At 42.2% G+C, this 72,089-nt stretch overlaps 2 protein-coding genes across 2 annotated transcripts; both read right to left on the bottom strand.

Moving 5' to 3' along the window:
* Positions 1 to 48,621: 48,621 nt before the first annotated feature.
* Positions 48,622 to 53,989, bottom strand: LOC145392072 (uncharacterized). Its single transcript, XM_080266529.1, has 3 exons — positions 53,915 to 53,989; positions 49,260 to 49,424; positions 48,622 to 48,876 (listed from the first exon to the last, which is right to left on the bottom strand). Exons 1-3 carry the CDS (start codon positions 53,987 to 53,989, stop codon positions 48,622 to 48,624), a joined length of 495 nt encoding a protein of 164 aa, XP_080122655.1.
* Positions 53,990 to 58,003: 4,014 nt separating this feature from the next.
* On the bottom strand, positions 58,004 to 71,200 carry LOC145392071 (uncharacterized). The gene is made up of 9 exons (XM_080266528.1): positions 71,168 to 71,200; positions 70,758 to 70,853; positions 70,271 to 70,504; positions 65,021 to 65,116; positions 64,541 to 64,768; positions 63,327 to 63,434; positions 61,882 to 62,052; positions 58,476 to 58,628; positions 58,004 to 58,258 (listed from the first exon to the last, which is right to left on the bottom strand). Exons 1-9 carry the CDS (start codon positions 71,198 to 71,200, stop codon positions 58,004 to 58,006), a joined length of 1,374 nt encoding a protein of 457 aa, XP_080122654.1.
* Positions 71,201 to 72,089: the final 889 nt, after the last annotated feature.

The raw sequence follows: 72,089 nt of genomic DNA, 5'->3' as shown, positions 1-72,089 counted from the left end.
TAGGTTAGGTTGGGTTAGGTTAGGTTAGGTTAGGTTAGGTTAAGTTAGGTTAGGTTAGGTTAGGTTAGGTTAGGTTAAGTTAGGTTAGGTTGGGTTAGGTTAGGTTAGGTTAGGTTAGGTTAAGTTAGGTTAGGTTAGGTTAGGTTAGGTTAGGTTGGGTTAGGTTAGGTTAGGTTAGGTTGGGTTAGGCTAAGTTAGGTTAGGTTAGGTTAAGTTAGGTTAGGTTAGGTTAGGTTAGGTTAGGTTAGGTTAAGTTAGGTTAGGTTAGGTTGGGTTAGGTTAAGTTAGGTTAAGTTAGGTTAGGTTGGGTTAGGTTAAGTTAGGTTAGGTTAGGCAAATGGCAAGATTTATCACCAGTGTCTTATGTTTGCTCATGGGGGGTACTTAAGCACATCACATAATAGTATGGACAATCGTGCTTGGCAGTGTGAAATTGCACGTGTCGTATATAATAGCATAGACATTTGTGCATAATTGAGTAAACATTCATGATAATATGAACAGTATGCATGATACTGCTGACATGGTAGTGTAGATAGCCGTGCATGACAGTAAAAACAGTCCTGCATGATAATTTACGATAATTTAGTCAGTCGTGCTTGACGGTATGAATGGCTGTGCACAACACTGCAGCCAAGCGGTTCTTGACTAGGGGCACATGCCTCCTTAAAAGTGTGTGAACAGTTTCCAATGGGGCTGAGAAGGCCCGGAGGAAAAACACTGACTGTTATAGTATTTCTGGTTGGCCCTGAACAATTCGTAACAGTATTCCCTTGCCGATTTATTCTTCACATTGCACCTTAACATCCCCTTGTGTGTTACTGAAATGTCGATATTCAAACAATATGAACAGCATAGCCTACGAAGAAATATTAAGGTGTAATACAAAGGTGTAATTCGGCAGTATTTTAAGCCTTCTGTGACTTAAAATACTGCCGAATGCGAAGACCTGAGCCTGTGTAAGTGTAATCATGATGAACCTTTTTGTTCTTACTCATCCTTCACATTTTCTTTCTTTCCTCTAACGTTCGAATAAAACGTTTTCTTTGTATACGTGTTTACTGTGATGAGCAGTTATATTTCCCGTTGTCTCTTGTTTGACCACCTCTCTTTCATTCCTTTTTCCTTTCTCTGTCTGCCTCGAAAGAAAGACTCCATGAAATCGGTACTGAAAGATAACCACACTCCATCTTTTTTTTTTTTTTTTTCCCCTAGTCTGAACATAAGAGCTAAGCAGTGGTCTGGTGTGGTTTCCGCTTCCTCGTCAGTACGCAAGTCTACCCTTCCGTTTTCTCTACTTACCTGACATTCTAAACGGCAGCTGCTTCACTTGCCAGTCTCAACCTCCGCAAGGGACAGCCTTCTTTCTTATGCACACATACACTGACGTCCTTCTTTTTACGAAACAAAAACAATGGTTATATATAAAAATAAATAAATAAATAAAGATAGATAGATAGTTAGATAGATAGATAGATAGATAGATAGATTGAAGAGAACGAGAATAGCTCTGATTTGCATAACGAAAAGGAACTTTGACTAACCAAGAACGAATTGTTGTTTCTGAGTAATGACAATGCTGGACACTTACGATGGTGTGGTGGTGTTTATTAAATTTTTGTAATATAAAAAGACAGGATCAAAACTTGGAAACTCGTAAAACTTTGACCTTTTTTAGGAAAACAACATAAGAGAGAGACAAAATCACAACATTCGCTAATTTCGAAATGCCTTAAAACATTGCGTCTCGAGACTGGAGGTTACAAACAGAGGTGAATGCAGACTGAGGAGAATATGGCCAGGGTTTATCGACAGCACACGTGAAGGGCTGAGATCACCGGTTAATTCTTGGATTAGATTACTGGACAGAATAAGGGTGAAAGTATGTTGTTTGTTGGGTACTGTCGTGCTGCCATAGTGTGAGGTGCTGGAACTTCTGTTGTCCTACGATCGATCCGTCTATGGTCACTGAATGGAAAAGGATGGGCGCACTTATGAATGATAGCCAAGTGAGTGTGTGTGTGTGTGTGTGTGTGTGTGTGTGTGTGCCGTTACAAGGACCAGGCGTGGAGATCCAAATCGAACTCAAGAAGTAAAAAAAAAAAAAAATCGCCCACCATACTTAGGGAATGACAACGCGTGGAGATAGTTCAAAAGAGCTGTGGCCACTGAGAAAACTACAGGATGTGGAGAGATGAATAGGAACTGAGCTGTTTTATGAATATGAGTTGAAAAATGGAGGAGATGAGTTTCTGATCAATAAATATAACGGGGTTTCCTTTGTCCTAGCCATATATGATAGGTCAGAAAGCAAGCGTGTCACAGTTTCATCCAGCTGGTGTTGAAGTGGATAGGGCTAGATGTGAAGTTCAAGTTAATGATAAAGAGGAGGAGAAAGACTAGAGAAAAGCCAGAACCATGATAGACACAACTATTTGATAGCTTGGAAAAATTGCGGTATAGAACAGCAGATACAGGGCGACCAGAGAGGAAGCTTGAAATGTAGGTGCAAATAGCAAGAGAGAAGTAGCGAGAGTGCAGTTTGAACATTAAAGATACGGTCCAAAGCCTTTTAAAGATATGGTCCAAAGCCTTTTAAAGATATGGTCCAAAGCCTTTTAAAGATTCAGTTCAAAGCCTTTTAAAGATACGGTCCAAAGCCTTTTAAATATGCAGTCCAAAGCCTTTTAAAGATACGGTCCAAAGCCTTTTAAATATGCAGTCCAAAGCCTTTTTAAGATACAGTCCAAATCCTTTTAATGATACGGTTCAAAGCCTTTTAAATATATGGTCCAAAGCCTTTTATAGAGATGGTCCAAAGCCTTTTAAAGACAGAGTTCAAAGCCTTTTAAAGATACGATCCAAAGCCTTTTAAGATACGGTCCAAAGTCTTTTAAAGATTCGGTGCAAAATTAATTGCCACCAGCTTTTTCAGAATTTTGCATTTAGTTTCTTTCTTTTTATATCGTGAGGGGATGGTATATTGTAGATGTTGCTTCTGTATTTTTGGATTTTACATTTGGTTATATGGTGACTGCAAATCTTACTTAGAACCCACAAACAAGAATGGCCTGTCAGTTGAAAGTCTCATGGAAGATCAAGGTGATGGTGGTGGCGTGAAGATGAAGGGCCAATTGATATATGATGCAAGATCCTAAAAGACTAAGGAACCACTTGTGTACTCAGCATGGATGATAGTTGACAGTCGTGCATTGATGTGTGGTATGTCATGCATGTTGGTGTACAGTACACAGTCTGCATGATAGTTTCGAGACCCGTGCTTGATAATGTGGACAATTGTGCATGATAGTGTACACATTTGTTCTTGAATGTGTGGACATTCATGTACGATAGCAAAGACAGTCATACATGATGGTGTGGACGAACCGACTTCTGGTGTATCTCTTGAATAGACAGTCCATTCCCTGTGACTCAGCAGCCTAAAGACATCGCACCACATTCCATTTCATGCGACCGTCTGAATAGCTATGCATACCGTCCCTACTGAGCACATGCTGAGGATTTCTTATTCAAGACTGGTGTGGTAGTATGAGCAGGGTGACTCATTTATTTATTTATTTTTTTATATGTCGATGGGTCCTGTGCCTGTCGGGTGATAATTAGCTATATATTTTTTATAACCTGCTACAGTTATGCACTGTACAATAGCTGAGTCGAAACCCAATATTTAAAACATAACCTGGAAAACACACACACACACACACACACACACACACACACACACACACACACAGAGAGAGAGAGAGTTGCAAGGTCGAAAAACCCAGTAAATTGCGATAAAGCCTGCTTAGATACGGCTTTAGGTACCCCCATACCAGATTCTCGTACGAAGAGATTAGTGTTTGCAAATTACAGGACGTGTTACTGGTGTCCTACAGTACACGCCAATACTAATCAATATGCCAAGAAAATTACAGAATAAAAGATTAGTTTATACGTAAAGACTAGTTTCTTTTAATATAACAAATTATTTATAGACAGGTCCTGAGTGTAGCATGAAACCTGAGATAAGTCGAAGTTAAAATCAGTAAAGATTGTAGGACTTATAATGCTCGGATGACTTTGGCTCGTAGTATTTAGCTTCTCCCTCGTATTCAACCTCAGCCAGGTAGCCGGAGTCACCGCGGACGACGTACTTGACCGTCTGGATGCGTCCGTCGGGCAGGTGGACGTAGTAGGAACCCTCGGTGTCGTAGCCGTCACGGTACTCGCTGTGACCGAAGTCGTTGCCGTACTCATCACTCACCTCCCAACTGAAGTCGTACTTGGGGTGGTCATGCTGGGGGTGGAAAAGTCGGTATATTATTATTTGTATATAAGCTTGATAATGTTTACTGTTCGAGCGAGCTAGGGAAGTGTGTGAGCGAGAACACGTACACACAAAGTTTGCTTCCCAGGCCAGCGGTGGTTTAGGGTGTAAACTGGAGCAGTTTCTAATCGTATAACTTTTTGGAAATCTTGAATTTACGTATATCAATCATACATTTTTAAAATCCTCTAGAAAAATCAATATGGCCATGTGAAAAACACATACTCAATAAATTCATCAATGTTTTTCTAAAAAATGTCGAACGTATTCTTAAAATTGTCATAGCGCTGAAATTATTGAAGCTAAGATTATTTAAAGTAGATGTTTGCTTGGTCTTCCTTAAAACATAGGATTTGCCAATTAATTTATTATTGGTTCAGAAATAACGATTTCATGATCGATTATGTGACATCTTTCGTCTGGTACTGCTGTCGCCACACACAGAACCCGCCAGTTGGAGCTTTGGCGCGGGTCAAGGGTAGCGACGTGCTTATTTGATTTTAGCCGAAAGAAAACAGTGAAACGAAATTCACCTTAACGACAGCAAAAGGTGAAACTAGAATGGAAAGTGGTGGGACTGAATAACATCCGTACTTAACTACATTTTCATCGAATGCTACTAAATCTAAACACTTTCCTCTGTCTCGAACACGTTTCACATTTTCGTGCAGGTACCTTTACCTAGTTTATTGATAATACACATTGAGGTAATCACATGTACTTTTGGTAATATAGGTAACTACCAAACTTGAGTTATGCAGGAACTTTTACAACAGTGAGTGTGGCATTACCTCTTCTTCTGCCTCGTGGGATGATCCGTGGAAAGGCTCGTGATGCTCGTGATGGGGAAAACTGTGAGACTGGTCAGGATGGTCGAGGTGTGGAGAACTGTGAGAAGGCTCGTGATGCTCGTGGTGTGACATGTGGGATGGCTCGTGATGCTGATCGTGTGAAGATATGTGGGAAGGTTCGTGGTGTGATAATCCGTGGGAAGGTTCGTTGTGCTCGTGGTGTGAAAATCCGAGGGAGGGCTCGTGATGCTCGTTGTGTGGAGAAATGAGAGAAGGCTCTTGATATGCGTGATGAGGAAGCTTCTCTGCGGCAACGGCGGCCACCAGCGCCACCAGAACAACCTGCAGGTGAAATATGCAATCCCTGTGTTATCCAAATGTACTGAGTAAACTGATTAGTTCTTTACGATACAGGCGCGGCCTTTCCATATTTTCTATTGAGATGAGTCTTTCACGGGTTATTTGTTATTTTCCCTGGATTACCACAGCTACTGGGCATTTTTACAGACTTACCTCTGAAATCTGTAAATGAGGATTTAAAATGCGTAAATATTCCGCCGACGTCTATAGCTGCCCGTATCTAACGTTCCTAACGCACGATTTTAAATTTGAAAGCTGGCTGTAAAACGCAGGTTAGGTTAGGCTGGATTAGGTTAGGTTAGGTTTGGTTAAACATTAAGTTTCCCATGGATTTGGCACGGTCATTAGTGTATTCCTTTGAGTACATTTGGGTACGTTTGATACACTGACGCGTCCAATTGGAGCGGTGGTTGGCAACAACGCGACCAAACGGAGAGATCATCGGTAAGCACTGCTGTGGGACACTGGCCACTTCCTTAAATACCTCAAAATAGTTATATATCATTTTTTTTCCAATCTCTTCCTACAGTCAGAATTAAACAGTTAACCATCAATGTTGCATTGATATCGTGAGCTTATTGTAGTCTAATATTGGTGGAATCGCCGCGCTGGTTTGGTAAAGAATTATAAGGCATTGTTTATGCTGGTATTCTAAAGTACAGGATCCAGCGAAATGATGGAATAACCTAAACCGAGGCCTGTGATTTCTAAGTAACCAATTCATTTTTGAGTCACCTGGAGATAGCACTGCACCAAGCGAGTGTTCGGTCATGAGTGGGGGTTCCCTTTGTGGTAGGTGTGGAGGTGGGGCTTCCTTTGAAGCAGGTGTGGAGGTGGGGTACCCTTGGTGGTAAGTGGAGGAGCCGGTCATTCACTCAGCTGATGTAGTACTGCATTCCAATGACTCTACACCGAGTGACAGTCCAGATGAATTCTTGTAGCTCAGTAAACCGTTTACTACGTTGGGTGGTAAACACGCAACGCAATAGACGCCTAGAGATGTTGTGAGTTAAAGTACTTTAGCCGGAACTGGTCTGTATGGTTTACATCTAAGGGTTGGTTGGGGTTTGTTGGCCACATATGCCAACGCCACTCGAGGGATGGCCGATTGGTCACCCTTTAAACGTCTAGAATAAGTAGCCTAGACCCAGGCTCCTACGCACATGATGGGACAATAAAGGATTTGATAATAAACAGAATAAGTGCTTGCTAAACTGTGCATACCGTGTACAACATGTTCAAGACGAGGGACGAGGAGGGTTACTACTGCTTGACCCAACCAGCACCCCATTTATATAGTGGTCAACCTGCCCAGACGTTAAGGTCAACGAGCAGAAAGGGAAAGCAAGGGGACGGGTTTCATGTTGGTGTGTTTTGGGTATGGGTTACGTAAAGTGGGTGACCGGGTTGGCAGTGACCTCACCAGCGAAGGTTACTATCACACCTCACAACCTGTAATTAGCTGTTTTTAGAACGCCTTACCTAGTTCTGGTTCAAGCCTTTAGCCTCTGTTTTTAGTACAGCAGGGTTTCTCCGCTGTACCCACTACACTCTAGACGAGTTTTCTGATCAAAATTATGTGGGTGAAAAAGTTGGTGGACGATAATGTAGAGCAGGGATCCCTTATCTTGGGTACATATATCCACAGAGGGTACTGTCCATGGAGTTTAGGCTGGATCTGCATAGGATTGTTTAAAATTTTCGAATGAATTATGTTTGAATTCCCTTTTCTTTCTTACTTTCTTCTGAACATAGAGAAGACCTTAAAAAAAAAGACACATCGTAGAACATTCAGTGTACAAAAGTAATGATCCAGGTAATTTATCTGCAGCGTGTAGTTATTGGAACACGTAACTTTTTTCCTCCAGTGACACGTAATTATGTTTACACTCAGCCCTTGTGAACTGCATCAGCAATAAAGTCTGCTTGTTATACTTTCTGTGATGACAGTCTGTCTCTGAACTCCACCAAAGTGGGGATGGTTGCCTCATTAACGATAACTGAAACGTCAACAGACTTGTTAATAATATATTTAGCCGTGATTGCTAAAATTCATCTTTTATACTAGGCTATTGTTGTTATTGTTCACCTAGCCTCCTGACATTGTTTAAACATGTTAAAGGTTTCAATCATTACAATGAAGTAAGGTTACAGATGACCTAGTGTTTCCAAAAACGAATCGAGTGCCTTGGGTGACTGAGCCAAATTAAGAGTTTTCCGTCCGTCAATTAGTACGTGCGTTCGTGGTCTGTAAGCTTCAGTTATGGACCAGTTCTGACGATTGGGATGTCAAATGACTTCTCCAGATGATAAGATGATGGTGTCGATTCGTCTTAGTTGTCAACATCTTTAGGTTAGTCCCTTAAAGAAATCAAGGCCACTGAACAAACTTCTTCATTTACAGGAGTATAGGCATAAGACTGGTAGCACTGGAAGGGACGGGCAAAATGCAGTAATTGATACTCTTATAGCACTATTTGATGCAACCCACTAATAAAGATGGGACTAGAGGCTTGTGTAAAATGTAAATAAATAATAAGCATTAATTATACAAATAAATAAATAAATAATGGCTGTGGCTAAGTTTGCAAAGAGGGGAAATATGAGGAGGTAGAAAAACGCCTGGAGAACCTCAGCTAGGAGTACAAAAAAAATGAATGACATCTTTGATAACCAAACCCACTCCTTTAACATTGGAAAGAGAAAGAGATTATTTTTAATGGGGAAAAGATGATCCCCGTGGGTCCCACCCTAACTAAGCTGTGGTACGGGTGAAGGTCTATCACTGTGAAAGCTTCGTGTTCTTAGGTAAAAATTGGCCTTACTCCTGAGAGTCCCTCCCTCTCAGTAGGGTGTGGTCCTTGCTGATTATATCCTGCCTAAAACGTGGCAGTGAGAATGTCTAACAGTATGCAAATTTGCGTTTACTTTGGTTAAAAACTGTGGCCATGCATAACTACTTTTGCCAGGATCCACGGGGCCCATCCTCCCTCGGGGTGTGGCCCCTCGGAGCTCCCACTTTCCCAAAACGTTGCCTGTATGAAAGTCTGTCACTCTGCAGAATTTCTTGTCCTAGGTAAACAACTATGGTCGTTCATAACGACTTTGGCCGGGAATCCGAGGGGCCGCACTCTACCTATAGCTTGGCCAGGGTAAACATCTGTCTAAATGAAAAATATGGCCGTCCCTACCGGCATAGGCCGGGACCCCGCGAGACTCCCTTGGAGGTCCCACCCTGCCTGATACCTTGCCCGAGTGGTGGTCTACCACTGTACAAATTTTCGTTATCTTTACACCACCCTCATAAAGCCTGGAACCCATATTTCAGAGAGGTAAAGGAACTCGTTGAGTGAATGACACGATTAGGGAAAAGTGTTATATTTGGCCAACCCTCTGAGTGAGGCAAAAGTATGTTAGATGGAGGTGACTATGCAAAAACTAGAGTTTAGGGAGAAAGTGAAGGTTTTGTAGAGGGATTGTTGCCCTCGATCGATGAGATGCTTTGCGTGCGTGTGTGTGTGTGTGTGTGTGTGTGTGTGTGTGTGTGTGTGTGTGTGTGTGTGTGTGTGTGTGTGTGTGTGTGTGTGTGTATGCGTGTGCGTGTGTGTGTGGGGGGGTGTGCGTGCGTGCATGTGTGTGTGTGTGTGTGTGTGTGTGTGTGTGTGTGTGTGTGTGTGTGTGTGTGTGTGTGTGTGTGTGTGTGTGTGTGTGTGTGTGTGTTTATTCCAGCACTGATCACGTGCAAAAGCTTAGCATATTTCGTCTCTTTATGGCCAGCCACAGCCGGGCAGAATGCTAAACCAGAACAACCAACATCTTCACTCCACATCCACTCACACTCTCGGTTGTAGCTCTTTTACATCAACTGCAAACAGGAATATTCACCATCGTGCTCAGCTTTATTCCATGGTTTGCTGTAATGCTCGCTTATTTTAGATTTCTGAAGATGTGCTCCCTTCTCTATTCCCCTTGTACTTTATTCCATGATGCCTAATACTCCTTTGAATGATAGGGTTTCTTTTTTATTTAAAGCTATTCTCATTCTGTCCTTCTACCCCATTAACTCCATTTCTCTTAGCTAGTCTTTCCACACTAATTCTCTCATCATTTCCCCTTTTATATAATTCAGTTCTCCAGTCTGTCTCTTCCATAATACCACGCTGCGTCTGGTTCCATACCTCTCTCAATCCTAACTTTATCAAATAATTTCACCCTCCAGGTATGGTTCTTACATTAACCATTTTGAACATTTTCGTCTTATCTTTTTTCCCTTTGTATACAGGGTCAGTGCTGCATATCCACATAACAGTCTACACGTTTATTTCCCCAGGTTGGCCCATCATTGCCTCATGTCTCATCGTAGCCTTGTGAATAATTTGATAGCATTGTCCCACTTTAGCTCCCTGAATACCGTCTGTTGCTATATCCACCTTTCAGTTTCTAAAAGTTCCAGGTTCATTAAAAAATCCTGAAGGTCTTATTTCCACTTCTTCATGCCATATCTACAGAGTAAGTCTTTCGTGCTTCACTTTGTTTAATTCAATTCCGTTCCCCCACAGGCAACCCACCAGTTTAAAGTGTTTATGTTAAGGAATAGGAAAGGTTCTCTCCCCCAAATTTTGTATGAACCTACTCTAGCCAATAATAAATAAAAATGATCTTGAATACGTCTTGTTAGTTTTTCGTGCAAACAGAAAAAAACAGTGTCAGGGTGGAGTAAGAGTTTGCAGACCGTATTTCACTTTGCTGTAGCGTGAGTTTTGGGGTCCTAACCCATTACATACACTAATGCTATAAGGGTGGAATGTAGCACAAAGGCAGGACAGAAGAGTGAAGTTTAAGAGAAAATGAGATACAGAGATGGGACTAGGACGAAGAAAAAAAGAAAAGAAGAGAAAAAAGAAGAAACGGAGGTGGAAGAGGAATAAGAGAAGGAAAATGGGGATTAGGAAGATAAGAAAAAGAGAGATGGAAATGAGGAGAAAAATGAGGTATAAGAGATGAAAAGAAAAAAAGTAGCAGAGAAAAGAGGAGGCAAATAGAAGAGAAGAAGGAGGTAAAAGAGAAGAGAAAGGTGGAATTAAAATAAAAACTTTCGACATTTCCACGGGAACGCTGGATGGTCTTCCCACCCCCCCAAAAGAAAAACTCAAAGGAAATGATTGTTCCCATCCCCACGCAAAAGCTGGTAAACTCTACGGATTGTTGTTGCCACATTTAAAAAAATATGTGTGTACCAATGGTTTGACCTTTGATCCCATAAGACCTTTAAAAAACCCTGTTGAAAAAAAAGGTTTCAGAGAGCATTTGTTAAATAGAAAAAAACTTACCAAATCGTAAATGAACTGACGAAAAAATGACGGCACGACACTAAGGTTAAAAGCGTCTGGAAGAAAGAACAGTGAAGAAAGAAAGTGAGCAAAGGTAGTAATCTTTAATACAATAAGGAAACTGTAACAAAGGACGGTAAAAGGAAGGAAAATAGAATAGAAGGGGGAGATACAAGAGAAAAAAAGAGGAAGACAGGTGAGATGCGATGGAAGAGGTAATGAGCGAAAAAAGAAAAGACATGGCAAAAGAGAAAATATTTAAAAGAGAATAAAATAGAACAGACTAAAAAAGAAGAGGTGAACAGAAGAGATAAAAGAAAAGAGGAGGCTAGACAAGAAGAAAAAAGAGGTGACCAGAAGGAAGGAGAAGAGGTGATTAGTACAGAAGAGGTGGCTTAAAGAGAAGACAGAAGGTAGATAAAACAAGAGTGGCGTGAAGATGTGGTTTTAAAAGAAGAAAAAGAAGAGACGAGGTGGCTAGAGAAGAAATGAGATGAGAAGAGGTGGCTAGAAGAGAGGTAAAGAGGTAGTTGGCAGAGAGGAGCGATGCTTAGAAGACAAGAGAAGAGTAGGTGGCTAGAAGAGAAGGGAAGGGAAGACAAGAGAAAAAAGAGGTCACTGAAACAGAAGAGGAAACGAAAGGAAGCTACACGAATAGACAAAAGGTAATGAGAAGAGGTGCTGGGAGATGAGAGAAGGTAGACACAACACACTCAGTTACTAAGACTATATTATTTGAACACTAGCCATCATATTTATCCAATTTTTCGAGGTATCAGTGACGCATGCATCAACTGTCCCACTGCCCACTGGAAATAAATGTAGTATAAGAGGATGTAGATTTTTTTGAGAGAACTGTACCTCATGTCTTTTTGAATGCTAAAGGACATTGCATGAGGCACCTCTGGTTTAAAATTGAATAGTGGTGCCTCCTTTGTCAGGACCATTTCTAACTATATTAGAAACGAAAATTTTAATCGGAAATGATGATTTTTAGGTGTATGGATGAAAAAATGCAGAAACAAAGGATGAAAAAACATAGAAACAAGAGCGAGCACATTTGGAATGGGAGGAGTATAAGAGTTCTATAACCATTACTACATTCCGCCAGATACAAACTTGAGTACAGTGTGGAATGTAGTATTGGGTATAAGCCTGTGAAACTCCTATCCCCAAGGCTCTCTCATTTCTGTGCTTTTTCCATACCTTGTTTCTGCATTTTATCCTCCTTTCATCTCTGCAGTCACTTAAATAATATATTTGCAGTTTCTAGGGTATGATTTTTTTTTTTTTATAGAAGGTGGCTACTATATACACATTAATTATATGACGACGCTAACTGTACGGTGATCTCTACCTCAATTACTGATACAGTATACAAAAAAGGTTACACAAAACGGGACAACTTGAATCCGTAGTTTTACATGTTCTGAGAGGAGGTCTGATTGCTAGAGAATGTTTTTAGGTTGGAATTCACGCACTGTATTTCGAATGTTACTCAAAGTAGGAAAAGAAAGATCACTGGTTGCTATGAAGAGTTGATGTGAGAGGTGCGTGTACACTTCTCTTGTTTTGGAGTTATGTCCTGTGAAGAAGAAGAAAAAGAAATCTATAGTTTTTCACCCCGATTTCGCGTCTCTTAGGAAGGTTAGCGGAGGATTGTGAGAAGCTTTGTACTTAAATAGCGTAGGTCTTTTTGTCCATGTGCTTAAAGCTGGGCATCGCGAGCAATTTGGTGTGCGCACCCCTATACCTTTTGTACGAGACTTCTTTTTGAACTTGTGCCATCCCTATATGGTAAATGCTAACTATTTACTGAACAAGTCTGGTAATATGATATAATTTACTTTCAATTTTCATCTGTTAGATAGCCACCAAAATTTTGATGGAATTCAGAGTTGGCTGTTGTCACAAAACATCCATATATGAATTACTGAGGAGTTGTACTGAATACAGTCCATTAAGACTGCCCGTCACTGGCATTACGTTTGACCTGGAGGCATGACTGTGGTGCAACCATTATACCTTGTAAGTTTGTTTCGGCATTAGTACTGTATTTCTTGTGCACACTAAAGGGTTTGTAGTGTACGTAATGATACCCACCCACGGAATGCTTTGATATATTGTATCCCTTGGTATGTCTAGCTCACATATTGAGTGAACAGCAAATTTCAAACAGTTTTGGTCTGAATATGACAAGACTTTACAGAACGATTAAGGGTCGGGGTAAGAGTATGTGATTTGATTTTGAAAACAGTCAAAGGACAAGGTCCCAAGACAAGATCAGTTCAAGCAGTTTTTATCCGATTCTGACCACATTTGGTGGAAATATTACAGCCCAACCATGGACGAAGTTACTCGGTTTTGACTGCAATCAATTTGAGGTGAAACTCACACGGCAAAATGAAAGTTCCAGTTCTGTAGCTCAGTTTTCATTTGATTTGAAGCAAACTTGTTGACAGGGTTGAGGGTTCGCCAAGAATGAAGTGTTTCGATAGAAAACAATACCGTAACCGTCAAGGTTACAGGGCACAGTCACTGAAAACTTCGTGGAAGGTTCAAGGATAAGGAAAGGATGTAGTAATTCAAGCAAGAAACGAGGTTAAAGGTCAGAATGATAGAGGAAGGGCAAAGATTTATCCCTTAAGCCGACTATATTGGACTCTGGAGTGAGCCTTTACATTTTAATGGTAAGAAAAGGTAAAAAAAAAAAAAAAAAAAGAGCCCAAAAGTACATAAATTCAAATAAGAATAAACCGAAAATCTTACGGCATCCTCCGTAAGCCCAGCCAAGTTCCTTGAACCCCCCTTGGGTACCGTACCTTAGTCTGGGAATCTCTGTCGTAGCTAAACATTCACTTAATTTTTTACCCATCGGATTTTATTTGATAACCCATCTAGCGAAGTGTTAGTGCAGCGAAGTAACTCCTGCTTTACAAAAAACAGCGACAAGATAAGGCAAATTACCTGAACCTGATATAATAGGCACAATACTAAGACGTAATCACTGGCTGCGTGTAATCGTAATCCTCAGTGGTGGGGTCAAAGACAGCCATAGTACCTGTCTTACGTAACTTTCTCTTCAGCTTCATCAAGATTAGCCCATCCCATTCTTCCGTTCGCTAACAAGTGACCTCGCCACCTCGACAGGAAGGCCACTATAAAGAAGAGGTGTTGGGTGTGTCAGGTAACAGTAACCGTTCTCGCCCCTCGCCGTCAACATGCTCTACAGGGTACACAGAATTCAACAAAAGATAGTAACTGAACAATATCTTACTATTATGGACCTGGGTAAAGTCTATTCCATAATATTCTCAAGATCCTGTATTCTACCAGTGCTGTATGAACTATTTTTTTTTTTTTTAACATAGTGGAATAACACCGACACTACATTTTCGTTGCAGATTGTTTTGGTGGCCTTGGTGGCTGTTTCCTCAGCAGCAAATCCCCCCCACATTAAGCACCACCAGCCTTCCTACAGACTTCCGCACCACGAAAAACACGAGACTTTCCCCAAATTCCCACACCACGAATTCCGCAAGTCTTCCTACAGACTTCCACACCACGAACCCCTCAAGTCTTCCCAAAGATTTTCACACCACGAACAACACGAGCCCTTCGACGAATCTTCCTCCCATGAAATAGAATTTGCGGTAATATCACATTCAGCTGTTATTAACGTTCCCGAATAACTCGTTGAAATACAGAATTAACTCGGTTAACAAAAGATAACGGTCGCTGTCTCAGTGAAGTTTATTAATTCATTTCTTTTTCCACCCCCAGCACGACCAAAACAAATATTCATTCAGTTGGGAGGTGAGTGACGAGTACGGCAACGACTACGGTCACAGCGAGCACCGTGACGGCTACGACACCAAGGGTTCCTACTACGTCAACATGCCCGGGGGACGCATCCATTCTCAGTACGCCATCCATGGTGACTCAGGGACAGAAGCTAAACACTATGATTCTAAGTCATCCGAGCATACGTCATCTGAGCATACCAAGTTCTATAATTACCTGCCACTGATATCATGAATCATTCTTCCCTAGGCACATTTTCATAAACATGTTATAATACATTTGACTAAATTATCTACATGGATATTCTAGCACTTCTCACTATATTCTCATTACCTACTACTGCTAACTCGATATTTGATCTAGTTTCCTTCATAACATGCAGTTCCTCTTGGGATGATATTTTCCTCAAGTTACATTGTGTGAAAACGGTGTATATCCTCTTAATTCATAATTTCTAACTGTATAAATACTTCTCCCTTTCTGATAAATATCTATATTGTATGTGTGTGTGTGTGTGTGTGTGTGTGTGTGTGTGTGTGTGTGTGTGTGTGTGTGTGTGTGTGTGTTTTATACAAATTGAGTCTTGGTGAGGCACAATACTGGACCGAGTCAAGTCCATGTTCACTTGTCGGTCATTTGTCAGTCATTTTGAGCTTGACGTAGAGGGGAGGAGGGAGAGGGTAAGGACAGATGGGTGTTCTGAGAGCAGTTCCCTCTTTTAGATCACACAAAGCCTGCTGGGCCACCTCCCCAGCAGACAATGACGCGTTAGGTCAGTGGACAAGTTCAAAGTGCAAAGAAGGAAAGAGAGCTAACAGCAAGGATGTAACGGTCCTTTTGAGGTAGTGTGTTACATGAAAGGCTATGGCTGATATCTAATGCTGTGAACTGAAGATAAGAGATGTAAAGCAAGAAGGCTTTCCCTTGCTCGCCAAACTCTGCAGCCGAAGCCAGCAGGAAAAAGTAAGAGAAGTCACTGCAGAATAGAAAAGTGTCATGAAAATTTCATTGGAAATACGTTGAAACAAGAAACTGTCTTCATCTGCAAGGGAGAAGTAACACTAGTTACGATCTAAAAGAGAGTGGAAACAATTAGTCAACCACACACACCACAAAACCAGCAAGAAGACACGGCGTGTGTGCTGAGGGCCCTGTCTTCCCCTGTACTATTCACAAGCCAGCCCACACCCCACTGACCGGACTAATGTATGGCCCGGCCTTCATTATAGGTGAAGGGAGTCTTTGAATGAACGAACGAACGAACGAATTAGTCAAATACTCAAATTACAGTGATCCTTTGGTTACCGCGCATAACTGGTACCAAGCCTGGTGCATGGTAACGATATTGCGCGATAACGAAAGCACAGAACCTATGGGATTTATTGTAATTGGTATAGGGCTCCCCACTTATATAATCATATACAGTATTCTCATTTACAACAATATATCCCAAATAAATAAATACATACTGTTAAGGTAAGTATCAGAAACACACTTAGGCATAGTTTGGTTAATAGAAAATTGTAAAAAGGGCACAATGAGGAGGAAACACGTACCATACAGAGACCTGAGATGGGCCTGAGGTAAGAGGTTCTGCGGCTAGGGGGTGGAGATTAAGTGTCTACACCACCGGGGATTAACTCATTGGACAGGGCCTCACCTTTGAATCCCTCAAAGCCATCACCACAGATTTTGCACCATCACTATCGGCAGACACCAGCTCAGGTGCATAATAACAAAGATTTTTTCAAAGTCAAAAGATGGGTGATAACTGCTGGAATGCAGATTTTCATCTAGCGCTGATAACGAAAACCTCTGTAACCAAGAGCACGATAACCAAGGTATCATTGTATTCAACCATGAATATAAACTAGGGACTCAAAGCCTGGTACTTATCTAAAAGATTTCTAAATGTTATTGTTGTACTGCAGTCAACCACATTCCTAGGTTCATTGTTGAAAATTTTTACAACCATGTTTTATAAATATATACATATATGTACATCTCTCTCTCTCTCTCTCTCTCTCTCTCTCTCTCTCTCTCTATTTATATGTGCTGATATCCACAAGGGAAAGAAAACACGCAATATCCCGAGCAGCGCTTTCGTGGATACACGAAAATGCTCAGGATATTCAGTGTTTCCTTTTCCTTGTGGATATCAGCATATCTATGAATTATGTGTTATTGACTGAATTGCGTATACGAGTACATAAATAACTACAAATATATATATATATATATATATATATATATATATATATATATATATATATATATATATATATATATATATATATATATATATATATTGTGTGTGTGTGTGTGTCTGTAAATATGTCTTCATTTAATTGGAAACGTTTTGCCATTAATAATAGCCATTAGCTTAAGTGTAGTTCGACCATTCTTTTGTGAAGTAGATACTGACTACCATAATGCCAGGTCTTTCAGAAATTTCTTATAACCAGATTACTTCGTAGTCTTCGTTGTGATAAGTTAAACAGCTTTAATTCATCTAAGCGTTTCTTGTATGGTTTGTTTCTTAACCTGAATGCCATTTTTGTTACGGTACTCTTTGTTCTGTGTTTGATTTTTCCATATCTTTCCTGTAACATGCTGACCAAAGCTGAGCACATTACTCCAGACGTGGACTTAGAAGTGCACAAGGCAAGGATGACATTCTCTGATCTGAATTCGAATGCTCTGCTGATAAATCCAACTACGGTACTTTGTTAGCCTCTTTTGTTGCTTCCGTACGCTGTCAACTTGGTTTTCAATGGGGTGTTAATTTTCTGAAGAAGTCAGTTATGGGGTACTTTACTAAATGATTTCTGACAGTCGATAGTGACTGTATTGACTAATTTTCTCCGCCAACGAAGTTAGAGGAGGCTATGTATTCACCCCTGTTTGTCTGTTTGCTTGTTTAATGCTTGTCCATAAGATGTATATATATATTTTTTGGTGGATTTCAATTAAATTTTATGGATATGTAGGCCATGGGCCAAGAATGAGTTGATTAAATTTTGATGGTTATCTGAGTTGTCTCTGTGTGAGTGTTGTTTGTTGTTTAATTTTAATGCATGTATCAGTTATATCACTGCAAGCGCCAGGAAGTCTTTGACATTATTTTATTTCAAACACTAAACCATTTTATCTTTAATTATGGTTTCCATCAAGCGGCATGCGGTGATGTTTAGATAACTGGTTGGTAATTTCGAGACTGACTACCCCCTGGGGGTAGGGGGGTTTTCAAGAATACTCCCCCAGTATCCCTGCTTGTCGTAAAAGGCGACTAAAAGGGTTGGCGGAGGGTTAGTGCCCCTCCCCGGAAAACAACTAACTAAAAAAACAAACAAGAAGCCTCGGACAAGGACTGACCAACTGATGACGACCCAGGACCGGACAAAGGACTTGGTAATGAGTACATGGAATGTAAGAGGAGCGAATGATGAGGTGAAAGAGAGAGATTGTCCAGGTGCTTGAGGGTGCGAAAGTGGATGTATGTGGAATAACTGAAACAAAATGGAGAGGAGAAAGTGTGAGAGAATGGGAGTATGGATGGGGTATTTGTGCAGGAGTAGGTAAGAATGAGAGGGCAAAGGAAGGAGTGTGTATAGTTGTGAGTAAAAGATGGAAGAGGAGCATAAGACAGTATGGATCAGTTGGGTCAAGGATTGTGTGGGTAAAGTTGAAAGTTGGAATACAAATGTGGGCGATTGTGTGTGTGTATGCGCCAACGCAAGATCGTGCTAGAAGAGTGAGAGAAGAGTTCTGGACAAATGTGGAAGTGTGCATGGAAAAATTTGGAAGGAATGAGAGAGTGTTTTTGATTGGTGATATGAATGGTAAAGTTGGGAATGTGAAGGTGGATGGAATAGTTGGTGAGTGGGGTGTGCCTGCTGAGATAGATGAGAATGGGAGTGCGTTAGTGGACATTTGTGCTGGGAGGGGGTTGGTGATAGCCAATACCCTCTTCAGGCATAAAATGATCCACAGGTATACATGGCGAGTGATGAGAAGGGTGGGTGGTGAACTGAATGAAAGGAAGGCAATGATTGATCATGTGTGTGTGGATGAAAGGATGCGAAGATGTGTAAAGGATGCAAGAGTGTATAGAGGTTGGGGGAGTGGACTTTCTGACCACTACTTGGTGGTGGCCAGAATTAGAATGCAAGTAAGATGGAGGAATAGAAGAAGGGAAAGACGAGAGGAAGGAGTAGTTGCAAGGAGAGTGGAAAGGTTACAAGAGGATGAGAAAAAGGCAGAGTATAAGAGAGAAGTGGAGGAACGATTGGGCAAATATGAATTGGAGCAGATGGGAGACGTGGAAGGTGTGTGTAAGATATTTACAGAAGAAATATGTGCAGCATGTGATGTGGTGTGTGGAAGGAAGAGAAGACGGAGGGGGGTGCAAGGAACAGCGTGGTGGACTGAAGAGGTGAGACAGGCTGTGGCACAAAAGAAGAAAGCATACAATGAATGGATGAGAAATAGGGGTGTGGAAGAAGTTGAGAGGCGGAAGAGAGAGTTATATGTGGAAAGAAAGAGAGGTGAAAAGATTAGTAAGAGAGAGTAAGAAGAGAGTGGATGAGGAATTTGGAAGGAATTTGAGTGTAAAGTGGAGGGACTGTAAGAAAATGTTCTGGAGAGAAGTGAAAAGAGTAAGACAGGGTGGAAGTAAAGTAAGCAGGGTAGTGAAAGATAAAAGTGGTAGATTACTAGTGGAGAAGGGAGAAAAAGTGAACAGATGGAGAGAACACTTTAAGGAATTGTTGAACGTAGAGGATGGAAGTAATGCGAGTATTAGTGGCTGGGGAATGGCTGGGAGAAGGAGGGAGGTGAGAAGACAGGAAGAAATCAGTAGGATAGAAGTTGTGGAAGCAATGAAGAAATTTAAAATGGGGAAAGCCCCAGGAATTGATGGAGTGTGTGGTGAAATGCTGAAGCATGGGGGAGAGATAGTAGTAGAATGGATGTGGAAGATGTGCAGATTGGCCTAGGAGGAAGGTAGAGTCCCAGAGGATTGGAAGTCAGGTGTAATTATTCCCTTGTACAAAGGAAAAGGGGAAAAAGAAGTGTGTGGTAATCATAGGGGTATTTGTCTTCTTAGTATAATAGGAAAAGTGTATGGTAGGATACTTATAGACAGAGTTAGAGAAAGAACAGAGAAATTAGTTGGAGAAGAACAGGGAGGCTTTAGGAAGGGAAGAGGTTGTGTAGATCAGATATTCATTCTTAGATCTTTAGTGGAAAAGTTTCTAGAGAAGGGAAAGAAGTTGTATGCGGCTTTCATGGATTTGGAGAAAGCATATGACAGGGTGGATAGACAAGGATTGTGGAAAGTGTTAAGAATATATGGAGTAGATGGGAAGTTGTTGAATGCTGTGAAGAGTATGTACGATGGTGCGAAGGCTGCAGTGCGTGTGGATGGTGAACTAAGTGAATTTTCCTCTATGAAAGTTGGTTTGAAACAGGGATGTGTCATGTCTCCATGGTTGTTCAATCTGTACATGGATGGGGTAATAAAAGAGGTACAAGGTAGGGTAGTGGATGTTGGAGTGGCCCTGGTGAGAGAGGATAGTGTTTGGAAACTCCCTGTACTGTTGTTTGCAGATGATACTGTGTTGTTGAGTGAAGACGAAGGGGAGCTGCAAGGCTTGGTGGATGAGTTTGGGAGAGTGTGTAACAAACGGAATCTAAAGGTGACTGTAGGGAAGAGTAAAGTGATGGTCTTTGAGAGAGGTGAGGTTAGTGAATGTACAGTGAGGTTGGATGGTGAGGAATTGGAAAATATGAGTACGTTTAAGTACTTGGGTAGTGTGATGAGTAAGGATGGAGGTTTGGAGGGTGAAGTGCTTGAAAGGGTACAGCAGGGAAGAAAGGTTGCTGGTTCTTTGAAAGCAGTGATAAGGAACAGGGAAGTGAGCATGGAAGTGAAAAAGTTACTACATGACAGTATTGTGATACCAACTCTAACGTACGGAAGTGAAGCTTGGACATTGTTGGAAGGACACAAGTCAAGAGTGAGAGCAGTGGAAATGAGTTATTTAAGAGGAGCCCGTGGAGTCACGTGGAGAGACAGGCTGACGAATGAAGATATAAAGGAGCGTTGTGGTGTGGATGTGGATGTGATAGGAAGCGTTATGAGAAACACACTGAGGTGGTTTGGCCATGTGGAGAGGATGGAGGGTGAAAGACTGACGAAGAGAGTGTATGTGAGTGAGGTGGAGGGGCGAAGAGGGAGGGGGAGGCCGAGGATGAGATGGAGGGATGGGGTGGAGAGGTATATGAGAGAGGGGGGTGTGAGTTGGGAGAAGGGCAGTGAAATGGCGGGGGACAGGGCGACTTGGAGGCGATTTGTTTGTGGCCACCCCAAACGGGATTGAGGCGTCTGGCAATAGATAGATAGATAGACTTCCTCTCTGTTTTTTAAACACTTCTTCGGGTTCTGTGACAACTATGGTAATGTGACGTATGGAATCAGGCACTAGTTGCCTGATCAGTAATTATGCTGTCATCCTAAAATCGAAGGCCCAAGATAGTAGTGTGGGTAAGGCTTTTAATATAAATCCACTCTGTCTAAAGTGACCTGACATATTTCACATTTACAATCAAGAGATGAGTACGAGGTTCAGCTATATATGTCAGGACTCCATATTATAATTACAAATCATAATAGATAGATAGATAAATAGATAAATAGACAGACAGATAGAAGCAGCAAGTCAGATGATGAGAAGGTATTGTGTCTGCGAGAATCGAGCAATGCTAAACATGCTTACACACTCTAACTCAAGGAATGCTTTATAGGCACACAGCAGCGCCTAGTGACCATACACACACATACACACATACTCACACACAGGCTTCTAGAACATTCCAACAACAGTGTAACACACGTGACACGACCCCTGCTACACCAGAATTTAGGAAGCAGAGCTCAGAAGGAGGCTAGCTATAGAACCGACAGGTAGTGGAGAGAGTGAACAAGAAGAGGGGTCCAACTAGACTTACTTAGTGTATTCAGTCTCTGTAATGCATACACTGCTCAACTTAAGATTTTCTCTGAAGATAATAAATCAAGATAAACTCCCTGTATTCATCTTTAACTCCTACTACAAGAATCGAGAGTCACATATATGGACGTAAAACATAAAGCCATTATATACAGACGTTAGTTTCTTCGGTCGATAATGTGAAGCCACAGATGTCTCGTCCTGTCAAGGACAGATTGACTGGAGGTTGAAGACAATGGTAAGAGCTGAACAACCAATGTATACCATCCCAGGCTTTGAGACAGATACAAAATGATAACTGCTTACTACAATCACTTTGTCCACAAAGATGGATGCTTTCTCGCACTGCAGGAATCCAAAATATTGTATCCTCTTTGGATCTTTGATATCAAAAGGCAATCGGAAAAGCAACAGACATCAGAATTAAGGCTTCATTATAAAAGAAACGGTACGTACAACTAAAAACAAAGGCAGGGTCATATCCACCAGGAGTGTCTGGTGAAATTAGGATCTGATGACAATAAGATGGATGGCTTCCAAGTCATCTTCAAGAGGTTGGTTAACATCCGTCCCCTAGAACCAGCTAATGCCTTTACTAAAAAATAATTACGTCGACGTCTTACGGAATGAGGAGTCTGAACTTAAGAGTACAACATCCGAACGCTTTACAGAGGTATTGTAAAAAAAATATCGTGCTATGGATTGAGTTAACAAGTTCTTTCAAACAGCTGCATGAGGATCTCATTCAAATGAATACATTTACTACCGAAAAATTTATTAGAGATGATATACTGATCGATGAGAAATTCAGTGGGATATTAAAAGGGTGACTGGGCTCATCAGTAGTGGAAATCAAGCTGTGTAAAGCAAGCCAAACAGGTTTTTGATCAAGCACACGGAGTCACTCACACCAACGGGCTTATTAACAGCGATTATTAGCCTTTCACTAATAAGTTGAACAGTGAGACTAAAGACACAAGGAAATGTTGAGTAGGCTAATGTATATCCAAACTTGATGGGCTCAAGTATGCCTTCATCTCAATCGAGAAATTTAGATGGCTTTGAACAAGGTTAACTGTCTCGTACGCAGTGCTTACAGTCTTTAAGAAATGAGCAAGCCGACAGCTACACTCGCAGCCCATCTCTCACCGCGATAACACTGCCACCTCTGTTCCCGGTGGGACCAGCTCTTTGCAGCAGCCGTTCCAGCCGAGGGGCTGGGCCTGTCCCTTCCACCTGGAGGTTGAGTGTCCTGGTCCGCCCACCAGGAGGTCGAGGCTCCTCCGCTACGACCCTCCCTCCGCCCACCTGGATCGGGGTTGTGCCCTCCTGACGACCGTGGCTGGGCCTTCCCTACTTGGCTACCACCTGCTGCTGGGGAGCTGGGAGAGCCTCTACAGGCCTTTCCATCCAGGGCAAGGGGGTTGGGGGCAGCGTCGGGGCGGTTCCACCTGCAGCTCGTCGTCGGCGCCTCTCCATCGGCGCCATGACTTCCACCCCACTTCCCGTCCCGCCCTGCCCTCGTCGACCATCGACCATCTGCTTGCCGGCCTTGCTCTTCACCATCCTGTCTTCTCCTGCCCTTGCCGCCTTTCCTCTGGATCTTCAACTACAACTTCTGAAGCCAACTAGCTCATGCTAGTCCTCCTCTTCACCGCAGCTTTACCTCTGGCGGGCCCACAGGCCCACACCTTCCTATGGGAGGAAAATCTAACAAACATACAAACCGACAGCTACGACTTCTAATTCAATGGGTGACATCCTTCTCTGAGACATATGGCACTTCTAACCCTTTCATAGCATAGAATCTTCTAATTTTTTATTTGATTCAGTAATAAACGCTGAGACCTTCGAGGACAACGCTCCTATCATGAGGTGGAGGAGGATAAACATGGAAACTTGCGCGTACATTATTATCACTTAATACAGTGCTCAACAGAACCATCCTCATCAACACCCAGAGACCGCTAATGTCTGCACTGCTAGCCATTCCTCAAGCATCCTCTCCTAGTTCATCATCCTGGCTCGGAGACAGGCCTGCTAGCAAATGACCGACACTCGCCTGCCAAAGACTGCACCATCACCTCGTCGGGTCTTGGGCACTGGTCTGACACGTCATCGTCTGCTAGGGAGGTGGCTCACCGGGTCCTGCGAGAGGTGAAAGAGTGGCAATGCTCACAGGACCCGGCCAAGCACTTCCCCACACCAAACTCAAAACGGCTGTCACGTCAACACGATTATTTTCTCGGCATAGAGTTGAGGCCCGTCTAGGAACGAACAGAGCGGAATGAACCTTATTGCAAGGTAGGCTCATTCTCTCACTTTGTATACTAAACACACACACACACACACACACACACACACACACACACACACACACGTTACACCGCTCGCTGGTGCAGTGGTAACGTTCCCGCTTGTCAACTGGTGGACGGGAGTTCGCGCCTCGCTCAGGTTGCGAAAAGTTTCACTGACGAAGTGGGTGGTTACTGTCCCGCTTGAGCAAGGGGACGGCTGTGTGCGTGTGTGAAGGTCACAGCCTTGCCCTTAGATCGGACTATATGAGCTCTCAGCTCCCTTCCGGGAGGGTAAAAAGCTGACGATCACGACCATCAAGTGATCCTGACCGACCCGGTGAATTACACACAGAATATCTGTTTATCTATATCTACTGTATATCTATCTATCTATCTATCTATCCGTCTATCTATCTATCCATCTCTCTTTCTCTCTCTATCTATCTATCTATATATACAGAAAGAGAGAGAGAGAGAGAGAGAGAGAGAGAGAGAGAGAGAGAGAGAGGCAGATAGGAAGATAGATAAACAGAAAGGAAGAAGCTTTTTACAAATGAAGTAATTATAGTTTACACAGGTATGCGTAAGTTATCATACAGTGCTATTTATGAAGAAAAAAACAAAAACAAGAGGAACTTCATGTTACGAAGGAAAAACGCTCGAATGTCAAGTTAGCAGTTGTAGGTAATGAAGATATAGTAAGCTACATCAGAATATCAGTAGAGGTAGTTTATTTGAATGTAATAAAAATTATAAACAGATGCTTTATGTACCAGGATTCATGAGTCAGTCACGGACGGTGTGGCTAACCGTCTGTTGGCGTCCGTCGGGCAGGTGCACGTAGTAGGAACCCTCCGTGTCGTAGCCGTCGCGGTACTTGCTGTGACCGTAGGTGTTGCCGTACTCATCACTCACCTTCCAACTGAAGTCATACCTGGGGCGGTCGTGCTGGGGGTGGAGCAGGTGGTATAATGATAAAAGTCAGAGACAGTGCCGATAACATTTGGCAACTGAGATAATAATTATTTCACTGATTAAATCAGGAAGATTTACGAGTATAGCACTTGAATGTGATGCAACCTCAAATGATTTCATAGGATGAAAGTCCACCGAAAATATCGTGATGCTCATAGTGTGGAAATCTGTGGAAAGGCTTGTGATGGTTGTGATGCTCCTGCAGTGGAAATTTGTGGCGAAACTTGTGATGGTTGTGGAGTGGAAATCTTTGGGAAGATTTGCGATGGTTGTGATGTTCGTGGAGTGGAAATTTGTAGGAAGATTTGTAATGGTTGTGAAGTGGAAATCTGTGGGAAGGATAGTTAGGCTTGTGATGAGGGAGCTTCGCTGTTCAGAAAACTGCCACCACGGCCACCAAAGCAACCTGCAAGGAAAACAGAATCTCACTGTTATCCTAAAATTGTAAGAGATTTGTGTATAATTCTTTTCTCAACTGCACCATTAGGGAACTGCATGATATAGTATATAACCAGCTTCATGATCATACAGTATTATCAAAGAATTAGCCTTGGCGGAGTTTTGTGTATCGTATGGAATATGTTCACGGCGAGGGAAGAGAATCGTTACTACTGCTAGACACAACCGGCACCTCATCTATACTAGTGATTGGCCTTGAAATGGTGAGGTCACTGGGCAGAGAGCGAAAGCAGAGCGTGGGTTCAGGATGATATGGCTTGAGAGAGTTATGTAAGGCATGTAACACTGCTGCCCATGAACCCATCACTGAAGGTTACGAGCACTCTACGCAACAGTGATTACGTCTTTGTACCGTGCAGTATATTATAGCAGGTTCTAGTCGTTGGCCATTTTTTATTGCTGTTTTTCGTAAAGCAGGAGTTGTTCCGTTAAATACAAGCGCTTGTAGATGAGTATTCAGATAAAAGGTTATGGGTGATATGTAAGTGAATGTTTGGCTAAAGCAGTGATATTCAGTTTGGGGTACAAGTATCCCCGTGTAGCGCATGGAGCTTTGGCTTAGTCACGTACAGTAGAATCGTTTAAAATTTTCTAATTATTTTCATCTGAAGTAATTTTTTCGTTTCATTCCTTTGGTTGTTTAAATTAAAAGCAAGAAAAAAACATCAGAGACTTCAGTACCGGCACACTACAGTCGGTCTAAGGGTCGAGCCCTTGACCTTGCTCAGTAATCTTGATCTTCGACCGATTGTTCACCAGTTCGAATTACATCTTCGTGTCCTCATATCCACACCTTCCACCAAGTTTGTTCCAGACCAGAATAAATTTGTTTGATTTGGCCTTGCCCTGTGAGCTTGATTTTTTAACCATTGCTCTTCAAATCGGAACACTTCAACCTTGGCTGACCCTTTATTCATCCACCAAGTTTGGTTCAGACAGAACAAAATCTGAACTACAGGACCGAAACACTGATGATGCCTCAGGAGCTTGACTTTTGATTGCACTGAAAATCGAATCACTTTATCTGTGGCTGACCATTAACCTTACCAAAATTAGTCAAATTTTGTTACGAACTGTTTGACTTGACCTTGCCTTGTAATCTTAGCCTTTGACCTGTTATTGTAAAAATCAAATCACATACTCCTTTTCTGACCCATACTCCTTCCCAGTGTTTGATCGTAATGAGATCAAAGTAGTTTAAATAATTCATAACCTTTTATGTTTACACGAAAAAATGATTCTGGTTACATATTTATAAGGCACAATGGCTGTAGCCTGTTTTGTTCTACAGTGACACGCAGTGCTGATACCGGGCAGTCCTCCGTGAATTGTAAACAACTACCTCATTAACATCAACTGTTTGTGGCAACAGTTCCATTCTGAACTCCAGGAGGGTGAGGATGGTTGCCCGAAAGAGGAGAACGGAAAGTAAATTAAGACACGTCATAACCTCGTTCAGACCTATATTCAGCAATGTATATTCAGCAATCTTAGATACTTAACCATTTTTTAATGGGTAATCCAGAATTTTGACATTGTTTACATTTCTAAATGGATTTAATTATAACAATGATGTAGGGTTAGAGGGCTTCACCGGGTGTGTATTTTTAGAAGGTTGATGGAATTTGTTGTCAACTGCTGAAGCAAGTTGGTTTATTGAATATGGATCAGGGCGGGTGACAGGATAAGAGACCCTGGTCTAAGCTATGACCAGTAAAGCGTGCTTTGTGAGTGTGTGACGAGCGATCGAAAGTTTGTACATAGGCCTGTCATCATAATTTCACCTTGGTGTAAACTTTCAGCATTTCTGGTGAGGTAGTTGAACAGTAACAGAAGATTAATTTAGTTGAAATATTTATTTTCTCCCTTTTTTTCTCTCTCCCGTTTTCTCTCTGGATGTGCATATTGATCGAATGACAAAACCCAGAAATGGGGCTATTACCTATGCTGATTTCACTCCCTAAACGTAGAAAAAAACGTTCAGGTAAAATTATGAGCGTAATATCCGATATTTAATTGTTAGAATTCATGCAAAAAACATAGTGTAACAACAGGATTTTTTTTATTTTTTTATTTCACAGTGGAGCACGTCAATCGATGCCCTCGGAACCTTCCCTTGGATATCTGGGATACAAGGGGTTTCTTTGGTCTCATGTGTAATATATAGCTGAAAGCAAAATTTACTGAATGTATGTACTACCTGCTGAAAGAATCTTTTCTCTATCTCACATAGTGGAAAAGTTATTAGCCTCTGAAAATCATCGTGGTCGGAACGTGTCGTGTCCGGCCGGGCCGGGTCGTGTCGGGCCGCTCATTTCTCGGTTGAACGTTTTCACGGCGCTCGCTCGCTCGTAATAACGCAATTGATAGTTACCCTGGGATCTTCAGGTTTGCCTATATATAAGGTAACTGTGTGGATGAAACACTGGTAGCATTAATTAAAGAATTCGTGCAATAACTTTTAACAAAACACAAGTTTTAGTGGGATCATTGATTATTTGCTTTTTATTTTGGAAAGTTAGATATAAAACTGATCAGTTTGTTCAAAAACTTACATCGAGTTTGTAAATCAGAGACAGATTTGGGGTGGCAAGAAAAATATTTTAGATGGAACTAGGGAAGATAAAAAAAAAAATGCCCCGAATGAAAAAAAAAAAAAAAAAAAAAGTAAGAGCTTAGGGAAAAGATACGCGTATTGTAGAAGGCCTGGCTGTCGATGCAATGAGATGGCGTATCTGTTTCTATCGCCTCTGAATTGCAACTATATCTTCTCACTTTCTCTAAAAATCCAATCTCATATTCTCTAAAATCCAATATCATATTTATTTTTTTACAGCCACTTTAGCTGCTCATGCACTCTAAAACAGGATTGTTTACAAGATTTTAATATTTCATTCACATTCTCAGCTGCAGGTCGATTACACCATTTACAGTTAAAATAATCATCACATGGCCCAGCTCATAACAATATGGTCATCCTCTACTGCTTTACTACTGGCTTGTTTTAGATCACTGATAATGTGCATCCCTCCTGCCCCACATATCATTTTACATCATCATTGTAACCGCTCTAGATGCTCAGTCTCTTATAATTCAGAGCAGTTTTCACTCCATACTGCAACCTATTATTCTGCCTCTTTATTTCCTTCATTTTATTAACCAGTCTCTCATCACCAATTCTCCCACCATTTCTGCCCATATAGTGCCATTTTGACACACCGATCATCCCTTTCCATTTTACAGTGCTGGATTTGCTCTCGTACGTCTACATCATTCCTAATTTTGATAAGCCACATTATCCTGTAAATATGGTACTCAACTTAGTTTCAACGTTCTCACATTTCTTTTTTTAATCTTTGTATATAGGTGTTTCGCATCTGTATAACAAAGTCGACCTTGTTATTCTATCAAACAGGTGTATCTTTCTCCAAGCACGTGTCTCATGATCGCCTACAGAATAGCATGGTTCCTTTGTCCTAACCAATAATTTACTTTAGGTCTGTGAGTGCCATTTTTTATTATTTCCATACACTAGTGCTAAAATCTCAAATTATACACATAGCCTTAATTACACGTCCTCATCTCGTGCCTTTGTACAACGTCTTACAACAACAGTATATTCAAATTCACTTTCAGTTTCCTCAGCCACCAAAACACACTATTTTTAAACGTGGGGGAACCTGCACTGTAGACATAAGGAAATATGTGGGAAACAAAGTCAGGGCTGGTTATAGAGTATGTAGACCCTAAGTTAATATCCTGCAGTAAGAGTTGTGAGAACCTAATGCACTGTGTATACTAGTGTATTAAGGGAGGAAGACATCATCACTGGGGATATAATAAAGAGAAAAGAATAGAAGATGTGCCTAGAAGAGAAGAGACGAGAAGAAAGAAGAGAAGAGAAGAGGTGGGAAGAAAAGAAAAGGAGGGAAGAGGTGGGAAGAAAAGAAGACGAGAGAAGAGTTGGGTTATTTTCACAAAAGCAGACTTTTCTGATCTACCAGATGACCCACCGACGTGTCGTAAAAATACCCCCGCTAGTACCAATACACCAGTCCTGTATAAGACAGCCCTAGCATGTATTCAATATGGACGGTGGGTGTTAGCGCTGAAGTGGTGACATGTAGAGGTGTATGGTGTCTAGGAGGACTACTGGGCCTTGGGAACAGGCTGTGAAGCCTATGCCCAGAGTCGGACACATAAAAAAAAGAAAAAGAAAAGAAAAAAGAAGGGAATACAATAAGTGTATAGGTGGTGAATGATAAGAGACGCGAGTAAAAGAGAGAGAGAGAGAGAGAGAGAGAGAGAGAGAGAGAGAGAGAGAGAGAGAGAGAGAAAACAAGAAAATGAGAGGTGTCAAGAATATGAAACTAAAGAACGGGAGTCAAAATGAGAAGAGAAAAGATAGTTAGAGGACAAGAGAAAAGAAGCTGAAGCTAAAAGAAAAAAGAAGGGAAGGGAAGGGAAGGAAGGAGGTGGCTAGAAGAGAAAAGAGAAGAGACGGCAAGGGAAGGGAAGACAAAAGAAAAGAGAGGAGAAGAGGAGAGAAGGGGAGGGTAGAAGAGATGAGGGAAATTATGATGGCCAGAAGAAAGATGTGGCTAAAAAGGAAAGAAACAAAAAGAAGTAGCTTGACCTGGAGAAAGGGAAAGTACACGAGAAGATAACATAAAAGGAGGCAGCAGGCAAGGAGAAGAAGTGTATAACGACACGTTATCATAATTACAAGGACTAAATCTGCACGCTGTCATACAATTGCAGTTTCCGAAGTAGTATTTATGAGGGCATGTTATCTCGTCCCATGCTGGAAGGTAAGTACAATACGTGGAAATATATATTATTTTGATTGAAAGAATGACATTACGTCCATCAAATCAGGCTCATCATGGGTGATGACTGAAATGCTGTTTTCTCTTTCAGTAATCATTCAGAGGTCATATTAGCTCCTTCAAAGCCCTCACAAAAACTATGAGTATATTTTACAACACATTTTTATGAGATCTAGCCTACGTTCTATATGCTACTTCAGGCCGCGCGGTGCCAACTCATGGCTCTTGGCCATTGGTAATGGAGTATTTGCCCTATGCCATAAGCCGACCCTGATAAGAACATGTAGTGCGATAGGTAGCTTGCCTGTCTGGGAGGGCCACAGTGGTGTCGTGGGTGACATTGAATTGTGTTTGACCAAGTGTTACCTGATTAGGTCAACTTACACACTTTTTGTCCGATTAAAATCAAACTCGTGGAAAGACTGAGGGTAAGACAGGAGCGAAGGGATTCGATTTTGAGATCAGTCTAAGGTAAAATTGCGGTCCATGTGTTTATGTGTGAACAAATTAAACGTCATCTGCTTCTCTGAAACAAGGGTAACAATGGCGCTGTGGAAGGTTCCTCCTCTCTACCGCCAGGACGGACTATGTAATATCCAAACACTGTGGTTCAACAAATATTATTAGAGTTTACATACAAAGTCGTTAGAGAGAATGGCTAATCTGGTGATGCTTGGCAAATCCCTGGCTTGTGAGAGGATTCCTGGGCGCTGCTTTATCAGCCGGAAAAAAAAAAAAAAAAAATTGTACAAAGATCCCCACACAAACATTTAACAAGGTTGTCTGTGGGGATCATGTGGAGGTTCTAGGGGGCTAAAAAGAGCTGGTTTCAAAACACGAGGGTAACACTAATGAGAATGTGTCCCCTGGTACAAGCACGTAGGCAGTCATGTCGTTGGGGGCTGGGCTGGCTGGTTGACATATGAAGTAATTAACCAGCAAATCAGTGATAAAAGGCGTTACCAGGTCGATTTCCTACGAGAGTCAGACAATAAATAAATAAATAAATAAATTCATTGCCCCAAATATTCTGCCTTTGTTTATCTATCCGCCCATCTGTGTATGAGTCTATGTGTCTAGCTGTTTATCTATCTGTCTTTACATATTTATACTTAATATGTATTTGGTTAAGGCCTTATTGATCTCAGCCAAAAACCACTGTCATACATCCTACCTAAATCTGTAACACTCGCCCTGAAAGAAACAACACTAATACTAGTATGAATTTTACATGGAGGATGGGTATGAATGCTGACGTCATGACATTTAAAGAGGCGTAGCAAATAGGGTACTGACGTTCCTTTTGGAGCGCACCTGCAGGTCTATGCCCAAAGTTTAACACACACACACACACACACACACACACACACACACACACACACACACACACACACACACACACACACACACACACACACACACACACACACACACACACACACACACACACACACACATTGTTTAAGAAAGGAAACGTATTTTACAGCTGAAATGATTATGATTTTAAAAAGTATGCTTACGTTATCAGAATGTTTATACAAAATGCCACTGTCAAAGTAATTGCATTTTATAAAGGAAAAAAGTTCAAATGTCGAGTCAGCAGAGTTTCGTAGTGACGACAGCGTGCGTAACATCGAGGCAAACACAGAGATAATTTATTGGAATATAATAAAGTTTTTTATGAACAGATGATTAATGTGGCATTACTTCAGAAAAGATATTTTTTACTGATGGAATATTAATTTTTTGAAAGCCATGTTCACGTTATCAGACATTTTATGACAATGCCACCCCCCACATAAATGTATATTAACCCATTTACACTCAGCGTCCTCAGTGTAGGACGGAGCTGGGCAATTTCAAAAGTTACTAAAGGGGGGAACCTTGGGGTAGGGACTTAGGAGTATCACGACAATGAGCCGATAGACGGAGGGCGGTACACCTAGTATCTTCCAGCACAGTCCCTCACACAGGAACCATGGCAGCTAATGGGTTAAAAAGGTCAATTGTTCAAATGTCGAGACAGCAGCATTGTGAAGAGAGGATGTAATGACAAGCATCAGGTTAAACAAAGAGGTAGTTTATTGGAATGTAATGAAAGTTAAAAATCAACAGATGATCAATGTGGCATGATTCGTGAGATTAATCGTAGTTAATACTAGTACAAGGGTTTGTAGAATATAGGCCTGTGGGACTTAGAATGCTCGGATGACGTATGCTCGTATGACTTAGGATCGTAGTATTTAGCTTCTCCCTCGTACTCGACCTCAGCCAGGTAGCCGGAGTCACCGTAGACGGCGTAGCTGACCGTCTGGAGGCGTCCGTCGGGCAGGTGGACGTAGTAGGAACCCTCGGTGTCGTAGCCGTCACGGTACTCGCTGTGACCGAAGTCGTTGCCGTACTCATCACTCACCTCCCAACTGAAGTCGTACTTGGGGTGGTCATGCTGGGTGTCGAAAAGTCGGTATGTTAGTTGATGTACTAGATTATTGTTTGTATCCACACCCTTTGAAAATTTAGGCAACTACAAATCTTTACGAATTATTCAGGAATATTTTTAGTAGTTCAGTGTGATATTACCTCATGGGATGAAGATTCGTGGGAAGACTCATGATGCTCCTTGTGTGAGGATTCGTGGGAAGACTCGTGGTGTTCCTGGTGGTGAGATCCGTGGGAAGATTCGTGGTGTTCCTTGTGTGAGGATTCGTGGGAGGAATCGTCGTGTTCCTGGTGTGGGGATCCGTGGAAAGACTCGTGGTGTTCCTCGTGTGAGGATTCGTGGGACGACTCGTGGTGTTCCTGGTGTGGGGATCCGTGGAAAGACTCGTGGTGTTCCTCGTGTGAGGATTCGTGGGACGACTCGTGGTGTTCCTGGTGGTGCGATCCGTGGGAGGATTCGTGGTGTTCCTTGTGTATGGATTCGTGGGAAGACCCGTGGTGTTCCGCATGTTTGGATCCGTGGGAAGACTCGTGGTGTTCCTGGTGTGGAGCTTCGTGGGAAGACACATGGTGTTCCTCGCGTGAGGATTCGTGGGAAGACACATGGTGTTCCTGGTGTGATGATCCATGGAACGACTCGTGGTGTTCCTGGTGTGGAGATCCATGGAACGACTCGTGGTGTTCCTGGTGTGAGGATCGTTGGGAAGACCCGTGGTGTTCTTTATGTTTGGATTCGTGGGAAGACCCGTGGTGTTCCTTGTGTGGAGCTTCGTGGGAAGACACATGGTGATCCTGGTGTGGAGGTCCGTGGAACGACTCGTGGTGTTCCTGGTGTGAAGATCCATGGAACGACTTGTGGTGTTCCTTGTTTATGGTTTCGTGGGAAGACTCGTGGTGTTCCTGGTGTGGCGATCCGTGGAACGACCCGTGGCTTTCCTGGTGTGGGGATGTGTGGGAAGGCTCGTGGTGTGTAGATTTATGGGAAGGCTCATGATGTCCACGGGAGGAATATTTATAGGAAGGTTCGTGATGTCCACTGTGGGACGACTTATGGGAAAGCTCATGATGTCCACGATAGGATGATTTGTGGGAAAGTTCTTGATGTCCACTACGGGACGACTTATAGGAAGGCTCATGATGTCCTCGGTAGGATGATTTGTGGGAAGACTCATGATGTCCGTAGTGGGGAGATTTGTGGGGAGGCTCGTGGTGTGGAGGCGTGTATGTAGATCCGTGGAATGGTTCGTGATGTGGAGATTCGTGGGAATGTTCATGATGTGGTGATCCGTGGAATGGTTCGTGATGTGGAGAACCGTGGGATGATTCGTGGTATGGAGATTCGTGGGAAGATTCGTGGTGAGGTGGCGAGTATGTAGATTGGTGAGAAGATTCGTGATGTGGAGATCCGTGGGAAGGTTCGTGATGTGGAGATCCGCGGGAAGTTTCGTGGTGAGGAGGCGTGTATGTAGATCCTTGGAAACGTTCGCGGTGTGGAGATTCTTGGGAAGATTCGTGATGTGAAAATCTGTGGGAAGACTCGTGGTGAGGAGGCGAGTATGTAGATTCGTGGGAAGACTCATGATAGGGAGATCCGTGGAATGATTCGTGATGTGGAGAGCTATGGGAAGGTTCATAGTGTGGAGATTCGTGGGAAGATTCGTGATGTAGAGATCCGTGAGACGGTTCATGATGTGGAGATCCGTGGGAATGTTCGTGATGTGAAGATCCGTGGAATGATCCGTGATGTGGAGATTCGTGGAATGATTCATGATATGGAGATTCGTGGGAAGATTCGTGGTGAGGTGGCGAGTATGTAGATCGGTGAGAAGATTCGTGATGTGGAAATCCGTGGGAAGGTTCGTGATGTGGAGATCCGTGGAATGATTCGTGATGAGGAGATCCGCTGGAAGTTTCGTGGTGAGGAGGCGTGTATGTAGATCCGTGGAATCGTTCGTGGTGTGGAGATTCGTGGGAAGATTCGTGATGTGAAAATCTGTGGGAAGACTCGTGGTGAGGAGGCGAGTATGTAGATTCGTGGGAAGACTCATGATAAAGAGGTCCGTGGAATGATTCGTGATGTGCAGAGCTATGGGAAGGTTCATAGTGTGGAGATTCGTCGGAAGATTCGTAATGTGAAAATCTGTGGGAAGGCTCGTGGTGAGGAGGCGAGTATGTAGATTCGTAGGAAGATTCGTGATGTGGAGATCCGTGGGAAGGTTGATGATGGGAAGATCCGTGGAATGATTCGTGGTGCGGAGATTCGTGGGAAGATTCATGATGTGGAGATCCGTGGAAACGTTCTTGATACGGAGATCCGGGGGAAGATTCGTGATGAGATCCGCGGAAAAGTTCGTGATATGGAGAACCATGGGAAGATTCGTGATGTCGAGATTCGTGGGAAGATTCGTGATGTGAAAATCTGTGGGAAGGCTCGTGGTGAGGAGGCGAGTATCTAGATTCGTGGGATGATTCGTGATGTGGAGATCCGTGAGAAGGTTGATGATGGGAAGATCTGAGGAATGATTCGTGGCGTGGAGATTCATGGGAAGATTCGTGATGTGGAGATCTGTGGGAAGGCTCATGGTGTGGAAGCGTATATGTAGATTCATGGGAATGTTCGTGATGTGGAGATCCGTGGAATGATTCGTGATGTGGAGATCCGTGGAATGATTCGTGATGTGGAGATCCATGGGAAGGGTCGCGGTGTGGTGGCGCGTATGTATAACCGTGGAAGGGTTCGTGATGTGGAGATCCGTGGGATGGTTTGTGGTGTGGAGATTCGTGGGAAGATTCGTGATGTGAAAATCTGTGGGAAGGCTCGTGACGCTCATGAGTATCGTAGAAGGGGAGCTTCGCTGTTTCGGTGACAGCCACCAGGGTCACGAAGATAACCTGAAGCAAAAATGTAGAATTTTGATAACATCCTAATATTCTCAGTGAATTTGCTTATACTGACTTGGTAAATTATAAGATTCTGTAAATATAATGGAACAGTCTACTGTATACTGTATGCATATTAAAGATTCTTGAGGGCTTAGAATTAGCTAATTATTGCGTACCGTGTACAGCATGGTGATGGCGAGGGGTGAGGAGGGTTACTGCTGTTTGACACAACCAGCACTCCATTTATATAGTGACCAACCTTCCGAGATGGTGAGGTCAGCGGGTAGAAAGGGAAAGCAAAGGGATGAGTTCATGTACTGTAGGTGTGTTTTGAGACAAAGTTATGTAAGGTCGGTAACAGTGTTGTCCATGACCCCACTACTGAAGGTTACCACCACAGCTCGCAACCTGCGATAAGTTGTTTTTTGTAATACCATAACCGGTTCTGTCTGAACTGGTTAGCTTTTTCTTTTTTTTCTGTTTTTCGTAAAGCAGGAGTTTCTCCTTCGTACCCACTCGGCAGTTGATAGGTCTTCAAAATATATGTAAAAGTGAAAGGGTGATTGCCTAGAGCAGCGATTATCATCGTTGGTTGTATAATACAGAGAGTCTACGGAGCTCTGCGTGAGACTTCATAGGATCCCTTAATACTGTTGCATAAATTGTGCTTGAATAGTCTTATTTCTTTTGCCACTTTCATTTTATTTAAATAAAACCGATTAAGAGGAAATACATTACCGAAGCTGTAGCGTTCACAAGTAGTGATGATCTAACTTAATTATAATGTATAATTATTGCTGGTCCCTGCCATGTGTTCTAGTAACAGATAATGAAAGTACCTCGATGCTGTTATGGACTGTATACACCTATTCATTAAGTCTGAGGCATTGTCTTTGAAACAGTTTCACTCTGAACATCAGCAAATTGATGGTAGAAAAATTGGAGTAAAGATAGTCACGCCACCAAACTTGTTCAATAGATGTAGCACTGAGCATTACTAGTGTTATCTCAAAGTATTAGATAATTCTTGTTACTGCTAACCCAGTTTCCTGATGTTACTGAGGTTTTAATTGCTACAGTGAGGGAAAATCACAGACTCTGACCCGTTATTTTGCTCTGGAAGGCTGATGAAATTTGGGGAACACTATTGTACAAGTTTGCTTTACGTAATGCACAACACTCTGGGTGAAGGTATCTTAATGACCTTTACAGCAACGATAAGTTCTTTGGCATTTGTTAATGGTTTATAGAGTAGTTAAAAGCTAGTTCCTTTACATAAAGAAGGCATGTTATTTCTTTTTGTTTTTTGCTTTTTTCATGAGACAAAATACAGAACTTGCGGTATACACTGTTAATTACTTAATATTGTAAATAATTAGTCAGGCTTTCATCTTATATTCAGCTACCATATAAGTCCATTTTCAACCACACCCCCTAAGGGTAATTTCCCCTCCCACTTATTTTTCCCCCATGGACCTATTTTCACCCAATGAGCCGTTTTCCTCCACTGACTAATTTTCCTCCTTGGTTTCACCTTCCCCCAGGGACCCATTTCCCTCCTGAAGCTGTATTCCTTCATGGACATATTTTCAACAGACCGATCCTCACCATGAACCTACTCTCATGGACTTATTTTTCCCTTGGACCTTTTTTAATCCCATGGACCTCTTTTCCCTAATGACCTATATTGTCCCATGAACTTATTTTTTCCATGGACCTATTTCCCCCATGAACCTAGTGGACCTATTGGCTCTAGTTTCCACCGGGGACTCACTTTTCCCTCCACGGATATATTTTTTTCCTCGAATGACCAGTTCCGTGTGGATTTAATATCCCCATGGTACCATTTTTCATCCATGGACCTACTCTCTCCTTGGACCTGTTTTCCCCATGAAATTATATCCTCCATACAGCGTCTGTTATCTCACATGGGCCTATTTCAACCAGGAACTTTTCTCCCCATTGGACCTGTGTTTCCACTTGGGTCCAGTTCCCCCAAGGACGTATCTCCCTGGACCTGTTTTCCACCATGGATCAATTCCAACCATGAACCTATTTATCTCATAGACCTATTCCCCAGTGGATCCACCCGTCCATATAGCTACCCACAAAACCGATCTCCTGGCTTGTCCTCCGTGAAGCCATACGTCCACCTGCACACCCCAGAAATCCACTCACCCACCCACAAAGCCCACCCACCCGTCCATCCACAAAGCCCACCCATCCCACCCACGTCCCCAACTAAACCGCACACCTACTGACCCACCCTACACAGCTCACCCACCACGCCCTGTTTGCCCACCCCACCTACATTGTCCACTCCATCCACTTCATTCATCACATCCACCCACCATCTCATCCTGCCATCCACCCCACTCATCCTACCACCCACCCCACCCACCCACTGCATCCGCCCTAGCCTTCTACTCACTCTCCCCACCCACCCCACCTGTCAACTCTATAAATAGACCCCACCCACTCACATCACCCACCTGCCCGCCAACCTACCCACCTAACCATCAAGTTTGAACCACCACAATATTATATATTTCCCGCTCGCGCGCGAGCGTTAGCACACACACACACACACACACACACACACACACACACACACACACACACACACACACACACACACACACACACACACACACACACACACACCAGATCTAACCTGAATTTAATCATTATTAGGTGTTATGTAATGCATTAATGCTTATTATTTTATAATCATGTTATACTTTCTTATTCTGCCGATAATAGTATCCACTTGTGGTAATTATAGGGTAAATAGTCAGGACAATTTGTTAAAGTATCGTGTTTTCCATTTTATACGGAAACCTGGTAATTCTTCAGTAGTAATATGATTTTACTAACATGTTTCATGCGATGTGAAAACATATTTTATCAAAGAAATAAATGTCAAATTCGTGGCTATTTGACGCCAACGGGATTACCTACTAGCATCTATCCACCTTGCTTTGTTCTGAGACAACTCACTTTTAATACCTCCAGATTTGATATCAGCACACACCACCTCATCCCACGTCCTCCCTCAGTCTGTCTCTCTGAAGTTGGAAGGGCACCTCCAGGCCTGTACACCTTCAGTGATCCTCAATCTGGAGTTCATGGCAGGCTACTGTAAGTGGTGGAATATGTTTAGAGAAAATATGAAAAATCTGACTTTGTTTTGTTACTTTGCCGTGTCACGGGAGAATTTGCTTTCTTATCATTCATACTTTGTCATTGTGTGTAATAATAATAATTCCAGTACAGTATAATTAAATAGTTGCATAGTATAAATGGTGCTGGTTTGTCACTTGCAATGGATTTATTCAGACTGCACGAATCTGGTTCCTGCCAGGGAGAGGTGACGGGTGCTGGACTTAGTCATGGACCTCTCATGTTCGGCTCATGTCTATGATTTCTCTTTGGTAACACGATTCCGGGCCAGCCTTGCGTAACTTTTCCACCCCGTTCCTGGGCATGGGGTGGGTTTCCAATGAAATGTAGATTTGTTGCCTGCGTTCACCAAATTGTTGTGCCATGTATCTGAGCCATGAAAAATCGCTCCAAGAAATGACCCACCGATGTGTCATTGGCCCAGAATCAGTTGGCCAACAATTGATGCATTGGTGCATCATCACCCAAGATTACTGTTAAGCAGTGATCGGACCTAGTGTTTTTATTCAGGTTCAAGACATTTTAGGAAAGCAAGTAATAATAGTAAAATAATTTTTCCTTAAAGAATGCATTACGAATGAAGTTCTTTCAGTGTCTGTCACTCACTTTAACATTTCTCGCAATGTCTCTGCTGTTCCTGAGATTAGGACAATGTCATCTGCAAATCTTAAATGTTTTTTTTTTCCTCATATATGTTTACTCCCTTGTTCTCCCAATCTAGCTTTCTGAAAATACATTCAAAGCATAATGTAAATAATTTTGATGAAACTGTATCTCCCTGATGCACGCCTTTCTTAATCTAATTTTTTTCCGAGTCCTTATGTAATTTAATGGTAGAAGTTCCCTCTTTACTGTATATATGTTTTCGAGCAGTTTAAAATGATTTCATTTACTCCTTGTTCCTCCAATGAATTTATAATTGCTATGTGATCCACTGACTCGAAAGCCTTTTTGTCATCAACAAATCCTAAGCACAATGGTTTGTAAAATTCTTTAGTTTTTCTCAATTAGCTGATTCATTGTATGTTGATGATCAGTAGTCGAATTATCCACTTTGGAATCCTGCTTGCTCACGAGGTTGGTTTTCTTCCATCTTTTGTTGTTATTCTGTTTGTAAGGACTTTGATGAGGAGTTTGTAAATAATTGATAATAAGTTAATGGGTTGATAGTTACTATGAACTTTAGAGTCACCTTTCTTGTAAAGCAAAATAATTATTGCATTATTTTAAGAATTTTGTTTTTCTTGATGCAGTGAGTAAAAAAGTGGGCAGGCCTGTTTTGACCTTCTACTCCTGGATCCGACAGTATGTCTGGACACTAAAATTATCATAACACACTACATAATAGCTAGTAACGTATATTTTGTTAATATGTAGCAGAGAAGTTAGGAGAAAGTCGTGCCTAAGTGAGAGGGCTGGAGGAAATAACGCTGCACGTTCTGTAGTTAGGAATTTCACGCACAGCACAGTATTACACCCAATGGAAACTCTCCAGGCTTGGAACGTTCCACAAACACACGTGCCCTCACGTGTGACACAATCAGATACAGGAGAAATGGGAGAGACAAGTCAGAAGGGGTTAGGAGAGAGAGTGGGAAGAGGCAGGAACATAGCGGGTGGTCGAGTTAGCAAGCGGAAAACCTCATTATTGCTCTTGTGAGATACTCCCTCTGAAGAAAAAAAAACTGCAACCAACCCCAGATTCATCTTTATCTTTCTCCTGCCATCTATGACAAGAACAATGAACATTCTCTCTTTCTTAAAATCCCTACAATCTAACAAACTTTTGGAACAGCTCGACGACGGCTACGAAATACGTGGAAAGTTTCTGACATTTGTGTACTGGTTGGGATAGATTAATACTGCTTTGTCACATGCCCAATTGCGTGGGGCTAAGCAAAAATCCTGATGTGTCTGAAATATGTATCATCACATGGGTTGGGATTGAGAAATATCCTCCCATAACGATTTTACCTGATTCCTCATAGAATTCAGATGGCTTGGATTTTATTATGCCTTGGTGTAGTGGTAAAGGTGAGTGACGTCTTTCTAGAGGTCTCGGGTTCTATTCTCTGCTGGAGCGTCAAAAACTTCCCATTATTATATATATATATATATATATATATATATATATATATATATATATATATATATATATATATATATATATATATAATGAAGAACTACCGGAGTATTACTTGTCACATGGTATAATGAAAGTAATACTGGTTAGCTTTACTGATTTTTACAGCAGAGACCTTGAGGACCATGCTGATGGTTAGAGCAGAGCCGTGTTACTGATAACCAGCTGCCACAGGGCGTCTTATGTAATACCTTCCGGTATCATGACAAAAGTTCAAGTTCATGACAATTAGGCAACTGGCGAATATAAATTGCAGTTTGAACTGCACTGCACATGGCTCAGTATAGTTGGAAGAGTTTTGGTGTCCGGTTCACAAAGAAAATTAGAACTGACTCTCAGTTGAAACTATGATTTGTTTTTACAGGGTGGTAGAGGAATGGAACTGTGGAGAGTTCTCATATCTGTTTTTCCTACAAAAATAATAGTTTCGAGGATGAAATTGTGTGCTTGTTGCAGGAAGTACAAGGAGAGAAAATTACAAAATCCTCTTGTGTCTCTATTTCTTTGAGAAAATAAAATCCAGATTTAACGGGGAATTAACCGCTAATAATTATATTCGTGAATCCCAGCTCCGTTTTCTACCGTGACATTATGAAAAGGATTTGTGATACTAACGGGCTAATCTGGAACACTTAGCTGAGAGCTGTGTCCCTGAGTAGGGTTGTTTTTTGCATTGTTAGGTGGAGTTCATGATGGGGAGCTTTCTGATTGGCCGATTTAATACTGTCCGAGCTTACTTTCATCCACAACTTGACGATTCGGCAGTGCGGGCACAGACGGCACTTGCAGTTGTGATTGGAACCTGTCTCCATTACCAAGGTCGCAGGGGCAGGGCCAGCAGTTCGCTAGCTGCTCCTAGTGTTGTGCCAGTGATCAAGACTGCTGGGATATGTTTTCAGAAATATCTTACATCTTGGTGAAAGAGATTTTGAGACTGTTTTATGACGGTAGATCCTGGCCAGTGGTGGAAACATGGGGTTGGTGACTGTCAAGAGGCACAGCAGTGTTCTTTACTTCCAGCAGGTGTCGTCTGTCGTTAGGTTAGCTAGGGTTGTGGTTAATTATAGTAAGGATTTTTCTTTCATTTGTTTAAGGATACATCAATGGGTAATGTTTACGATAACTTTTTGTACATATGTGAAAAATTTGAATGAAGACTTTGGTTTGTGGCATTATTATTACTTTCTATAATCCGTTTGGGTCTAATGAAAATACTGTATATTTATGTGTAAGAAAAGAACCCGATAATGCCCCACCAAAACATGTCTTCAGTGAGGGAATTGTGACAGTATGGTATCTGAGATCAATATAAAAGGATTATAGGAATGAAAAACCTCCGTCATTTCACTAGCCCAGCTTTAGATATATCATTAACTCCTTTAGTCCGATGGCGTATATTCTTTATTTTTCTTGCGAAGACTTGGTGATTTTCTTCGGGTTTGGGGAGATGGAGTGCAGTGACGGAGGTGAATAAGAAAGAGGAGGAAATAGGGCAGGTGGAAAGGAAGGATAAGGAAGTGAAGGAGAAGGAGAGAGTAGGACAGGTGAAGTAGAAGGAGGAAGTGAAGGAAAAGGAGGAAGCAGAAGGACAGGTGGAGGAGAAGGAGGAAGTGAAGGAAGAGTGAAGACTATAATCTAACAGCATCAGTTTGAAAAGGTGTATATAGATATGTATTTATTGTGACAAAATCAGTTGTCGCAACTTAAAGCCATAAAATGATATGAAAGAAAATCGTGGCGTTGTCCAATCAGAATTATTATTAAGGGATTTAGTGAACCATGCCAATCTATGTTTTAAAAGAGGGTTATATCAGTACAACAAAAAGCATTTCTGACGAGGTCCTAAGTGTAGTATGCCAGGGGATCAGTCGTCTTAAGGGGGTTGGTAAGAAGGTTTGTAGGACAACGGAGGCTTGTAGGGCTGATGCTGGTATGGCTTCGGCTGGTAGTGCTTATCGTCGCCCTCGTGCTCAACATTGGCCAGGTAGCCAGAGTCACCGTGGACTTCGTAGGTGACCCTCTGGATGCGACCGTCGGACAGGAGGACGTAGTAACGACCCTCGGTGTCGTAGCCGTCACGGTGCTCTCTGTCACCGTAGTCGTTGCCGCAGTCGTCCTTCACCTCCCAGCTGAAGTCGTACCTGGGATGGTGGTTCTGAGGGGAAAAAGTCAGGATATATTGTCTGACGTTTGTAAGATAAATAATGTTATTGCATTTGTAGCTGTAGTGTCAGTGGGAAAATGGTCCTTTGCTATTACAAAGTGCAATAGCATCAGTATACTGATGCTATTGCACTTTGTAACCGCAAAGTTATGACTTTAAAGTTATAACTTTACAGAACGTATAATGTTACCATAGCCTATTTGAAGGCTGTAATTGTTGAAGGTTGTAGCATAAGTAATATTATAATGTCTAAAGACAAGAAAATAAGTATTGTATTAAAGACTGTCAGATGAGCAATGTTATAATATTTGAAGGTGATAACGTGTAATGTGAGTGAGTAGATGGTCTAGGCAGGAATACTCTAATAAACAGAGTGATTGGCAGTGTCACCTGTGGAATAATATAACGTCTGACAGTGTTATTACGTCGTATTCTGGCTAGTGGTACGAAGGCCTGTAGGAGTGCTTGGGAGGATCATAGGTGGGGAGCTTCTCAGAGACGGCGATAACCACCAAGACCACCAAACAACCTGCAACCAAAAATGTCTTGAATTTAAGTACTGTAATAATCTAGGACTATATCTTCGGTTATACATGTGAAGAACTATCAGGGTATGAAGAGTAGCATAGTACAATAATCGATTAAATAATTTCATGGAGACTTCTTTTGATGTTTTGGTTAATTTTGCTGAATCTAACAAATCAGACCTTGAGGAACATGCTGATGGTTTGAGGAGCTCTGTCTTACTGAAAATCAATTCCTTCCGCCCTTCTTATATAATATCCGTTCACGCTAAGTAATAAATGCAAAATGAAGGAAAAAGTAAAGGTATACGTTCACGAGAATGAGGCGACCTGCGTAAATAAGTGTCATTCTGAACTTACTGCACAAGGCCGACGTACGGTCACTGTGTCACTTCTCTTGACTCTGTTGTCTACGATACTAGGAAGAATTTGGGGCCAGATTCAAGATCAAAACTTTGATCGATTTCCTGTTGTATTTATGTTTTTTTTTTTTTTTCCAGGAAGAACAAGGGAAGGAGAATGCAGAGTGTTCCCATGTCTCCTATACAGAGGGAAATATTAACGTCGATAGGAAAATTAGATCTGGTTTCTGGAGGATGAACAAGGAAAGAATGTGGCAGATTCCTCGCTGATCACTAGTTCTTCCCGCAAACACAGCTCCAAAACACGTCACTAATCGATCATGAATATGTTTATGAAAAGTTTCCATTAATTCACAAGCCAATAATTTAACGCCGTCATCAGGAAGCTCTGATATCCGTAACTTACGTCATTGTAAAGATGGGTGTCATACTTCATCACTCATTCCTCTGGACTTAATATATATGTGTGATTGAATCCATTTGGGCCACGAGATCAAAAGGCTCAATCTTCACTGCGATGACGTATTAAGTTTATCATTACTGTCTATAAACTGTCTTTCAAATCAGGAGACTTTTCAAATTGATGCTTTTTAATATAGCCTTCATTAACCTCTTGACTCTGAGCGATATCCCTTGAACTAGATTATATAGGAGTTAGGAAGGAATGTCTAAATAATATCCCATCAGACTGGACTTAATATGAGGAGACACGTTGATTTTGTGACTTGTGTTCGTTTCCTGATCTGCGATTCTTATCTGTGGCGAATATTTAGTTTGGGTGGCGATTGAAAGTCCTTCTTTATTCTAGATTTATCATATATTGTGGGCTTATATCGATTAAGTATACAGATTCGGACAAAGAAACGTTGCTAATAATAACACTTCGACGTTTACGTGCAATACTCTTACTACACACATCCCTTTTAGATTCGTACTTGACGAGCATGAGGATGGGTAATTTTAGCTATCACTCCCACCTAAGAGAAGGTCCAGCCCTGCAGCGGATCTCACACGAACTGAGACAGATACAGAACTTAGGTGTATGATGCTGCTATATTTTGTACATGAAGACAAAATTAATCACCGAACAGACACAGGGTTTCATCTGGCATGACCTTTTTCAACAATCTAAAAACAGGAGAAAGTAATCGCATTATGTGTCTCAGTAACATATAGCCCGACCGAAACCAGGTACCCGTCCCCATTCCCATCCATAGAGGTCATTGTTCTGGCCCTGACTCATTTGTGAGGTGACCGGAGCACGGACTTGATACCTCGTTGGGAGAACCGGTTGTGGTGGGTAGTGAGGTGCGCGGAGAAGCGGAGTCTGGTGTTGTGAAGAAGTGAACCAAATAGAGTGTCAGATTAGAATATTTCCTTTCTCCCCATAACCTTGATACTGACCATATTTTATTTCTGTACTTTAATATTCTAGTTTTGATCCAGCATTCTGTTCATGGTCAAGTAGTTGCAAGAGTCTGAAAAAAAGAATAATGGTTTCTTTTATATCTCGTGCCCGCGATTCTCCCTTTTATTGTTTTCTGTTAGTTCTCTCCTATATCGTGTAGCGACACGCGCGAGGAGTTGGTACCACAGGTTAGTGACTGTATCGTACCTTTCTCGTTTTCCTGTACAAACTCGTGTAATTGAACCGTGTTGATGGTAAACCTCAGTGGGAAAATAATAAGAAATTATCTTTGACACTGTCAACTACACATTCTTGTCCAGTACTCGGGGTTACAACAAAGCACAAATTCATCCAGTTCTGCACATCTCAGCTTTATTGATAGTTGTAATCATTTCTTCAAGTCATGGTCCTGCTGCTATATATTATTTCTGAATGCCTAACTGTGTTCCATAATCTTACACCTTCACTCAAGTTTGTTAGCTTTATGATCATACGCTTTTAATCCACTTCTTTGACAGTTAAAATTACTATCTCGCTTTAGCGCGCTGTTCTTAATATACACTTGATCTGGTTCTACTTTCAGTTAATTACATAGCTTGCATAGTTAGTGTTTGTGTTATATAAGTTTTTGCTGCAGTGACGAGGTGTATTATTGCATCATTTCGTGGGGTGATCGTTAACTTACCATTGCTATGCTCGTCTTGTGAATGTTGGGTGGTAGAGAGACACAGACTAGAGATTGAATTCTTTATTATTTATTCATTTATTTATTATTCCTTTGTCACGTATTTATTTATAAAGAATTCAGGCTCTAACCTGTACGTCTCTCTCACCCGCCACAATGGATCACGGACATATGTTTGAATGTTGGAAATTGTGATGGCCTACAATCTAATTTGGTTCTTCTACGCCCGTGGACGAAGGATAACTGGTGTCTAGTTGGTTTCTCCTGTCTGCCGAGGGATTGCTCCGATTGATTCTAGCTGTGGTGCGCAGAACCGGTTTCCCAACGTAATATTAACATCTGTATATCTTTGTATCTTTCAGTCTCTCATCCTATCTGTCTGTCTATCTCTCTGTCTGTATTATGTCTGTTGATCTGTCTGTGTGTCTCTCTGTCTGTCTATTCGTCCATCTGTGTACAGTATCTATCAATCACTTGCTCAAAGCTGACAGATATTAACACTTCTAAAGGTTGCTGTTGCTTAACCTTGTGCTATCTGGCCGAGCAGACCAGTCGACTACAGGTATGCAGCTGCTTCTGTGAGGCCGTCCTACAGGTACAGTACATTACATTACAGTCATGAACACTGGTAAAGGGGCAGAGTAGTCTGCCACTAGATGGCAGGATAATAGCACACGTTCACCCCTCAACTCCCCCTCCTCACCCCCACCAAAGCATTGATTTGTTAGGCGGGTGGTTCGGGGATCTGAAGTTTCGCTCACTCTCACGCCTTGCCGCATATAATGTTACTTTCATTTGTCCTGCTGTTAGGCGTATTATTAGGTTCATAGAGCCACCTCTACCTCCATAAGAAGTGATTATAGTGAAGTTTTAGCAGATTTCAAATGAATAACCCCACTGTATAGAGTTTGGTTTCTACATATCCAACGTCTTTTAAGTGATCTAAAATCCAAGTAACAGCTACAAGTTATATAATTACTAGTCATATAAGTCCCTCTTCTGCATTGTCATCTGGGAATCCATGTATCCACTACCCACTCATCCAGCTACCCACTCAGCCCATCCAACGCAACCCACCGACCCCACCCCGACCACTCACCCGCCACGCTACCTGCGTAACCCACTCAGCCCACCGATCCCCGCCATCCACCCTGCCAATCCACGAACGCCATACACCAAGCGCATCTAACAGTGCCACCCAACACATTCACCCACTCTCCTATCCACCCTGAACCCATCCAGCCACCTGACCCACCAACTCAACCACCCACCCTCAGCACCCCGGCCACTCATTCTTCTTAGCCACCTTGGCGACTCAACGTGCGCACTCACCTAGGCGACCCACTTTTTCCACACATTCCGCCGACCCATCCTGCCTCCCGAACCCGGCCACCCACCCTCTGCACCCACGAATGCCACCCACCCTGCTCACCCAACAATGCCATCCATCACATCCACCCACCCAAACTCCCACCGTACCCACCTACCTCTCCCTGAATACTCACCCACTCAGCAAACCCACTCCACCGTGAGAACCCTCTCTCTCTCTCTCTCTGTCTGCCTGCCTGCCTGTCTGTCTGTCTGTCTGTCTGTCTCTGTCTGTCTGTCTGTCTGTCTCTGTCTGACTCTGTCTGTCTCTCTCGACTTAATGACCACAGAAACATGACACAGCCCTGTTTGAATCCAACATTCAAATGAAAGTACTTACATGCAGTTCACATTCCACACGCGCTGCAGCCCTAGCGCTCACATACATATTCATAACAGCATTTGATCATTTCCCATCTACTCCATATATTTTCAATGCCTTCCATATTTCTTGTCTGTCTATCATATGCTTCTCCAAATCCACAAAGGCAGCATTCAGGTTCTCTAAATACTCTTCCACTAAACATCTTAAAACGAACATCTGATCCACACAACTACTTCCCTTCATAAAACCCCCTTGTTCTACCTCAAGTATTTCTACGGCTATTTTCTTAATCCTGTCTTCAAGTATTCTACCATATTTTCTTCATATTACATTGAGAAGACAAATACCCATATTATTGCCACATACATGTGTTCCTCCTTTTCCTTTGTATAGGGGAATTGTTGTACCTGAATTCCAATCCTCCAGGACACTTACCTTCCTCCCAGGCCAATCAGCACATCCTCCATATTCATATTATCACTATCAATGTCTCCCACGTATGTCAGTTTTTCGCTCCACCTACCGTTAATTCTGTGTAGTGAGTTCGATTAATTACCAGGGTTATGCTTGCTTTGCCCATGTTAAATTTATTGTGCTTAAGCCTTGCCGTCTCACGTTTGGAACCATATATATTTGACACTGATAATTTGGGTTTCGTTTTTCAGAGAGAATTTTCGAACTTGGTATTCTCTTGGTGCATTGATTTAGGATGGACTTCAGTGTTCTCGTTCACGGTCGATGTTCAAAGCTATTTTTCTATGGCCGTCCTATTGGTATGTTCATTGATATGACATTCACCTGTGGCTTGAAGTACTGAAAAACTATTGACAAAAATAAACCTCTCCTTTATTCAACATTGTCACTATAAATTGTACATAACCAAAGAATGAAAGATCAACGGGTACATCAGTCAGTGGGACGACAGTGCAACATCCAAGCAATGTGGTCCCTAGTTGTACGAGTATCCCGCCGGGGCCTGACCGTAGCCCTGTTGAGGGTACTGGGCCTCGCCCTCGTACTGGACGTCCGCCAGGTAGCCGGAGTCGCCGCTGACGGTGTAGGAGACCAGCTGGCGGCGACCGTCGGGCAGCTGGACGTAGTAGGATCCCTGGGTATCGTAGCCATCACGAGCCTCCTGGTGACCGTAGTCGTTGGCGGAGGGCTGGTCTTGCACCTTCCAGTTAAAGTCGTAGCGGGGGGGACCCTGCAACAACCACACACTTGTTGCAGACACAATCTTACGCACAAACACTGATAACACCTATGTCAAACAGGAAGGAAACATGCTGGGTTTCTTACCAGGAATGTACTGACGACTCCGCTTCTGAGGTGAAACAAGGATTTCGCGGGTTTTAATGATATGCGAATGTTAATGTTGCAGGTTTCACGTATAATAGTTATGTTATTCTTTTGATGTCTCTTTCTTTGCTCTGAATCCTGCCTTACCCTTCCCCCATCTTTTACGTGGAAGTTAGTGTTGGGATGATGATGGTAATGATTATGATGAAATATAAGAATGGTTAGCAAGTACTCCTTCATTATATCATGCGCAACAAAGCAGCAAGAGTGAATTAATCATAGTCTTACCGCAGGAGCTGGGGCCCCGTAGGAGGGGGCGGGGGCTCCGTAAGGGGGTCCTTGAGCAACAGCAGCGGCCACCAGGACCAACACCGTAAAAACCTGCAAGAAAACGATATTGGAATGCTGAAGTTCATACTCTATGCTCCTCTTGAAAGTATGTTTAGCTTTACACTACACAAGAAACCTTTTCATTTTGAATGAGCCATTTATATGGAAAAAATATCATGAAACTAAATCATCTTGTGCTAGGCAGAAGAAAATACTTGTGACAAAATTGATGGAAATGTTAAATTTTTCTATGTATGCATCTATTTATCCATATAGACAGATAGACAGATAAATAGATAGATAGATATATAGAAAGAAAGACAGATTAGCCTCTGAAAAAGTTATGAAATGTACGTTATAAAAGACATGAATAGGTATGCGATGAAATGTTTAGGATTTTGATAAGCTTTGACTGATAGCTAATTGTATATTCAGCAGCGTATAGAATATTACTGAGATACGAAGAATTTCTCATTCCCTTCTCTACTATACACTACCTTAGTCACCATGATTGTAGTGTACAGCAGGAAGGCAGGAAAGTGACTGATGGTGGGGTTATTACTCCGCCAGTATTTATACCTGAGTGGCGGCCTCACCCTCCCCAGACGACGCCGTGACGTCAGCAGATGAGAATGTGAACAGTGGGAAAGCCCTTGACATCCTCGGCCGTTTTGTGCATTATGAACATATTTACTCCTCTTAGAAAGTATCTATGAATTCTCTTCTTTCTGTTTGTTTCTAATTCACCTTATGTCACTAGGCTGCGTTGATGTAAGGGTGCAATATTAGTTTTTTGTGACCTAGGCCTATGTAGATTTTTTTAATATCCTTTCATCTCTCTCTCTCTCTCTCTCTCTCTCTCTCTCTCTCTCTCTCTCTCTCTCTCCACTTTACATTTTCAATCTCCTAGTTTACCTCTTTCCTGTCATCGGCGTTTCTTTCATCACCATTCAGTTGCGTGATATAATTTTTGGCCTCCCATCGAATACAGTGACAGGAAATATTGGGTGGGAGAGAGACACAGATCAGAGTTTCAATTCTTTATCTTCTATCACGTCTCGGGCTACAAAGATGAGGTCTATGTCGCCGAAACGCTAAAGAAAGTAAAGAATTCAAGATCTACACAGAGCCTCTCTTCCACTTAGTATTTCCACTTGTCGCAATGGATTAGCCACAATGCACTAACTCCTTCAAGCTCCTATATGACTCCACTCCCACTTCAATAAAATCGTCTAGCCTTACCTGGAGGAGCGTGCAAGACTTATCCTGACCTTGAGGAGGGTAACCTTTATCTATCCCTACCCATATTATATATCTCTCTGTCTTCTCTTTTTTATTGGAGTTAATGTCAGGATTCCGGGAACTTGAATGGTCAGTAAGTGGGAGTGAGGCCCATTCAGCTAGACAGAATTTGGTTAGTTTTTCAATTCCATAACTTATTCTCTCTTCTTTCTTTTTTCTTTCTTTTCTTTTGCTCTCTGGACCCTACCTTCCTTCATCCCTGGGTAGGAAAAGAGGTATGGATGATGATGATGATGATGATGATGATGATGATGATGATGATGATGATGATGATGAGGAGGAGGAGGAGGAGGAGGAGGAGGAAGAGGAGGATGTCTTTACTACAAAAAAAAAAAAAACTTCTAAGCAAAATAAAAATCATCTGTTGACATCGAGATAAAGAAAAAAAAAGACGTCATCGTACTGAAGGGGTTGACTAATTTTTTTTCCCAACCCTTCATTAGGAGACGTGTAAGCCTGGCGGTGGAGACGGGCGCCTTCGTGTGGTGGCACTGATTTTAGCTGGGGGACTCTACTGCCTGGTTATGCAAACGTACGTCAATTGTTTCCCTAGCCGCGGAAAGGAGGATGGTGGACTGCTGGAGAAGGGCAAGTTAAGCCTGCAGTCTACCGGGTTCACGTTCAGATGACCCTAGGGTACAACAACAACAACAACAATAACTACCACCTCCACCACCACCATTACTGTTACTACTACTGTTACTATCACCACCACCACTACTACTACTACTACTATTACTATTACTGCTACTGCTACTACTGCTGCTAACACTACCACTACTACTACTACTACTATACCATTAATACTACTATTATACCACCGCCGCTACTGCAACAACAACAACAACAACAACTACGTTTGCTACTACTACTATCACCACCGCCACCATTACCAGGACCACTTTCACTACTGCTGCTACTATTTCTACTACTGCTACTACTACTACCGCTACTATAGTACTACGACTACTGCTACTATGACTATTACTTACTACTATTACTGCTGCTACTACCACTACTACTACTAATACAGTACTACTATCGCCACCTCCATTACCACTACCACTACTACTACTAACACTACTACTACTTCCACTACAAATACTACCACCACTACTACTACAACTACTGCCGCTACTACTACTATTACTACTACTACTACTACCACCACCACCACCACTACTACTACTACTACTACTACTACTACTACTACTACTACTACAACTACCACTACTACTACTACTATTACTACTACTACTACCACCACTACAACTATTACTATTACTACTACTACTACTGCTACTATTACTACAACTACTACTACTACTAAGAAGACTACTACCATTTGACAGCAACAAACATGAAATAACACAAAGCCATCATTACTGAAGAGACAGCAGGTGACTGCTTCTACATCGCCACCACGAGAAGGCGCCACTCACCTGAAGAAAACTGTCTGATGGCAGCAAGGAGAGGCCAAAATATCAACCGCCTGAATCCGTAGTGTTTATTTCATTCGTGTTACTTCTAGACGATTTTTATTCTCTCTGAGATGGATTTCGTAAACGGGGGAGAGGAGGGGGAGACGGAAATTTAATCAACGCTTTCCATGCTGGCGTTGAATAGTAGTAGTAGTAGTAGTAGTAGTAGAAGTAGAAATAATAGTAGTAATAGTAGAGGTAACTCCTATCTCAGATGAATGTGAATCCATGGACTGTAGGCTTCAGTTCCTCTTCCCCTGCAGTACACTATCCTGCTTTCGGGGAATAGGGAAGTAAGTGAAAGGCGTTTTGTTTAACTAGGTAGTTGCGCCCATGGATTATATCGGTGCCACCACATGAAGGCGTTGAAGAAAGCCGCTGAATAAAATCGCCTGGAGAGAGAGAGAGAGAGAGAAGCTGACGTGACGAAAAGCTATTGCCCTCATTCTGATTAGGGAGGCAGTATGCGGAGAGAGCCTCATACAGACACACAAAGGTACTGCAGTGTAGTTTTTGATGCAGACTAAGGTTTTGATGCCTGTTATGCCGTAATTTCTGTGCCATCAACATACATCACGAGCTCTTTGTTGTTCTTTGGAAATATCTCTGGCAAATTTGGTTTCACGTAGATACTGAGTAGTTCTGAAAAACAAATTGAAGATCTTTTTGTCTCTGTCTACACCGGTGCCAAAATAAAACCGATCCATGGAATAAAGATCTTTTGTTTGTTTGTTTGTTTCAAGGGAGTAGAACATTTCTGCTTACCGATATTCAGTGTTTTTAAAGTAAAGTGTATTCTTCCTTCCGCCACATCCCACCAGAGGTGGGCACCCTGTACACAAAAAGTACCATCGGTACCGGTACCGGTACTTGCCTAAAATTGTAGTGTCACTACCGGTACCGGTACAAAAAAAAAGAAGAAGTACCGAGTACCGACTCGGTACTCGGTACATGAATGTGAATCAAGTAAACTTGCTCAGTATTGATTTTTTTTTTTTTTTTTTTTTTTTACCACACTGAGGACCCAGAGACCAGTCATATCAGCAATGCCGGACCTGAGGAGAGATGAAAGATGTCAGACAATTGTCACAGTTACATTAACTATGGGATGGTTAAAACATAAAGTTTTGCGACCGTTCAGTCCTTTACTTTCAGCACATGGATCGCTAAACTTTAATCGGCCACTGTAATTCACATTCTTATGCATCTAGTTTAATGTCTATCAAAATAAACACAATTTTATGACTACATCGTGTCATTATATGCACAATAATCTGACTAATAATTACACAGTGCACTTCAGTTTTCTATTCCAGTGTTGCCTTTGAGGGAAATGAGCACTTCAAAATGATAGTCACTGAGTCCCACCCGTATTTGGTTTCAGCACGTCCTTCCCCAATGAAAACAGACGTTCCACAGCAGCACTGGATGGTACTGGCGTGTTATAAGTTACAAATAACTCTCTGAAAACCTTGCAAGGAAAGCAGTCCTTGTTGATACCTTTACTAGCTTTATCCCAGTCTCCCTTTTCTTCCTCCCTTTTACATAGAGGGGGTTCGAAAAACTCTTCCTTGACATCCTGCTCGTATCATCATCAGTGGTGCTGCTCTCCGCATCCTCTAGCTTGCTCTCCAGTAGTGACACCATCTTCTACATCTTCCTCCTCATTTTCTCTATGTCGTAGGAGGCAGACTCAGGTGACCACGCCAACCACGATAGCTTGAATTGGGGATGAAAGGTAGCAGCAAGCCGGCAGTCACTGTCCTCGAAACGATGGCCGAACCTGCCTTCCACACCCTCAATCACTGCTTTCACTAGTGGCTAGCACACCGTCAGATCGGCGCTTTCCTTCACCTCTTTTAATTTCTTGAGGCACATGGCCAGCGTCGGCAGCAGCACTCCCATGTGGGCTTTCTCCTCACTTTTTTTTTTTTTTTTTAATCACACGATGAGTGAATAAAGGTAATAAAATGTACCGGTACCAGGTACCGACAAAATATGCTTAAAAATGTACCAATTTCGGTACATCAAAAAAGAAGTGTCACTACTGCTACCGGTACTCGAATTGTAACTCGGTAATGTAACTCCGTACTTCTGTACCTCGGTACTGCCCACCTATAGATCCCTTCATAACCCAACACCCACCTATACAGGGAAGATCAGGAGAAGGATGTACAGTATGTGCGAGTGATATAGTGGCCGGTTTTGACACCTGACGTTGGCGTTGGTAGATACAGGGAACTAATATAATCATTCGTCTTGGGTTTATAATGAGTACTTTGTCCGTCACTGAGCCAGTGCATTACTCATGCTGTTCCGGATATAATAATAATAATAATAATAATAATAATAATAATAATAATATCAATATCAATAATAATAACAATAACGATAACAACAACAATAACATTAATATTTACGTTAATAACACTTTTAAAGTAAACAGGTTCAGTTGGTCTACAGTTCAATGACGTCCATGGTGAAACTTAAATACTGACTAATCCCTTGTAAGTGCCTTAGTGGTTTTGCTTTAATGGCACTGGGAATGCATATAATGAGAGCATTACTTCAAAATATTGTGGAAATCTGCAAGGCAACTGCTTGCTCTATAATACGTCATATTATTCGTGTCATTTATCTTTAGGAAAAGAGGGAGCGACTGTCCACTACAACCCACGTAATCTCCGCGTATCATATAAGGTGACTGGAGGGAGTGCGAGCTGCGGACTTTAAAACACCTCGTCTCTGTACTGGCGTAGAGATGCAGCCACTTCACTATCCAGTGTTTGTGTTGCAAGCACCCTCGACTCCCGTGGCATAGACGGGGTGGTGGGACCTTAAACCTGGGGTCTTCTTTCTCCTCGTGATTCATATTCCTACGATATCACACAGCCGTCATGTGGATCTGACTAGGTCATGTGACTGTGAATAATTAGGTTAAGGTTATAAAGACGGAGACTTGCCATCACGATTCATGATACACAAATACATCAGGATAAGAAAACGCTGCTGATTAAAAAATGAACGACTTCTAGGCGACCAGAAATCAGTATTATGTCCTAAATAACGAATTGAGCACCGTGATATGAGCAGTGAATCACTCGAAATGCGTGTGTGTACTGTATTATGATTCACTGCAGGACCGGAACCCCTAGACTGAGTGGGAGAGTAATTATTGCCAGGATAAACTCCTCAGTCTGGCATCTATGCTATCACCATCCACTCTGTTTAATATATATATATATATATATATATATATATATATATATATATATATATATATATATATATATAACCTCGATTCCTGTGTAGGGATGGTGCAGGTTGAAAATGGTGCCTCGAGTACAAAGTATAGGGAAGCAAGTACAACAAACGCTCATGAAGCCCTGGTTTAAGTATACAGACTAAAAGATCTTCGATAATCAAGTGCAAAACTACCCGCCAAGCCCCTCCAACTTTCGTAGGAGTTGCAATAAAATGGTAGCAAAAACTTCGGTTTTGTCCTTTTTCTTTGGTTGTTTTTCTTTTTTCCTGTCAGGCATGACTCCAGAATGAAAAGGTTACTCGAATGTGTTACAAACCAAAACGTTTCTAAACAACCAAAGATTTTTTTTTTCATTCTTAGAGCAATATTTTAGATGCGGTACGCGAACAATAGCCTTTAAACATTCTCTAACACTCAGACCTGCTGACGTACAAGGGAACACTGATTTGTCATGCCCTGAATACGCCTCCGCCCCTCCTTGGCTGCTTCTTGTGTTTCAGTGTGCTGAGCCCGCGACGACGAACCCCAGGTCCTCTCTTCCTGCTGTTCTTCGCCAGGAAGGTCTCAGTCGCGGGGCAGCTCACTGACGCAACCATCTACTACACTGACGGGTCTGTAGGTGCTGATGGGTCCGCAGGTGCTGCTTTGTTTGTGGTTAGTGGGTTGAATCATGGCAAGTCTCCTCCGGCTTCTCGGCCTACCAGACCGAGCTAGTCGCCATACTTGGTGCCCGTCGACACGCTGATCGCTACCTCCATCGACGTGGTATCATCCATACAGACTCTCTCTCGTCTCTACAAGGCCTCAAGAGGCCCCGCTTCTCTGATAACATGCACCTGATTACCACCATCATAGCTGTTGCTGCTTCCATCACTGGATGGGGCAGTGAAATTTTTGTTCACTGTCTCCCCAGGCACGTTGGTATTGCAGGTAATGAGCTTGCTGACAATGCTGCATGCCAAGCCTGCACTCTACCGGAGGTCGTGTTTCCGCTGCGACTCAGTCTCGCCCTCGTCATGCGGAAGGTAGGTGACACCGTCAGACGTCTTTCACATGAAGATCATCAATCCCATGTGTGGGAAGGCTCCTGTTCTGCCACCTGGTACGCAGCGGCGACAACTTATGCACCCGTGACAGTTCCCCAAGATACACCTAACTACCTTCTGATATGGCTTTGACGCTTGCACTTGGGTTCTCCTGCTTCTGCCAGCTGGCCGATGGAGAGCTGGAGCCGTGTCCTCACTGTCTTGACTTCAGCGATCAGCCATTGCTGCACTATATCCTTGACTGTCCCACAGCTACCCGTCTTCGATGTGGTATGGGCGAGGGGCTTCTCGGAGCGTATGATGACTTTCGGTTGGCAGCTGAGATTATTGCGCAGACACCTGCTTCTATCCTTTTGGAGGTGGTAACCACCTACCCGCCTCCACGCTAGCCTGTAACCCTTAACTTTTGAGCAGTATTTCTCTGACGGGCTTTGGTTTGCCCGTGTCCTCCCTACAACGGGGAGGCAAATCTATTACAACAACAACTCAGACCTCTTCTCAGAATATGTAATACTCCACGGAATGGTGATGCATCATTCCACGAAAGCATTTCATGCATACTGTATGAAATTGCTGTACAGTTGCATTTTTCATACAGTTAAAAGTCGTTTTGTAGTAAAGCTAACGTGTATATGATAGTTGGCTTCCATAAAAAGCTCGTTAACCAAAAGAAAATTATTTTAAAACTATTGTTAAGATGTAGGAATGGAAAATGTGAAGTGATAATTGGCTACCATAAAAAATCACTAGCCAGAAAAAAAATATTCAAAACTTATTGTTAAGATGTAGGAATGGGAAATGAGAAGAAACAAGGGATAAATCAACCACCGAAACAAGAGAGCATTTGGGATGGAGAGTAATTCAGAATTCTGTACTCATTACTACATTCCACCAGCTATGAACGTTTTGTGAGTACATACATAGGATATACACGTACTTTGCTTTATGCTATGCCTGTAAAAATGTCTAAAATCATAAAGGGAAAAGTTAGTTTGTAATAATTTGTAAGTGGAATTGGTTGTGGGGAAATGATTACTCTGAATTTCACCTTTTTATGCTTTGTTTCATAAAATGATAAAGGAAATACTAGTTACGGAAATAAATATTCTTTATTAAATGCAGTGTATGTACAAAGCAGATATGAAATGATACCAGCCCTAAGCAAGACGATTTCTCTAAGTTGAGTATTGGTCAGGGCAAAAATTGAAAGTGCTAAGGGAATGAAGATGACAAGCAATACATATCAGCTTGAAACGAGAAGAGACTGCCTGACATAAGCCAGATCAGCAGGATTAAAAGAATAGTAAAGACACACGGGCTTGGACAGTACTGGAGCCTGACTAGAAAACGAATGAAGTGATAGGAAGGATAGTATCGAAGGAAGTTATGATGTATAGGTCAGAAATATATGAAGTAAAAGACAGAACAAAGATCTTAGGTATGAGCACCGTTATTTAGTCTGAGTGAACTTAGAGTGATTGATATGCGCACAAAACAGAGCCCACTATAAGCAGGAAATCAGTGATAATCTCGGAGGGTTCGATAACATGGCCACCGGGTTCAGTCGGTGTTGAGTTGTTTGGGGAGTGAAGGGTCGCGGTATGGTTCCTAGTTGTACGAGTATCCCGCCGGGGCCTGCCCGTCGGCCTGTTGAGGGTACTGGGCCTCGCCCTCGTACTGGACGTCTGCCAGGTAGCCGGAGTCGCCGCTGACGGTGTAGGAGACCAGCTGGCGGCGACCGTCGGGCAACTGGACGTAGTAGGATCCCTGGGTGTCGTAGCCATCACGAGCCTCCTGGTGACCGTAGTCGTTGGCGGAGGGCTGGTCCTGCACGTTCCAGTTGAAGTCGTAGCGGGGGGGACCCTGGAGAGTAGCAATATGGTTACCTCAACCATACACTTGTTGCAGACACGACTTTGGACAAAAAAAAAATGAAAATTATATAGGCTAAGCTATAAAACTAAAAAGGCATGGATCCCAAAATGTTGGTGAACTACATTAACAGAAGCTGTAAGTAAAAGCATTCTTTCACGAGGTGAAGTGGAGCATAAAGCGTGAAGGAGAACTGGTGCGGTCATACCGTGGGAGCGGGAGCCCCATATGCAGGGGCGGGGGCCCCGTATGGAGGTGGTTCAGCAACAGCAGCGGCTACCAGGACCAACACCACCAAAACCTGTAATGTAACAATGAGATTTACAATTGCTTTTCCTAAAGTACTAGGTATATTGTTACTCTGCGGTGCCAAATTTCATTATTTTTCGGTGTTAATGGATCTGTTTAAGTGGGATTGGTACTGAATATCTTCACTCAATTACAATTTATGCACAGTTACACCTAGTTCTGAAAGCGATCTCCTCCAGTTTTTAAAAATAATTGAAATAAGCGTACCAGGCTAGCGAAGTGTTGGTGCAGTTTATCCATTGGGATGGCTGCATTGTTTCTTGCAATGTTTTCTTTAATTAATCATATGTGCATAGCTTGTTATTAATTTTTTCCCTCAAGGTAACCTCACTACAAGCAAAACCTCGTAAGTTAAACCAGGAAAATTATTAATACGTGGTAAGTTACTGAGTACGGTATGATCATTGCATAAGAGTAGTTGACCAACTGAGTCCCACTCAGGTGTACACTAGTAAGCGAATAACTTATATTTTCTAGCATGTCTTTGAATTCAGATGCCGTGGAGTTTCCTAAATGTCGTATATGTTCGACAGATTGAAGTTATAATCACAAAGTTTCATATAAATCCGTTCATTAATAACGGGTATACAGGCATTATCCTGAGACCTTAGAGTCTTGAATCATCCTTGTACAGTACAATGGGAGTAGTATTCAGAGTTAGAGTAATATTGCTTTAATCTCATATCTGGCTCTCATACTTCCATTCCCAAGAGGTTTGCATTACACATATGTGCGTCTCTCTGTTATTATGAACACAGTATTGTACGTTACATTATCAGCTTATAAAAGGTGTTTTTTTCTCTTCACTTTACCTTGGTCACCATGATGATGTTTTCAGTTAGGAGGTAGGTGAGAGACTGATGCATTTCGGTTTCCCGCGTCGGTTTTTATACTCAGGCGGAGGCCTCTCCCACCAGACGACGCTGAGACGTCATCAGGTTGGCATACATACATCGGGAAAGTCCCTGACACCTTCGGTCGTTCTGTGGTCGCTTCGTGGACTCATCCACTCATTCTTGCGTGTAACCTTCACTCTCTCTGCTAGCTGGAGCTATATATAGGCACTCATCGATAATGTTCGTCCACCGTTAATAAGTATAGAATGACATGCAGTCTTCCCAGTGCTACTAATATATTGAATTTTTTTCCAGTCACTAACTTATCTCATCCACCGCTTTGTATCCGCCCGCAGACATTTCATGTTTCCTCACCTTTGATATGGACACCGTATTGATGCAGCATTTGAGATGCAATAATTAATGTGCACTCCCTCCTTCAGTTATTATTATACGTAGACATTCCCTTTTAACAATAATCACTCCCCAATCAGTACACTATGTGAAATGTACATAACTTATTTTTGCTTGAATAATATATATATATATATATATATATATATATATATATATATATATATATATATATATATATATATCATCAGCCGTTTGAGTATCCATATATATATATATATATATATATATATATATATATATATATATATATATATATATATATATATATATGAGCCTCTGTGGCACAGTGGTAAAGTGTGCATGTTCGTACAGTGAAGAACGAGGGTTCGCGCCCCGCCAGGGTAATAAACTTTGGGAGCGTTCTTCTGGCCATGTACAACATTGGCGGACACAAGGGGTGCTGTGGTTGATCCAGTGTCGCATACTATAAAGTATGCTTGCACCCAGTCGGCTTGCGTGGGCCGATTACACTTGGTTCACAGACTACACACATATCCAAAGCCACTCCAACATTACAATTACACTTACAAGCATTTCTCACCCTACATACAATCTCTACTAGACAGCCTAAGCCAATTGGTAGAGATACATTGGCTGTATCGTCAAACGGCTGATGAGATGAGAGATATACATATATATCATCATCATGATCATCATCAGCCGTTTGAGGATCCACTGCAGGACCGGCCTATCCCAATGTATCTCTGCCAAGTGGCTTAGGTTGTCCGGTAGAGATTGTATGTAGGGTGAGAAGTGCTTTTAAGTGTGACTGTAACACTGGAGTGGCTTTGGATGGTGTGTAGTCTGTGAACCAAGTGTATTCGGCATGCGCAAGCCGACTGGGTGCAAGCATACTTTGTAGTATGCGACACTGGTTCAACTACAGCACCCCTTGTGTCCGCCAATGCAGTACGTGGCTGGGTGAACACTTCCAGAGTTTATTACCCTGGCGGGGCGCGAACCCCGGCTCACCCGTGTACGAAACGCACACTTTACCACTGTGGCTCCATATATATATATATATATATATATATATATATATATATATATATATATATATATATATATATATATATATATATGTGTGTGTGTGTGTGTGTGTGTGTGTGTGTGTGTGTGTGCCAACAACCACAGCTGTGCTCCGCCGGGAGACATAATTTTATTCTTCCACTTTCTGATATAATCAAAATCTTTGTTGGTTAAAAAGTATTTTGCTTTATTATATTTGATCCTTAAAAATGGTATATTTTCCCCCCAAACTTATCTTTTGTTGTATGCAGGCGGGAATTTAAGATAAAGTTAATAGTCGTAGAGGAATCATGAATATTTTAAGTAAATCATCACTCTTCTGTTTTCCATTGTACCGAAAATACTCTTCGCCAGTACAAACGACTTTACAGGCTCCACGAAACCGGCCTTTTCTTCTCTGTCCTTCAACTCATTTGACTAAATATGCTGGTTTTAGAAATATATGTTTTTGAATGGGTAATACCGGTCTCTTTTTATATCTGTGTTGACTATTGGTGTTTTATCTAAATCCAACCTCCGAGTAGAAGTCACACAGCTCTCATGTTCCTTCCAGTGTGATTGACTCAGTGTCTACAACATGAACCGGAGGGAGTGCTCAGCACAACGATGCTGCAACCGAACTTTGAACTTGAATTGTGGACATCGATTTCAGTCGATTTGCATTATATATATATATATATATATATATATATATATATATATATATATATATATATATATATATATATATATATATATATATATATCTTCGTTCCATCTTTATACACTACCGGTAGTTATGTGTGAATTTTTATAGAAATCAGATCAGGCAGCCATGAGACAACACCACACCCTGGCCTTTGAACTTGACGCACGACCTTTCATTGATCTACACCAAAATAGAATCACTTCTTTCCAGCCCCCCACATCATGTACTGTATGTGTCAGTTTTGATCCAAATCGAATGAGGCGTTGATGAGGTACTTCATTAACTTAATTACATACATATATATACTTTAGATACACAGAAACGAACTCGGTCACATTTGCTACACCTTTGGCATCAGTAGCTAGTGATGCGTTCCACTGGCTGTTTTTAGCTGTGGCGTTACGTCGCTGTTTGGTGTGGAATGGTGGGAGAGTGAGTGGAAGGTTGTCACTACTACCCTGGGGCTGAGATAGCGCACTTTTCTCTGGTGTGCCGTGGCTGGGATGCTGTGCAGGAAACTGGAATTGCTCGTGGTGAAGATCAAGTCCATATAAATGATAAAATTGAGTTTATTGATATCTGTATCCTTTTATCTTTACAGTTAATGTCGCCTTATAAATGAAAGATGTGATTGAACTATATCATCATATGGAGTCATGTACAGCTTTTGTATAAAAATTACACTGATTCTGCAGGTATGGAATGCCCTCATAGTTGTTCGGGGGAAAGGAATTTCACTGGCGTACGTAATCTGTAATGCAATAAATTACGACCCTAAACACTGGGAAAAATGAAGTGTTAGTGGTTTTCGTTTACTACTCTTCGTATCATTATTACACATAAACAACTAAATCGGTCAAAGAGAAAGCGACGTCGCGCTCCGAGGTAAGTATTTAGCGGTTTCTTGTACTACTTCCACCTTCCTCTGAGCACTGTGTATCGTAAAGAGCCGGTGCAACGCCCCCCGGGGGTGTGCTGCAGTGAGTGTGAGCAATAAGTGTGGGCAAAGGTAGGTATGATAGTGTTCATCGTAACTACCTACCACAACTAGCAGAGCTCCCATCTAAAATGCTTAATATTGAAAGAGCGTAAATTTGAGTTATAAATGAGTAAGGGTATTTATATTGTACACACGAATATGAAATAGATTGGAGGGTCATTATTGTACGTTTTAAACTGAATGGAACGTGGAAGACCAAAGAAATGCAAATTTCCTGTGACACTAGCCCAGTCATGACACCCCAAACCTCAACATATACTCGTACTTCCCCTGGTGTGGCCTGCCCCCAACCACCAACCCAACTCCACCCAGTTCAACTCTCTCAATCCAGTCCTAAGAGACCTGGAATGTCATCCCTCATAAATCATTGCTCCGAGTGGTATGATTATGAGCACACACATTTATTGGCATGACCTGAATCGATCTTAATGATCTTAGCTGACTTAATGAATCCGAAGTGACCTGAGTGAAGGTAAATCCAGAAATAATCACCAACTTAATCTACATCGATAAGAACATGATTGGACTGAACTGGAGCGAGCTGACCAGGATGGATGTGGCTGGACCTGAAGTATCCCGATTTTGACAGATTGGCTCTGAGGGCCGTGAAGAGACTTAACTGGACATGAATAACCCTGAAAATCCCTGAACTGATGTGACAGAGCCTGGAAGGATTAGAAAGATGTGGTTGGCCTGAGGTAAACTAAATGACCTGGAAGGGTGTAATTGGACCTAAATAGGGTTGGTTGGCTCTGAGTGGATATAAACTGGTCTGACAACCTGAATGAACTTGAGAGCATGTATGATCCCATTGACGGAAATTGTTCTAATTGGATTAATTGCATCTAGTGGACCTAACTGAGCCTCAAATGACCTGAGCGGACAACTCTGAAAGGGACGTGAATTAACATGACTGATCATGGATAAACCTAAGAGACCTGAACTGACCTAATATGACCTGAATGCCCCCGAGAAGACCAAAAATAACCCGAATATGACTAACTGAATCTAAATAGACCAAGCTGGACCTGAAGAGATTTTAAGCATGTGAACTGACGAGTGAGAATGAATGGATGCGAGCGATCTGGCTGGGCTCAGTTGAACCTGACTGACCCTAACTGTACCCAGATCTCACAAGTCGCCATGAATGGACTCAAACTGAACTGATGGAGTGTGAACGAATGTGAACAACTTCAATGTACTGTACCTAAATGACAGAATCGGGCCTAACTGGACTTCATTGGACTTACTTGGGTGTGCATTGATCAAAATGAACCTGAATTGCCATGAATGGACTTGAACTGGCCTGAGTTGAACAACTGTACCCAGTATTGGTAGTTGTTGTTGTAGTTTCAACTTCATCTGAAACGTGAACCCAGTGTTCTTCAGGATGAAGTTGCGCTCCTCCTGCAGCCCACCATCCTCCATCCGTGAGATACGGAATTAGCTGAGGGACGTTACAGTACCTGGAGCTCCATCACATAGTTATATCAGCGCCTGCACGTGAAGATGCCTGAATGGACCCGAACTGACCTAATTGGATCTGAACATTCCTGAACAGATTTTAATTGATCTGAATGACTCTGGATAGGTGTGAAGGACCTGAGTAGACCTAAATGACCTGGGTGGCTTAACTGGACCTGAATTTGCCATCAACCGACAGCAATGGCTTGATAAAACTGAAATGGATATGATGGGTCTGAATGGACCTGAAGTAGCGCTCAGGAATCTAAGTGTACTTTATTAGGTTTTACTGGACATAATCGGCTCTGGATGAACCTCAGCTGGACTGACTGACAGGCATATCATTCACCAGTAGCTTAAAGCATTGAAACATATTTTACAAAAATAGATTTCATTTTTATTGAACTTTTCCACACTAAATTATACAAAATACTTCATGGATGGGAGATCAATAGGTAGATCAGTCAGTGGGACGACGGTGCAATATCCAAGCAATGTGGTCCCTAGTTGTACGAGTATCCCGCCGGGGCCTGCCCGTAGCCCTGTTGAGGGTACTGGGCCTCGCCCTCATACTGGACGTCAGCCAGGTAGCCGGAGTCTCCGCTGACGGTGTAGGAGACCAGTTGGCGGCGACCGTCGGGCAGCTGGACGTAGTAGGATCCCTGGGTGTCGTAACCATCACGAGCCTCCTGGTGACCGTAGTCGTTGGCGGAGGGCTGGTCCTGCACGTTCCAGCTGAAGTCGTAGCGGGGGGAATCCTGGAGAGTAGCAATATGGTTACCTAAACCACACACGTGTTGCAGACACAACTATCACCCACAGACACTGATAACAGTTATGTCACACAGACGTGAACCATGGAGGATTTGTTATTTATTTAATCATCTATTTTTTTCCTTATACAAATGAAGAAAACCTGGTCAATTATTCAAACAGACACTGCAAGCACACACATTATTTGAAAAGGTATTGCGGAATACAGTTTTACTGAGAGTTGGTGATGGTCCTACCGAGGAAGCCGGAGCCCTGTAGGAGGGGGCGGGGGCGCTGTATGAGGGTGGCAGTTCAGCAACAGCAGCGGCCACCAGGACCAACACAGCAAAAACCTGCAGTGGAGCACTGAGTTAAAACAGCTATAATACACTGTGTAAACTTGCTTTCATCATGTGGTCGTAATTTTAGTATAATATCAGCTATTTCCGAAGTGAGTGTTGCTTATCAAAAGAAAATGTGCACATATGATTTTCCGTCTTCTGTGTATTTGTTTTGGATTTTAAAATTAACTGAATACACATAATTGTTATCAGCAACGTGTATGTACAGTTTTCCTCCATGCTGTACCTTTATCACCATGATGATGTTTACAGTCGGAAGGCAGGAAAGACTGATGCTTTCTGGACTGCTGAGTCAGTTTTTATACTCGGGCGGAGGATTCTCCCTTGCCAGACGACGTCGTGACGTCATCAGATTAGAATGGGAACATCGGGAAAGCTCTTGACATCCTAAGCTGTTTGCGGTGATTTTGCGGTCTCATCCACTCATCCTCGTGTGTGTCTTTCATTCGTCATTAGATAGTCCTAAGGCAACAGTTTATTGGCATCAAATCACTGTGTGACTCTGGCACATTATGATGGTATTACTTCAGTGTGATAGTTGTATGAAATTAATGACCCTGCATTAGGAATGTTGCATACACTTTTATAAATATTTCATGGGCATTAATGATAACCCACATTTGCTTACTGTATACATAGAAGTTCATGTGTTGAGAATATATCAGTTATTAGGGAAGCACTACATATCCATGGTTAATTAGCAAAATTAAATCTCTAATATGCCTGTTGTGTCGCTCAGTACTCGTAACTTTTGTGCATCCACCTGTAGACTGGGTAAGAAACTTATCAAAGTTATTGTAAAATCATTTTGATAGACAAGGCTGTATGGAGTCCCTCGTGAGTTAGCTCTACTGTGTTTTCTGGAATTCTATATCCGAATTTTTAATTTCATTTGAGGTTAGTGACTTTTGGGTTAGATGCAAGTTCTATTAATTTCTTTGGTTAGAAACGCCTTTATTAGCGACACGAAGAGGTAGCTAGTATGTATGAGTTGGTTTCTGTGAACTTGATTATTTTAACAAAACACCTCATAAGTGCCTCAACAGATTGCGCTCGGAAATGGCACACATGGTGTGTGTGTGTGTGTGTGTGTGTGTGTGTGTGTGTGTGTGTGTGTGTGTGTGTGTGTGTGTGTGAGAGAAATCGATTTCAGTGTGAGTCATCAAACGTCAAGATCTCTTAAGTGGGTCTATTTATTCTCCTGTTTTTCATAGATAATTATTTTCACTTCCTTGAACCTATTTGTTTTCAGTTTTAATCTCTTGTTTACAAAATAGAGTCGTATATATTTGATTGTTGTTCATAGGCCAGCTCTATGCTGCCCTTGTTGTTAGTCACGTTTTCTTTCTTTCTTGTTTAACTGCGGCAGGCACTTCTACCCAACAGAATTAACCGAATCCGGCTATGCCTGGACACAATGACAAACCTATGACCTAGTTGTGTCAGCAAGGTTTTGGTTGCTAAGCAACTTCTCGTTGCGTAGCAGTGGCCGAAAAACCCCTTTTTTCTTACTTTTCGCGTTTTGAGCTGTAGAGGCTTTACTAATGGGCTTAGAAAGCTCTGACTTCTTTAGGCTTAATCTTGAGGTCATTTCCTATCATTAGTGTGCTATCCATTTTTCTTCTCTCTCCTCTAGTTTTCGAGTGGCAATCCTGCGAAGATTGTCCTCAGCAACCAGTACCGGTTTTCAAAAATGTCTGCCTAGTTCCCCAGCGGCTCAGTGGATTTGAAACTTTGCATGCTCATAGACACTGACTAGTACTACAACTTTCTAGCGTATACATATTTGCTACGTTAGCCAGATCAGGGGTAAAATGTTCCAATGTGAAAACGGTGAAAATAACTAAAATCACGATTTTGGTTGCACGAAATGCTGTCTCCGAAGATTATTAAGCCAGGGTCATGATTCTTGAATGGAATGTTGCCCTGGAATACCTCCATACAAAAATGACATTTAGCGTCGAAGCTCACTCCCAGTCGCTGGCAGCGCCACCTTGAAGTTGTACCTCTGGTGGGCCATTTCGTGAATTTCAAGTTCCCTAGCTTCACCGTGGGTGGATGGAATCGAATGAATCTATGCATGCATATAGACGTTAATAAGTACTATATGTGTTTCATACATGCATGACCTATATCCGCCAGGTCAGGGGTCAAAGGTCATCAAGTGCAGAAAATATGAAAAGCGCTAAAATTACGACCTTTCTGTGTGAAATGCCAAGGCTCCAAAGATTATTAAGCCAGGGCCTTGGTTCTTGGGTGGAATGTTGCACTGGGATTCCTCTATATAGAAATGCCTTTTAGTGTCAAATCTCAGTTCCGGTCACCGACAAAACTTGGTCCGCTTAGAGCTGGCCGACATTGCCTACTGGCTTGTCCATCTATTCGTCATCCAGTGCCTTTTTGTCCAATCAGGAATGAAGGGATCTGGGGGAAGGCTACTTAGTCCCAATATTTAAGGCAAGAGTGACCAGCCTCATTTGTAACTAAATGGCAATACTTGAGCAGTAAACCCGAACCATTCCTCGGATGTAAATTTTTAGGGGTCTTATCTGGCTGGAGCGCCTTACTACTAGACCATTAGGCGACGTTTGATTTTATGGTTATAACCCGGTATAGTAAGTGGTATCTTGGATTACAAGAAACCTCCTGGCTTCTCATTCAGTGGATTCACCTTAATGCTGCGCTTCATCAAGTGAGTGCATGGTGCGCGTCCCCACCTAACACCAATGTGAGTGTCACGGTTACTGGCAAACAAACATTCTCAGAGTAAACTTTCCTTAATGTACCCCATTTCTCACAACAACACAATCCCTATCCGTCCAATCCGGTTCGCCTATCCTGTCCAGATTATGAGACCTGATGTTACATTCTACATACCATTGCAAAGACCGGATTGAATTACTATACACTTTCAAAGGCGTTACCTTAGGCAGTCTGTATTAAGATGAAGGGATCTTATTTACCAAAAGGAGGCTGCGAGGTCCTGAAAGATTTTAATTATCGTATTTCGAAAACTGTTGCAGTTATTGGCTGTTTCTTGGAACATGCCATCGTTGGCATCACATGGTCTGAATTGTTCTAAATTTACATAATGGATGTGAAGTAACCATAATAACCATAAAAATATGAAGTAACCGAGGGATGTGTGCTGTAGTGAGTGTGAGCAATGAGTGTGCGCAAAGGTAGGTATGATAGTGCTAATCGTATCTACCACAACTAGCAGCGCTCCTGTCTACTCTAAGGAGAATGCGTATTATTGAAAGAGCGTAAGTTTAAGTAATATATGATAAAGGATGCTTAGATTATATATTTTTAAAAAGACTGGAGGGTTATTATTGTACATTTTAAATTAAATGGGACGTGGAAGACCAGTGAAAGACAAATTTCCTGTGACACCGGCTCAGTTACGACACCCAAAACTTCAACATATACCCGTACTTCCCTTGGCGTGGTCTGCCTCCCACCACCAACCTAACTCACCCCACCGACACTTACAGCCCCACTCCACCAATTTCCTCTCTCAACCCAGCCCTAAGAGACCTGAAATGTCACCCTCAAAAAACATTTATTTTTACACATTTATAGGCATGACCTGAATCGATCTTAATTGACCTTAGCTGCCTTAGTGAACCCGACGTGACCTGAATGGACATAAATTGACGGAAATAATCGCCAGCTTAATCTATGTCGACCAGACCATTATTGGAGTGAACTAGAGCGAGCTGACCAGGATGGATGTAACTGGACCTGAAGTATCCTGATTTCGAATGATTGGCTCTGAGGGCCGTGACGAGACTTAACTGGACATGAAAAACCCTGAAAATCCCTGAACTGATCTGACAGAGCCTGAAGGATTAGAAAGATGTGGTTGGCCTGAAGTAAACTAAATGACTTGGAAGGGTGTAATTTGACCTAAATGGAGTTGGATTTAAACTGGTCTGGCACCTTGAATGGACGTGGACAGCATGTATGATCCCATTGGTGAAAATGGACCTAATTGGATCCAATGGATCAAAATGAGCCTCAAATAACCTGACCGGACAACTCTGAAAGGGACGTGAATTAACATGACTGATCATGGATAAACCTAAGAGACCTGAACTAACCTAATATGACCTGAATGCCCCCGAGAAGACCAAAAATAACCCGAATATGACTAACTGAATCTAAATAGACCAAGCTGGATCTAAAGAGATTTTAAGCATGTGAACTGACGAGTGAGAATGAATGGATGCGAGCGATCTGGCAGGGCTCAGTTGAACCTGACTGACCCTAACTGTACCCAGATCTCACAAGTCGCCATGAATGGACTCAAACTGAACTGATGGAGTGTGAACGAATGTGAACAACTTCAATGTACTGTACCTAAATGACAGAATCGGGCCTAACTGGACTTCATTGGACTTACTTGGGTGTGCATTGATCAAAATGAACCTGAATGGACTTGAACTGGCCTGAGTGAATCTGCCTGAACAATTGTAACCAATAGTAGTAGTGGTTGTTGTAGTTTCAGCTTCATTTGAAACGTGAACCCAGTGTTCTTCAGGATGAAGTTGCCCTCCTCTTGCAGCCCACCATCCTCCATCCGTGAGATACGGAATTAGCTGAGGGACGTTACAGTACCTGGAGCTCCATCACATAGTTATATCAGCGCCTGCACGTGAAGATGCCTGAATGGACCCGAACTGACCTAATTGGATCTGAACATTCCTGAACAGATTTTAATTGATCTGAATGACTCTGGACAGGTGTGAAGGACCTGAGTAGACCTAAATGACCTGGGTGGCTTAACTGGACCTGAATTTGTCATCAACCGACAGCAATGGCTTGATAAAACTGAAATGGATATGATGGGTCTGAATGGACCTGAAGTAGCGCTCAGGAATCCAAATGTACTTTATTAGGTTTTACTGGACATAATCGGTTCTGGATGAACCTCAGCTGGACTGACCGACAGGCATATCATTCACCAGTAGCTTAAAGCATTGAAACATATTTTACAAAAATAGATTTCATTTTTATTGAACTTTTCCACACTAAATTATACAAAATACTCCATGGATGGGAGATCAATAGGTAGATCAGTCAGTGGGACGACGGTGCAATATCCAAGCAATGTGGTCCCTAGTTGTACGAGTATCCCGCCGGGGCCTGCCCGTAGCCCTGTTGAGGGTACTGAGCCTCGCCTTCGTACTGGACGTCCGCCAGGTAGCCGGAGTCGCCGCTGACGGTGTAGGAGACCTGTTGGCGGCGACCGTCGGGCAGCTGGACGTAGTAGGATCCCTGGGTGTCGTAGCCATCACGAGCCTCCTGGTGACCGTAGTCGTTGGCGGAGGGCTGGTCCTGCACGTTCCAGCTGAAGTCGTAGCGGGGGGAATCCTGCAGAGTAGCAATATGGTTACCTAAACCACACACTTTTTGCAGACACAGCTATCACCAACAGACACTGATAACAGTTATGTCACACAGACGTGAGCCATGGAGGATTTGTTATTTATTTAATCATCTGTTTTTTTTCCTTATAGAAATGAAGAAAACCTGGTCAATTATTCAAACAGACACTGCAAGCACACACATTATTTGAAAAGGTATTGCGGAATACAGTTTTACTGAGAGTTGGTGATGGTCCTACCGAGGAAGCCGGAGCCCTGTAGGAGGGGGCGGGGGCGCTGTATGAAGGTGGCAGTTCAGCAACAGCAGCGGCCACCAGGACCAACACAGCAAAAACCTGCAGTGGAGCACTGAATTAAAACAGCTATAATACACTGTGTAAACTTGCTTTCATCATGTGGTCGTAATTTTAGTATAATATCAGCTATTTCCGAAGTGAGTGTTGCTTATCAAAAGAAAATGTGCACATATGCCTTTCCATCTGTGTATTTGTTTTGGATTTTAAAATTAACTGAATACACATAATTGTTATCAGCAACGTGTATGTACAGTATTTCCTCCATGCTGTACCTTTATCACCATGATGATGTTTACAGTCGGAAGGCAGGAAAGACTCTGATGCTTTCTGGACTACTGAGTCAGTTTTTATACTCGGGCGGAGGACTCTCCTTTGCCAGACGACATCGTGACGTCATCAGATTAGAATGGGAACATCGGGAAAGCCCTTGACATCCTAAGCTGTTTGCGGTGATTTTGCGGTCTCATCCACTCATCCTCGTGTGTGTCTTTCATTCGTCATTAGATAGTCCTAAGACAACAGTTTATCGGCATAAACGCACAGTATGTATCTGGCACATTATGATGGCATTATTTCAGTGTAATAATTTTAAGAAATTAATGATCCTGCATTAGCAATGTTGCATACATTTTTACAAATATTTCATGGGCATTAATGATAACCCACATTTGCTTACTGCATGCATAGAAGTTCATGTGTTGAGAATATATCAATTATTAGGGAAGCACTACATAACCATGGTTAATTAGCAAAATTAAATCTCTAATATGCCTGTTGTGTCGCTCAGTACTCTTAACTTTTGTGCATCCACCTGTAACCTGGGTAAGAAACTTATCAAAGTTATTGTAAAATCATTTTGATAGACAAGGCTGTATGGAGTCCCTCGTGAGTTAGTTATACTGTGTTTTCTGGAATTCTACATCCGAATTTTTAATTTCATTTGAGGTTAGTGACTTTTGGGTTAGATGCAAGTTCTATTAATTTCTTTGGTTAGAAACGCCTTTATCAGCGACACGAAGAGGTAGCTAGTATGTATGAGTTGGTTTCTGTGAACTTGAGTATTTTAACAAACCACCTCATAAGTGCCTCAATAGATTTCGCTCGGAAATGGCACAGATGGTGTGTGTGTGTGTGTGTGTGTGTGTGTGTGTGTGTGTGTGTGTGTGTGTGTGTGTGTGTGTGTGTGTGTGTGTGTGTGTGTGTCTGTGTGTGTGCGTGTGTGTGAAAAATCGATTTCAGTGTGAGTCATAAAAGGTCAAGATCTCTTAAGTGGGT

The sequence above is a fragment of the Coenobita brevimanus genome, chromosome 21 (genome assembly GCF_032717465.1).
Source record: "Coenobita brevimanus isolate Jiangsu-jjx chromosome 21, ASM3271746v2, whole genome shotgun sequence".
NCBI classification, from domain to species: Eukaryota; Metazoa; Arthropoda; class Malacostraca; order Decapoda; family Coenobitidae; genus Coenobita; species Coenobita brevimanus.
Note: the sequence above shows the minus strand (reverse complement) of the source record. Positions and strands in the feature narration are given on the sequence as shown.

What these genes read in the sequence shown, in the direction of transcription:
- LOC145392072 (XM_080266529.1), bottom strand. Translation starts at nt 53,989, where the DNA reads ATGGGAGTGCTGCTGCCGACGCTGGCCATGTGCCTCAAGAAATTAAAA. An exon ending in AGGAAAGCGCCGATCTGACG is followed by an intron (nt 49,425 to 53,914) that starts GTGTGCTAGCCA and finishes TTTCTTGTGTAG; the next exon opens with TGTAAAGCTAAACATACTTT. An exon ending in ACGGGGCCCCAGCTCCTGCG is followed by an intron (nt 48,877 to 49,259) that starts GTAAGACTATGA and finishes TGGTTGTTGCAG; the next exon opens with GGTCCCCCCCGCTACGACTT.
- LOC145392071 (XM_080266528.1), bottom strand. Translation starts at nt 71,200, where the DNA reads ATGTCGTCTGGCAAAGGAGAGTCCTCCGCCCGA. An exon ending in AAGGAGAGTCCTCCGCCCGA is followed by an intron (nt 70,854 to 71,167) that starts GTATAAAAACTG and finishes GCTCCACTGCAG; the next exon opens with GTTTTTGCTGTGTTGGTCCT. An exon ending in ACAGGGCTCCGGCTTCCTCG is followed by an intron (nt 64,769 to 65,020) that starts GTAGGACCATCA and finishes GCTACTCTCCAG; the next exon opens with GATTCCCCCCGCTACGACTT.